Source organism: Henckelia pumila, chromosome 2 (assembly GCF_033568475.1).
Source record: "Henckelia pumila isolate YLH828 chromosome 2, ASM3356847v2, whole genome shotgun sequence".
NCBI classification, from domain to species: domain Eukaryota; kingdom Viridiplantae; phylum Streptophyta; class Magnoliopsida; order Lamiales; family Gesneriaceae; genus Henckelia; species Henckelia pumila.
This window is the reverse complement of record NC_133121.1, coordinates 196242602-196314690: the sequence shown is the minus strand read 5'-3', so window position 1 is coordinate 196314690 and position 72089 is coordinate 196242602. Positions and strand designations below refer to the sequence as shown.

The 72089-nt window shown below is 36.7% G+C and overlaps 2 protein-coding genes across 8 annotated transcripts; one reads left to right on the top strand and one right to left on the bottom strand.

Annotated features, from left to right (window-relative positions):
• Window positions 1–36522: 36522 nt before the first annotated feature.
• LOC140879316 (uncharacterized) lies at window positions 36523–38265 on the bottom strand. Its single transcript, XM_073282990.1, has 3 exons — window positions 38172–38265; window positions 37141–37926; window positions 36523–37019 (listed from the first exon to the last, which is right to left on the bottom strand). Exons 1-3 carry the CDS (start codon window positions 38263–38265, stop codon window positions 36523–36525), a joined length of 1377 nt encoding a protein of 458 aa, XP_073139091.1.
• Window positions 38266–42668: 4403 nt separating this feature from the next.
• LOC140878951 (uncharacterized) lies at window positions 42669–52273 on the top strand. Of its 7 annotated transcripts, XR_012149363.1 has the most exons (20): window positions 42669–43106; window positions 43316–43406; window positions 43586–43694; window positions 43792–43876; window positions 44447–44533; window positions 44662–44763; window positions 44926–45380; window positions 45550–45631; window positions 45734–45910; window positions 45978–46031; window positions 46612–46704; window positions 46784–46849; window positions 47385–47431; window positions 47655–48356; window positions 48524–49062; window positions 49573–49656; window positions 49803–49960; window positions 50041–50455; window positions 51180–51486; window positions 51945–52273. XR_012149363.1 is itself a non-coding variant. In XM_073282579.1 (15 exons), exons 1-15 carry the CDS (start codon window positions 42990–42992, stop codon window positions 48894–48896), a joined length of 2640 nt encoding a protein of 879 aa, XP_073138680.1. In that variant the 5' UTR covers window positions 42669–42989; the 3' UTR covers window positions 48897–49549. The 7 variants fall into 7 exon arrangements, 1 of the variants encoding a protein (XP_073138680.1); XR_012149361.1 differs by having other exon boundaries at window positions 49803–50455; window positions 52084–52273; XR_012149360.1 differs by having other exon boundaries at window positions 49803–50455.
• The last annotated feature ends 19816 nt before the right edge of the window (window positions 52274–72089 follow it).

Genomic DNA, 72089 nt, shown 5'->3' with positions numbered 1-72089 from the left:
ATAAGAAACTTGACAATTTTCATGACTGAGTATCAAATAAAATAAAAATCTTGTAACATACAATACTCCAAATAAAATTCCAAACCATCATACAACTCGCCAAGCATACATAATAAAAATAATATTTTGAAATCACCATAAAAAGTAAATGCGAAAGACTTGTTTAAAAGAATTGATAAAATCTCATGACATAAAAACAATGATAGCATCGGTCACGGGTGCCGTCTGCGTGTGAACTCATAGGCCCTCACCGTCGGTCGGAGCTATCGTGTCATCATCATACTCACCTGCACCATATAAGCGTAGTGAGCCTAGAGGTCCAACATGTTTTATTTCATAATAACAAGGTTTAAAAATCATGCAAACACATAATCATACTAATACATATAACTTATGTGAACATGCATGCATGATCTTAAAATAATGCGTCATAAAAATCTGTCATCATCAGTCATACATACATCATAACTAATCATACATAGCATAATTGAGCATGTCATAATCATAAAAAATGAGTATGGTCATATCCATGAATGTGACTAATAACTGTGCTGACTGATCAGTCTAAAAGAACCAACGTACGTGGCGGTGAATAATCACCTCTATGCCAGTAGTAAACTACCTCTGTGCCAGTGGTAAAACCACCTCTATGCCGGTAGTAGAACTACCTCTGTGCCGGTGGTAAACTACCTCTCTGCCGCCACATCACTTCAATTTCCATAAAATATTTTTCATGCTCGATTCTTAATCATACACATCATAAAAATAATTCATGCATGCATGCACTTTAAATATGTCCGTAATATATATTTAATTAATTTCCATAATAAATATACTTATACTTAAAATAAACTTCATGCATAAAATAAATTAAATATATATTTCGGACTTAATTATTTTTCATTTGTTTGTCCAGACTGCTGATCCCTTAGACTTAAACCCATAAATTCTAAGACTGATCCATTAACTTAATTTAAGTCCAAACATCATAATTTGACCCAAATAAAATACTTAAACATAACTGGGTCAAAGTAAAATATTTAAGCCCAATAATTTAACTAATCCCAATATTAATCACTAACAGACCCAAAATTTACAGACTGACCCAATAATTCCCATGAGATCCCAAGCCCAGAAAAATTATTGAGCTTACTTAAATAAATATTTTAAGGCTTAATAAATTAATTAAAAACCCAAATAATATTTATAATAATTAACTTAGTCCAAATAACACACTTAGACTAATAATTACTTAAAATTAAAAATACCCGAGTCCGAGTAACATAACCCGGACCCGGACCCACTAACTTGACCCATGACCCTACGGGCCCGACCCGGCCCACCCAGAAACCCAGCAACCCGTTTCCCCCTCTTCACCTTGCTCACGGTCGTGTGCAGCAGACTTTAAGGGCTGCTGCCGTCCTACTCCGGCCACCCCTGGCCGGAGCACTATCACATACACCTAGCCCACTTCAATACGTTTCCAACAAGCCAAAAACCAACCTAAACCATGCACTATAGGTGGAGAACGAACCAAAACAATACAGGACTTGTTTCTGCTCGCGTGCAGAACGCGACCGCCACCTTCAGGCCGTTCGGCCGCCCATCTCCGGCCACCACCGGACGGAGCACTACCTGGAATAGCTTCCCCAAAGAACCCCAATTGGAATCAACTTAAAACTCGCCCTGTGGACCTAAAACGAGCAAATCTCCCAAGCTCGCTCAACCTGCGCGATCTGCTGCGCATCCTTATATATGGCCTCGGTTCCACCCTTTTCTAGCCCTAAGAATCAAGTCGACCAGACCCTAAGGACCCTAGGACGCCCCTCAAACTGACCCAGCAGCCCAGCACGATCCATGCTAAAAAAACGTGGGTATGGATGCATCAAACAAGTCCATAGCGTGAACCATGCACAAACAAAATGGTTTCTGTCATTAACATGAGTTTATTTCATACAAATCTGATGTTCTAGATGAAAAAAGAAATATATAGCTTATATGGTGTTGAAAGAGAGAATTCTACATGCCTTTCACCAAGACTTAACAAGATCGAAGCCTACAACGCGTGTACGGTGCAACGGGACGAACGGATCTTCAAACTTGATTAAAAATCTCCATGGTATGGCTATGGTGGCTGGTTATCAGATGAAGGCGTGAAGAAGAAACTGATGGAGGCTGATGAAGAGGATGAGAGTGTCGGCTGGGTGTTTTAACGTGATGTAGGGTAGGTTTTTAATATAATAATAATTATACTTAGAATGAATAATTAGTTAATATACTCATAAAATATATTTTAAAACTCCTAAATATGCTAATAAATTTGACTTTAAGAATAAATCCCAAAATAATAAAATAAGGGATTTTAAAAGGTTTTAAAAAGTTATTAAAATGGCTTACCTTGGAGAAAAATAGGCTTACGTATATCTATAAATATTAATATCACTATTTTCATGAAATAACACCTTAAAATAATATTTTAAGGCTCATAAAAATCTCGTAAAATATTTTGGATGAAAATTCAACATCTCGTTCGTCCACGATCCGTCTACGCGATCAAATAAACATTTACTCAAAAATCCATAAATTTTATAATTATGGGTTAAATGCTAAAATAACTTTAAATCATGCACATAATACACACAATAACACATAAATAATATTTAATCCACATTTCTCAATTTTAAATAATTAAATTCTCCTAATTATGCATGCGAATTTACGTATTAAAAATTTCGGGTGTTACAATTCTCCCCCCCTTAAAATAAATTTTGTCCTCGAAATTAAAGTACTTATCCGAACAACTCCGGGTAGCGAGTCCTCATATTATCCTCGGTCTTCCAAGTAGCTTCCTCCTCATAGTGATTCAGCCACTGGACTTTGACCATCGGTATGACCCGCGTCCTCAGTCTCTGCTCCTCCCTTGCCAATATCCGAACTGGCCTCTCCTCAAATGCTAACTCCGGTGTCAACTGTAGAGGCTCATAATCCAGAACATGCGACAGATTCGAGATATACTTTACATAGTATGAATACGTGGAATACTTTGTGCGCTGCTTTGAGACTAAGTGGTAGTGCTAAACGGTAGACCAACATATCAATTTTCTAAAAATCTTGAAGGCTCAATATACCCCGTATTGATCCTTTCCTTCATACAAAAATACATCTTGTATTTCATAGGAAAAACCTTTAAAACACACGGTCACGAACTAACTTTTCCATATTTTCACCCTACAAGAGTTGACGCTCATAGGCTTTTGTTGCAAATTCTAATCCTTATCCACATCTTTGTTACCTGGAGTCTAACTAGCTCTTACTCATACCAACAATCAAAATTTTTTTTTTTTTTTACCTTAGATTTATCAAAGACAGTAGCTTAAATACCCAATACAACAACTTATAATTTAAAGAGGATTCACGTCAATCGTACAATGCTTAACAACTATAAATCTTATATCTTACTAATTTCTCAAATCTGTCTGCAAAACATATGCAAACTCAAATAATAAGTCATTCTCACAGATAAATCAATATTCATCCGACGTTCTTTAAATCAAATTATTGAATCATTATACATAAACATATAATTGAGATGGGTTATCTCTGTCTCAACTAATTAACTAAGTCAATTGATTCCAAAAATCTCGTATGTCCTCAACACTCCTCTGATTCTATTATCGAACTTAAATCTGATCAAAACATATCTTTCTAAGTCGGCTTCAAATCCGCTTTAAGATCTATTCGGATCATCAAAATCCTCAATACCTTCAGACACGTTTTTCAAACGCCAAAAGTCAAAGAAGACGGTAACCAAACGGCTGGTTGTCTTCTCATTTCGCCATATAAATATGACCACTCAAATTATTCTTCCTATCATCAGTTATTTTCTCAAGATCTCAAAGAAGAAAATGGCATTTTCAATGTTATTCATTATAACCATCTTGATTATCCTTCTCATGTACCTTGTATTTACCGGTGAATATCCACCCCAACTATTTTCTCTATTCTTGGATTTGCTTGTACTCATTATTCTTCCATTATACTGTGTTGCCATAATGATAAAACTTTACTAAGTTCAGTCAAATTCTCAGTTCTTGTCATGTAGTATGTTATAGATCCTGGTATGAATTCAGTGTTTTCGATAGTTTACTCTGATTCTACCCATGACATCCTCATGTTGTTCGATTTGATGTTCGAGTATTCTAATAATACCAGCTAAGTTATGTTTATAATGTGTTCAAAATGCAAGCTTAAAACCGTCTTTCTCCATGACTTGCAACATATGGCATCCCAATAGCAATTCGATCTTGTCAATCCTTGGAACTCCTACAAATAATCAAATAAATCATCAATTTTCTAGTCACTTAATACTTGTTATTTACTACGACTGGATTCTTCATATGGCATTAGAATTCGTACTTGAATCTGCCACTTAATAAAAATTATAGTCCTCATATGATAAATAATCAAAATCCTAACTTCGACAGTACAACTAGATCAACTCTCATTGTCTGCTCTTGTATCTCTAACTACATTCCACTGCGCACACAAGTGGTAGAAAGAACCTCTCCAGAAGGCACGGTAACATTATAACATGTATTAGAATCCTCAGGTATAATGCATACTCGCATAATAAACATATGTGATATGACAGAATGCTTATCTCCAGATCATGCGTCGGATAATTCTGCTCATGAATCTTCAGCTGTCTCGATGCATAAGCAATTACTCTGTCACACTGTATAAGTACGGCGCCAAAGCCCTCCTTAGACGCATCTGTGTACACCACTAACTTCTCGTGTGCTACTGGCATTGTCAACACTAGCGCAGAAGTGAGTGCCTCCTTAAGCTGATCAAAACTCCTTTGGCAATCAGAACTCTACACAAACTTCGCATTCTTCTTAGTCAAGGATATCAAGGGCACTGCAATAGATGAAAAGTACTTAATGAACTTCCTGTAGTATCCTGCTAGACACAAGAAACTACGAATCTCTGACAGCTGCCTCAACTTAGGCGGATCCACTGCTATTCCGTCCCTAAAATAATATGGCCAAGAAATTCCACCTGCTCGAGCCAAAATTCACACTTGCTGAACTTTGCATACAGTGGATGCTCCATCAGGACGTGCAAAGCTGTCTGCAAGTGTTGTCTAAGCTCCTCCACGCTCCTAGAGTAGATCAAGATCTCATCAATAAACACAATCATGATGAACTTGTCTAGATATGGCTGGAATACACGGTTCATGAGATCCATGAAGACTGTTGGAGCATTAGTCAGTCCAAATGGCATTACTAAGAACTAATAATGCCCATATCGTGTCCTAAAAACAGTCTTGGACACATTAGCATCTCTGATTCGCATCAGATGATATCCAAATCACAGATCGATCTTGGAGAATACCGAAGCTTCCTACAACTGATCAAATAAGTCCTTTATCCTCGGTAATGGATACTTATTCTTTACTGTAATCCTGTTGAGCACTCGGTAGTCGATATACAATCTCATGTTGCCATCCTTCTTCTTCACAAATAATACTGGCGCTCCCCAAGGCGAAAAACTAGGGTGAATGAAGCCCTTCTCCAATAGCTCCTGAATCTGCTCCCTTGGCTCTTTCATCTCAGTAGGAGCAAGTCTCTACGGTGCCTTAGAGATAGGGACACAATCTGGCATCAGCTCGATACTAAACTCCACCTCGCTACCTGGTGGAATTCCTGCAACATCATCCGAAAAGACATCCGGGAAGTCACAAACAACCTCTATTTCTGCCATAGATCTGGTAGGTGGTTCTGACACTGCAACTACACTCGCAAGAAACCCCTGGCACCCTCGTCACAATAATTTCCTCGCACGTATGAAAGATATGACATGTGAAGTACTGCTGCTCTGGGATGCAAAGAAGATAAACGGGTCACCCTCAGAAGGTTTCACCGATACTGTCCTCTGACGAAAATAAATTGAAGCTCCATTGACTGTCAACCAGTCCATGCACAAAATTAAATCAAACCCGATCATCGGCAAAACCACTAGATCAGCCCTGATTGAGTGTTCCTGCAGCTCTAACTCCAAACCTCTGATGATACTAGTTGTAGTAATAATCTGCCCAAACGCCATGGTGACATCCTACCCTATGGTAGAAAACTCAGGTGTGATGCCTTTTCGTCTGATAAACTCCAGGGATATAAACGTATGCGTGGCTCCCGAATCTAGCAACTCAAACGTGGAGTTGCCTCCAACTAAAATTCTCCCTGCACGCAGAAAATCTCAACATATGTACACCAAAACTTAAAATTACCCAATTTCACACCTATGGACTACTCATCTCCGAGGCATATTGCATCACCACACATTTCTCACGTAAATCGCAATGCATAACTAAGTATTTTAACACTTTCATAACATAAAATCTTAAACTATGAACACATGCTCCTAATAAAACATATTAAAATATTTAAAAATTACAGACCGATAGTGTGGCTTCTGAGCTCCACATAACAGACTAGTCACCCTCCAAGAATCGTGCTCTGATACCAAATGAAACGACTCAATCTAATAAAATGCTAATTTTTTTTTTTACATTTAAAAATACTTTAAAATAAATAATACTAAGAATACATATATGCCCATACATATATGTATAAATACTTCAAATAACATTTAATAAGAAACTTGACAATTTTCATAACTGAGTATCAAATAAAATAAAAATCTTGTAACATACAATGCACCAAATAAAATTCCAAACCATCATACAACTCGCCAAGCATACATAATAAAAATACTATTTTGAAATCACCATAAAAAGTAAATGCGGAAGACTTGTTTAAAAGAACTGATAAAATCTCATGACATAAAAACAATGATAGCATCGGTCCCGGGTGCCGTCTGCGTGTGAACTTATAGGCCCTCACCGCCGGTCGGAGCTATCGTGTCATCATCATACTCACCTGCACCATATAAGCGTAGTGAACCTAGAGGTCCAACATGTTTTATCTCATAATAAAAGGTTTAAAAATCATGCAAACACATAATCATACTAATACATATAACTTATGTGAACATGCATGCATGATCTTAAAATAATGTGTCATAAAAATCTGTCATCATCAGTCATACATACATCATAACTAATCATACATAGCATAATTGAGCATGTCATAATCATAAAAACTGAGTATGGTCATTGTAGTGACCCTGCATGGAATCACCTACTAATTGGCAACTAATAGCATGCATTAAACTTAATACAGCAAAATACTTAACAGAGTAAATCGTGCGAAAATATAATCCATAATTTACATATCAGCTTAGTAAAACAAGTTCAGGCTTAATATTGTAGTGATACAACCATATCGAAGAACTTAAAAAGTAAATACAGCTAAACAAATCCTGCTGTATAAAATCCCCTGATAGGCTTCGGCTCTCTAGTCCTGCCTCAAACTACCAGCTCCGTCCACCCTGCGACCTGCCCCATGGAATAGGGTGTCCAAGATAACAACTAGGATGTGAGCGCTAACGTCCAGTACATAAACATAAGTAAACATATGTATATGATGCATGCAACATGATGACTGGTAAATGGTCATCTGAAAAGTCATGTTCAGTACCGGCGCCACATGAGTGCTGCCATCGCACGGATCAACCTCTGGATGCAACCACACTCGTCTAGTACACCAGAGTAGTCAGACATACATGTCCCCACCATCGCGGTACTCTCAGTGACAGACTATCGAGTATAGAGCTGAGCGGCTCTATAATCAGGTATAACAAGGTATAGGCTCAACGTGTATATGCACATGACATATGAATATGGAAAACGGTAAATCATATATCATGCCATATAATAATGCCAAATAAATGCAACATATAAACATGTATACTCGCTGGCAATCTCAGTCAATGTGTACGTACCTCTAGGCTAGTTCAAGTATAGTAGATCCTAGGTTCCAAGCCTATATTCAAAAGTTCACCGTATCACTACACAAGTTCTATAAGTCTTAACTAAGCTAATAAGTACTCCCAAAACTTAAATAGATTCCCGGACCATACCTTCGTCCGTAGATAGCCCTTTGGAGTTGCTGGTCCCGGATGACTATAACCATACCTTGGTTATTCCAGAACCTCGATTATAACCGATAGGGTCCTCAAGTGTATAACTCACACTATATAACTGGAGAAGGAAACTCGGAAATTTGTAATTCAAATTGAAATCGAATGAGTCCTATTTATAGAAAAATTTCTGGTCGAGTTCGGGCCCTCCGAACTGGGGTTCGGATCGTCCGTTCCATCTCAATGCATGCATGCAAGCCACGTCGGGTTCGGAGCCTCCGAACTCAGGTTCGGATCGTCCGAACTTCTCTTCGTCCGACACTTGTCAAAATTCATGGCTGAGTAATCCTGCTTGCATGGCATGATGGAGTTCGGGTCGTCCGATCCTTAGTTCGGATCGTCCGAACTTGCCTTAACTCCGAAGTCAACAAGCCATCTTCGGAGCCCCCGAGTTGCTGAGTTCGGGCCGTCCGAAGTTCTCTTCGGACCATCCGAATTGGCTCAGAAAATAAAAATCCAATTCTTGATTCTGAAGTCCGATTAAACCCCGAAATTGGTTAATCACCAACCCTTAATCATGTTTAACATATTATTATCTTAAAATGGAATCTGGGTTACTAAATTCTCCCCACCTTTAGATTTTCGTCAGCGAAATAAAATCTAAAGACAAATCAAGATAACAATATGAAACATCAAACCATGTTTTATTACAACAACTATAATTACATCTTTCATGGTAATCAAAAGTACAAAGCAAACAACTCAGGATATTCAGCCCGCATATAGCTCTCGGTTTCCCAAGTTGCTTCTTCAACGCCTCGGCGCTGCCACTGTACCATCACAAGTGGTATAGTCTTGTTCCGAAGAATTTTCTCCTTCCTATCTAGGATACGGAGTGGTCGTTCAACAAAAGACAGATTTGGTTCTAGCTGAATATCATTATGCTGGATAATATGAGATTCATCAGCTATGTACTGTCGAAGTAACGACACATGAAAAACATTATGTATACTGGAAAGAGATGGCGGTAACGCCAAACGATATGCAACATCTCCAATCTTTTCCAGTATCTGAAAAGGCCCAATGAAACGAGATGACAACTTGCCTTTCACACCGAACCTCACTGCCTTCCTAAAAGGTGACACTCATAGGAACACATATTCACCAGGCTCAAACTGAACTGGCCTGCGGTGAATATTAGCGTAACTGGCTTGCCGATCTTGAGCAGCTTTGATCCTCCGCTTGATCAAATCTACCTTGTCTACAATCTGCTGCACCAATTCAGGACCCTCGACTTGTCGTTCCCTGACTTCATCCCAGAATAACGGAGTACGAAACCATCGACCATACAATGCCTCGAAAGGTGCCATATCAATACTACGATGATAACTATTATTGTAGGCAAATTCGATCAAAGGTAACTGATCCTGCCAAGATAAGCTAAAATCCATGACAGAATAACGTAGCATATCCTCCAGCGTACGAATAGTCCGTTCTGACTGCCCGTTAGTCTCCGGATGATATGCAGTGCTCAAACTCAGAGTGGTACCCAACGACTGCTGAAAACTACCCCAAAAACGTGAGGTAAATCGCGGATCTCTATCACTAACTATGCTCACTGGAATTCCATGTAATCGCACTATCTCCTTGATATATAAGCGTGTCATGCGATCATAAGAATACTCCCGGTTGTAAGGAATAAAGTGTGCTGATTTCGTCAAACGGTCAACAACGACCCAGATAACATCACACTGACGTGAAGTCATAGGCAAGTGTGTGACAAAATCCATAGTCGCATGCTCTCACTTCCATTCGGGAATCTCAAGATTCTGCAGTAATCCACCTGGTCGTCGGTGTTCAGCCTTGACCTGTTGACAAACCAAACATCTCGAAACAAATTTATAAACACTCCGCTTCATCCCTTTCCACCAGAATCTGGTTCGCAAGTCCTTATACATTTTCATGCTTCCAGGATGAACAGACAATCGACTCCTGTGAGCTTGAGATAGAATATCATTCCTGAGCTCCGTAACATCAGGTACAACCACTCGATTCGATAAGCACAATAAACCATCTGCCTAAAAATGGAATCCAGATGTATTACCCCCATTGGCTAGACGTGCCAAACGCTGAGTCTTAACATCAGATATCTGAGCATCTCTGATCCAAGAATACAATGCTGGCTCAGATAATATAGTATACAAATGAATTCCATTTCTTACTTTCTTGTGCTTGAGTGTAAAACTCAATAAACATCACTCTTGAACCATATGAGATATTTCACTTGTCTGAAGTGCAAAAAGTCTTACCTGCCGACTCAAGGTATCAACAGTAAGATTAGCGAAACCTGGATGATATTTGATTTCACAATCATAATCCTTCAAAAGATCCATCCAGCGTCTCTGTCGCATATTCAACTCCACCTGAGTGAATAAATACTTCAAACTCTTGTGATCCGTAAATATCTCAAATTTCTCGCCATAAAGATAATGCCTCCAAATCTTGAGTGCAAATACAATGGCGGCTAACTCGAGATCATGTACTGGATAATTATTCTCATGTGTCTTCAACTGTCGAGATGCATAGGCAATAACATGTTCATGCTGTGTCAGAACACATCCTAACCCCTGAACAGAGGCATCAGTATAGACAACATAAGCTCTCGATCCAGAAGGTAGAGTTAGCACAGGTGCAGTAGTAAGATGTCTACGCAGCTCGTGAAATGACTCCTCACATTCCGAGGACCATATGAAGGTAACATCTTTCCGAGTAAGCTGAGTCAAAGGCCTGGCCAACTGTGCAAAATTCTCGATAAACCGACGGTAATAACCCGCTAAACCCAAGAAACTTTGAATCTCAGCAACCGTCGTCGGATGAGACCAGTTCAGCACTGCCTCTATCTTACTTGGATCAACAGATATTCCTTCACTGGAAATCACATGACCGAGAAACACTACCCGATCAAGCCAGAATTCACACTTGCTCAATTTCGCATACAGCTGCTTATCTCGTAACGTCTGTAAAACAATTCTCAGGTGTTGTGCATGCTCATCTTTGTCATGATAATAGACAAGAATATCATCAATGAAGACGATGACAAATCTATCCAGATATTCTTGAAATATCTGATTCATCAGATTCATAAACTGCCGGTGCATTCGTCAAACCGAATGGCATAACCAGAAATTCATAATGCCCGTATCTGGTCCTAAAAGCAGTTGTAGAATATCTGAGTCTCGTACCCGCATCTGATGGTATCCCGATCTCAGATCTATCTTGGAGTAAACAGAAGTACCCTGTAATTGATCGAACAGATCATCAATTCGTGGCAAAGGATACTTATTCTTGATGGTGACACGATTCAGCTGCCTGTAATCAATACATAATCGCATCGATCCATCCTTTTTCTTGACAAATAACACAGGTGCTCCCCACGGAGAAACACTCGGACGAATATATCCCTTATCAAGCAGATCCTGCAACTGCTGTTTCAATTCTCTCATCTCTGACGGTGCTAGACGATAAGGTGCTCGGGATATAGGTGTCGTTCCTGGTACTAGATCAATACCAAATTCAACCTCTCGAAGCGGAGGAAAACCAGGAATCTCATCAGGGAATACATCAGGAAACTCGCTGACAACCGGTAACTGATCGCTACCCGGACTACAAGTGGACATATCAACTGCATAGATGAGGTAGCCCTCCCCACCTGACTCTAAGACATGACATGCCTTCAAATCCGAAACAAGTGGCATCGGAGGTCGCGCACCCTTTCCATAAAAGTACCAGTTATCACCCTCATCCGGATGAAACTGTACCAGACGTTGATAACAATCCACAGTGGCGTGATACAAAGTCAGCATATCTATTCCCAAAATACAATCAAAATCTGTCATCGCTAATATCATCAAATTAGCCGATAACACATGACCCTCAAACTCTAGAAAGCAACTCATCACTAGACGCTTAGTTACTACCTCTTGCTACAGCGGAGTAGATACAACTAAATCCATATCTAATGATACATAAGGTAATCTATGTCTCTTAACAAAGCGACTAGAAATAAAGGAATGCGATGCTCCAGTATCAATTAAAACAAGTGCAGGAATACCACATAATAAAAAGGTACCTGCCAACATGCGATCGCTTCCCTCAGTAGCCTGCTCCTGAGACAGAGCAAATACCTGCCCTTGAGTCTATGGACGATAACCAGAAGAACTTTGTGGTGCTGGCTGCTGACGTGGAAAAGTAGAAGCCTGAGATCCAACCTGTGATCCCGATCCACTAGCAGAACCCATACGCTGAGGACAATCTCTCCGCAGATGTCCCTGCTCACCACAAATATAACAAGCACCAGTAGCTTTCCTACATGAAGCCGCAGGATGCTTCCCACCACAGTGACTGCAAAACTCCTCCTTCTTCTTCTTCTTCCCAAAGCGGAATGTACCTCGTGAGCCACGAGAACCAGACGAAGTAGTAGAAGTAGAAGAAGACATAGGTCCATATTGCACAACAGATTGAGCCCTAGGCCCAAGAGATCCACTAGGCTGTTCAGACATCATCAACAGTGCCCGCCTATTGCTGTTCTCCACTTGACGGCAACGGTTCACCAAAGTCTCATAAGATGTTGGATCATCACATACGACAACTTGTGAGTAGATATCTTGATTCAGGCCTTGCAGAAAGATATTATACTTCGATGCATCACTGTCACTGATATGAGGACTGAAAGGTAGCAGATCAAGAAATCGTTGCTGATATTGATCAATAGTCATTGATCATTGCCTCAGAGTCAGCAACTCCATCGATCGTGATTGACAAACAGTTGGAGGAAAATATAGTTTCTGAAACTGCTGACAGAAATCCCCCCAAGTCACCTGTCCTTTCTCAGTACGTGCCTGCGTAGCCTTGGCATCCCACCATAAGCGTGCTCGATCCTCTAGAACAAATTCTAAAACTTCCAGTTTCTGCTCCTCAGTGCAATCGAAAGCTCGAAACGCACTCTCGAGTTTAGACATCCAGTCCCTTAGCTGTTCAGGATTCTCACCTCCCAACAAGGGTTTCGGTCCTACTTGCATGAACTTATTGACAGTGTAGCGACGTCTACCCTCATGAGGACGATGTCGATCATCCTGATGGCGATGGTGACGATGATGATGACCACCTCCCTGACCAACACTACCGTGACTCTCGTCAGCCATATCCTGAAAAGAATTGCACATTAAAATCCCAAATGCGCAAGAATTACTTAAGACTAAACTAAATCCCAAGTACTAATTCCCAAAATCTATGCATGTTATGATACCAAAAATGTAGTGACCCTGCATGAAATCACCTACTAACTGGCAACTAATAGCATGCATATGCGGAAACATAATCCATAATTTACATATCAGCTTAGTAAAACAAGTTCAGCCTTAATATTGTAGTGATACAACCATATCGAAGAACTTAAAAGTAAACATTATACAGCTAAACAAATCCTGCTGTATAAAATCCCCTGACAGGCTTCGGCTCTCTAGTCCTGTCTCGAACTACCAGCTCTGTCCATCCTGCGATCTGCCCCGTGGAATAGGGTGTCCAAGATAACAATTAGGATGTGAGCGCTAATGCCCAGTACATAAACATGAGTACACATATGTATATAATGCATGCAACATGATGACTGGTAAATGGTCATCTGAAAAGTCATGCTCAGTACCGGTGCCACATGAGTGCTGCCACCGCACGGATCAACCTCTGGGTGCAACCACACTCGTCTAGTACACCAGAGTAGTCAGACATACATGTCCCCACCGTCGCGGTACTCTCAGTGACAGACTATCGAGTATAGAGCTGAGCGACTCTATAATCAGGTATAACAAGGTATAAGCTCAACGTGTATATGCACATGACATATGAATATGGAAAACGGTAAATCATATATCATGCCATATAATAATGCCAAATAAATGCAACATATAAACATGTATACTCGCAGGCAATCTCAGTCAATGTGTACGTACCTCTAGGCTAGTTCAAGTATAGTAGATTCTAGGTTCCAAACCTATATTCAAAAGTTCACCGTATCACTACACAAGTTCTATAAGCCTTAACTAAGCTAATAAGTATTCCCAAAACTTAAATAGATTCCCGGACCATACCTTCGTCCATAGATAGCCCTTTGGAGTCGCTGGTCCCGGATGACTATAACCACACCTTGGTTATTCCAGAACCTCGATTATAACCGATAGGGCCCTCAAGTGTATAACTCACACTATATAACTGGAGAAGGAAACTCGGAAATTTGTAATTCAAATTGAAATCAAATGAGTCCTATTTATAGAAAAAATTTTGGTCGAGTTCGGGCCCTCCGAATTGGGGTTCGGATCGTCCGTTCCAGCTCAATACATGCATGCAAGCTACATCGGGTTCGGAGTCCGAACTTCTCTTCGTCCGACACTTGTCAAAATCCATGGCTGAGTAATCCTGCTTGCATGGCATGAGGGAGTTCGGGCCATCCGATGCTTAGTTCGGATCGTCCGAACTTGCCTTAACTCCAAAGTCAACAAGCCATCTTCGGAGCCCCCGAGTTGCTGAGTTCGGGCCGTCCGAAGTTCTCTTCGGACCATCCGAACTGGCTCAGAAAATGAAAATCCAATTCTTGATTCTAAAGTCCGATTAAACCCCGGAATTGGTTAATCACCAACCCTTAATCATGTTTAACATATTATTATCTTAAAATGGAATCTGGGTTACTACAGTCATATCCATGAATGTGACTAATAACTGTGCCGACTGATCAGTCTAAAAGAACCAACGTACGTATCGGTGAATAATCACCTCTATGCCGGTAGTAAACTACCTCTGTGCCAGTGGTAAAACCACCTCTGTGCCGGTAGTAGAACTACCTCTGTGCCGGTGGTAAACCACCTCTGTGCCGCCACATCACTTCAATTTCAATAAAATATTTTTCATGCTCAATTCTTAATCATACACATCATAAAAATATTTCATGCATGCATGCACTTAAAATATGTCCGTAATATATATTTAATTAATTTCCATAATAAATATACTTATACTTAAAATAAACTTCATGCATAAAATAAATTAAATATATATTCCAGACTTAGTTATTTTTCATTGGATTGTCCAGACTGTTGGTCCCATAGACTTAAACCCATAAATTCTAAGACTGACCCATTAACTTAATTTAAGTCCAAACATCATAATTTGACCCAAATAAAATACTTAAACATAACTGGGCCAAAGTAAAATATTTAAGCCCAATAATTTAACTAATCACAATATTAATCACTAACAAGCCCAAAATTCACAGACTGACCCAATAATTCACATGGGATCCCAAGCCCAGAAAAATTATTGAGGTTACTTAAATAAATATTTTAAGGCTTAATAAATTAATTAAAAACCCAAATAATATTTATAATAATTAACTTAGTCCAAATACCACACTTAAACTAATAATTACTTAAAATTAAAAATACCCGAGTCCGACTAACATAACCCAGACCCGGACCCACTAACTTGACCCATGACACTACGGGCCCGACCCGGACCACCAGACCCGACCCGACCCACCCAGAAACCCAGCAACCCGTTTCCCCCTCTTCACCTTGCTCACGGTCGTGTGCAGCAGACTTTAAGGGCTGCTGCCGTCCTACTCCGGCCACCCCTGGCCGGAGCACCATCACATACACCTAGCCCACTTCAATACGTTTCCAACAAGCCAAAAACCAACCCAAACCATGCCGCCTTGTTTCTGCTCGCGCGCAGAACGCTACCGCCGCCTTCAGGCCGTTCGGCCGCCAATCTCCGGCCACCACAGGCCAAAGAACTACCTGGACTAGCTTCCAAAAGGTCTTGGGGTTCTAACCCAATTGGAATCAACTTAAAACTCGCCCTATGGACCTAGAACGAGCAAATCTCCCAAGCCCGCTCAACCTGCGCGATCTGCTGCGCATCCTTATATATGGCCTCGGTTCCACCCTTTTCTAGCCCTAAGACTCAAGTCGACCAGACCCTAGGGACCCTAGGACGCCCCTCGAACTGACCCAGCATCCCAGCATGATCCATGCACAGAAAACGTGGGTATGGATGAATCAAACAAGTCCATAGCGTGAACCATGCACAAACAAAATGGTTTCTGTCATTAACATGAGTTTATTTCATACAAATCTGATGTTCTTAGAATGAATAATTAGTTAATATACTCATAAAATATATTTTAAAACACCTAAATACGCTAATAAATTTGACTTTAAGAATAAATCCCGAAGTAATAAAATAAGGGATTTTAAAGGTTTTAAAAAGTTATTAAAATGGATTATTTTGGAGAAAAATAGGCTTACCTATATCTATATAAATATTAATATCACTATTTTCATGAAATAACACCTTAAAATAATATTTTAAGGCTCATAAAAATCTCGTAAAATATTTTGGATGAAAATTCAACATCTCATTCGTCCACGATCCGTCTACGCGATCAAATAAACATTTACTCAAAAATCCATAAATTTCATAATTATGGGTTAAATGCTAAAATAACTTTAAATCATGCACATAATACACACAATAACACATAAATAATATTTAATCCACATTTATCAATTTTAAATAATTAAATTCTCCTAATTATGCATGCGAATTTACGTATTAAAAATTTTGGGTGTTACAATTTTAAACTTAAATCATTTTAGAGATTTTATAGATCGGGAACACGTTTAGATTTGTAAAAAGTAGCAATTTATTTTTAATTAAACTGAAATATTTTAAAAATCATTAGATTTTAGTAACCGAGGCAGAGGTTTACATTTTTGAATTGTTATTTTGAAAATTAAACTAAATTATTTTGATTTTAGAGATTTGAGTGATCGGGGCATACATTTAGATTTGCTAATCTAAAAAAAAATCATTATAGAGATTTTAGTAGATTTTAATAATTATTTTGTAACTAAATAACGTAATTTTTTTTAAAAAAAAAGAAATTCAAAATTCAACTGATTGCAAAATAATCGGAATTGATTTGTTCCAATTTTTGCAATAATGAAATTTAAATTAGATAGCAATTCAATAAAATAGAATGAAAGCAAAAATGCAAACATTGACTACAAATTAGATTTCTTAGAGAAAAAAAAGCCTAATTAAACAGTAAATAGTTTTTTTTAAAAAAAACATTTTTATTGAAGATTAAATTCAAAAATAAATCTGAGAATGTGTATCAAAAAGCTAATGAGTATTGTATATTAATTTAAAAAACTTCTTTTTTAAAAATGGTGGGCATATGTTAACTACTTGATTTTTGAGATTGTGAAGTTCTCTCCTAAATTAAGCATCAGTTTTAACCATAAACCCACGAACTGCCCCATTACCCATAACTCGGGATCATGACAGAGCCATATAATATAATCTAAGAAAAATTCAAAGAAGTGAAAGCTTAATTGACGCAATTTCAAATAATTTTTCAATAGTCGGACTTTTTCAATGGATTTTAAATTTCACCTTCAGTGCTTCTTCCATCTACCCAATTTCATCAAACAACTCAAACGCTAAAATCCCATTTGAATCACGGCTTCCAAGGTTTTTCTTACGATATAGTCCTTAATCATTTTACAAATGTAAACATAAAGGTCGTTTGAATCATGATTCTGGATAACCCATCTATACCAAAATCCAATATTTAAAAATAATCAAAACATAAAATCAAACCAAACTTTTGGGTATTCCATTGAATCTAAATATGAAACACACGACAACACAAAATGGAAGAAAAACTAACCTTAGTTTGTGCTAATTGCGTGACGATCGGCAATTGGAAGAGTTGTCTGATTCCGAAACATGGTCAGTAGTGGGCAACGGTTGTAATAGATGGAAGACGGGACGTTAAAAAACCATTAATCAAAACCAACGAACAAAGGCTTAGAGGAAGAAAAATACCGATTTCTGTCAAAACCAACGAACAAAGGTTCAGGGGAAGAAAAATACCGATTTCAGAGGAATTATTCGACTGAATTGAAGGTTGCAAGCAAACACGTCTAAATTTTGGGTTTTTCGTTCATCTTCATCAGCAAGCACAGTTTTTTTTTATTATTTATCTAGATCTGCACAAATTTGACAGATGGAAGAAGCCTTAGAAAACCAATAATCAAAATTCAAAACCTACAACAAAGATTTAGAGGACCGACGAGTACCGATTTCAGTGGAAAACTTTGATTGAATGGAGCCGTATTGAGCAGAAGCATGAGATTTGGGGAGAGGAAGCGTACGCTCAAGAAACCTTCAATAGCATCGTGGAAGAGAGAGAGAACGTGTGTGAAGCGTGATAGAAAAAAAAATAATGCCGTAAAAAAAATTAATAATAGCTAATGTGAATGAGGGGTAAAAGTGGTAGAAAAGATGGTGTCCTCGTTGTGCAGTTAGTATATATCTCTCATCTTTTATAAAATAGTAAAGATTACTGCAGACGAAATAAAAGGATTTAGCTATTCCATCGTACAAATTCTTCGACTTCAATTAGAATATATTACTAGAATGGAAACGAGGGATTTACTTTTAACGTGAATTGAACGCTCGTCTTTTTCTCATTGGGGAATGTTTGTGCTGCTACTCTCTACAAATGAGGCGCTAAATCTAATGAAGGGAAAAGTCGATGCGTGGCAGACCTTCATTGGCCCAAATCATGTGGGCCCAATATGATTTGATGTGGAACCCACGTAATTTTGCCCAATTTCTGACCACATAGCTACAGTGGGGTACTACCCCCGCTGTAGCATCGACTCATCTCGAATGAAGAGCATTTTACTTGGCATGTTGTAAAGGAACTGAAGGTCTCAATTGTTGACAATTTAATTTTCAAAGAAGTATGTTTCTTATTTAATATAAGGTGTTGAAACGTTTGAAATAATTCAACATTTTGATTCTTTGGTTCAAAATAGATTTATTATTTTCTCAACATAATATGTAAATTTTATATTTTCGAAAGTGAGTATAATGAGTTTATATGCTCACACTCCAATTTAATATAAACAACTTTTATGATGAAACTTATTCATTTTTCATTGAAAACATATACAACTCGTAGAATCCATTATAAGCTTTAATTTTTTTTAAAAAAAAGATTGTGACAGCTAAATTTTTTGGGGTATCTAATTACAAGTTAACTCATGGATTTTAGTTAATGAAGAGACGTACAAAAAAAGAAAAAAAAAAAAAAAATAATAATAATAATAATAATAATAATAATAATAATAATAATAATAATAATAATAATAATAATAATAATAATAATAATAATAATAATAATAATAATAATAATAATAATAATAAGGGTTAATTATGTTTACCTCCCTTGTGATTTATCACAATTACAAAAAACCACAACTAAATGTGAAAATAACAATTATCCCCTTAACATTTTTATATATCTAACACATTACCCCCTCCACTAAAAAATTAATTAAAAAATTTTTATATTTCAAAAATCTTTACAACATTCCCATTATATCCTTTATCAATACTAGCGACAGGGGCACATGCGCTGCGTGTGTGAAATGATTAAAGTTTAATATATTTTAATATGATACGATGATATTTTTATTAAAATATTGTGTGTGATATTTATTCATATTGAATATACTCATTGGTGTACTATACAATATATTTGTATAAAATAATTTTATTGTAGTCAACATCACCATCAAAATGGAAATCAGAAAAGCTATAAATGATTTAAAGTGAATATGTAAACTTGTAACAAATAAAATGTAAATAATCTGAGAAATAAAATATAGATATTTTTCATGATTTAAATTTTAACTTGATCGATAAATCCAAATATATTTGTTCCTATCTTTTGTGATTCTCATTCCTAATTTTAAAATTTGAAGTAATATTTTTCAAATTTTAAAATTCAAATGTAGATTGAGTGGATCCTAAAATCAATAATAAATCTCTTATGATTCTCATTCCTAAATTTAAATTTTGAAGTAATTTTTAAATTTTAAAATTCAAATGCATATTGAAATTGAGTGGGATCCTAAAATCAACAATAAATAAAATTAAATAAAAATAACATATGAAGAAATTGAAAATTTTAATTTAATTTAAAATACTAAATATATTGTGTAAGAATTTTAGGATATTGCCTCCTCCTCTCTACCATAAGTGAGGATACAATCACAAATCTTTTAACACTTATGTTAAAACTCACTCATTTTTCTGAATGAACTACAGAGAGTAAGCTTAATCAATATAGCCCACCAAATTCATAGTGAAAAAAAATTAATGAATATTGTATAAAACTAAAATAAAAAATTAGAAAATATAATACATTATTTCACAACAGTAAAATGGAAGTTTGCCTAAAAATAATAATACCAAATGTGGTTATATGGATGGAGTTCTTGATTTTCAAACATGTAGAAATAGAAGTCAGGAGTCATTAGACATGCAGTGAATAAAGGTAAGAAAAAACATTTCTGGTGTTTGCAGACATTGTTGCTGCAAAATCAAAATAACAAAACTAATAGACAATATGACGAAACAAAAGAAAAAGAAATAAGACATGGATCTGACATAATAGAAAGAAAAAAAAATCATCATAATATTCCGTATGATTATCGAATGTGAGACAAATTTTTTTAGGATTGCTGAGGAAAAAATCTATACTGTAAATACACTTATGAAAGCTTGACACAAAAATCAATATTTGATTCTAAGACTACAAAAACCAAGTGAGAACTACAAAATAGAACCAAAAATAGTTAATATATAGTATCACTTTTTAATCAAATTATGAACACGCCACTAATTACCCGTTTAAGGGAGAAAAAAAATATAAAGTAAGAAGAAAAAACATTGATCGCTTCAAGAGCATTGCATATGAGGTATCTGCTAAAATTACAATAAGCTTTCCGGTGAGTTCAAGGGAGAGTTGATAAGTGCATTTTGTGTGAATTATTTTTTGATAGGTTTATGTCTATTTTGTGTGCTTTCATTTTGTTTTTATGTGTTTTTATGTGTTTTAGTGCATGCTTGTGTATTTCACTCCTCGGGTTAATTTTGTAGGAAAATGAATTGTTGAAAAGTGAATTACGGAGCATCTTTGTTCAAAAAATTAAATTTAATTTTAGAGAGATCCAAATCCAATACCCACCATTCAGAATGAAGTTAAAAGTGTTTTGAAGTTGCTGTCTAAATTTCAGCTCGATCCGACAGCTAGATCTCGAGATATGAATTTTTCAAAATCGTTGCTCGCAGCAGAAATTTTGTGTTGTGCGCGCGAGAATTGAGCTCGCGCGCGCGCGAGTTGCTGGTTCAAAATTCTGTTTTTTTGTTCTGCACGCGCGCGGGACTTCTTCGCGCGTACGTGTTCCGACGTCAGATTTATGCGAAAAGTCCTTGTATTGGAAGGAAAATAATTGGTAGACATTTCGGACCATATAAATAGAAGATATAACATATTTTTGGGGGTTCTGAAGTTCCAGAAGGCAAAGAGATTGCACAAGGGAGAAGACGGCTGCTGTAGGCTTGGGAGAGGAGATTTCTTTTCTTTTTTTTGTTCTTTTTTCTTAATTTTTGTTTAATTATTGTTTTCAATTATTGAGTAGTTTGTTTTCAACCAAGACGGCGTGATTGAGCCGAACAAATTCATGTAGAAAACTTGGATGTTTGTTTGGGATTTTTCAGAGTTGATTTTATTTTATTGATTGTCAGATTTATATTTGTCTTGTGAATATCCTGATCAACTGTTTGCTTGCATGTTAATCGATTCCAAGTCGACAAAGGAGGTTTCGATTTTGATCACTCTGATAATTAACATATTGTAAAATTGACTAGAAATAGAATTCGGTTTCAGTGTGCGGTTTCGGTGTAAACTGAATTTTCACAAATATTTAATGCATTCAAATTTGATTAGAATTACGAAAGATTAATCCGTCAATATTTGAATATGTTTGATTGTTCTAGAAATATACCTTTGAACAAGATAGGAGAATTCTCATGATCTAAGATTAAATTTGAGTCCTGAATCAACTACATGTTACATGATTTGTTTGGTACCTACGTGTATCTTGGTTGTCTCGTTTTAATTATTTTTATCTTCAGTTATTTTAATTCTTATTTCTTTAGAAGTTTTTATTTTAAATTCTTATTTTATTTAAATCAAATTGCTTTTATGATTTTGTCTAGATTAAGCTAAATAATTAATTATTGAGAATTGACTGCAGTCCCTGTGGGATCGATACTTGGACTCTCAGTCCACTTTACTATTACTTGACCTGGTACGCTTGCCAGTTGATTCATATCACACCGATTTATCCGGTCAAGTTTTTGGCGCCGTTGCCGAGGACTGTTTTGATATCAGAATTTTTATTTCGCTTGAGATTAGACTGTTTTTATTTTATTAAAAATTCTGAATTTTCTTCTTTTTTTAGTGATTTTCAGGTACTAGCTTGTTGTGCATGCATAACATTCGATCTAAGGAGCTTCTACCACTTGATTTGGAGATCGAACGCACACTCAGCAAGATCCGGAAAGCAAGGAAGAATCTTAATCTAGTACTTGAAACAGAATCTGAATCATAAGAAGACATGGCGGACAACCGTACTGTTTGGGATCTGATTAGGCCGCCAGTTGAAGGTTATGGATCTAGCATCGTCCGCCCCGCTGTTGAGGCGAACAATTTTGAGCTGAAACCCTCTACTATTCAGCCGATCCAACTGCAAGCAAGATTTGGGGGCACATCTGTGGAAGACCCCTACGCTCATTTGGAGCGATTCCTGTCGATCTGCGACACGTTCAAAGTTAACGGGGTAACCTCTGATGCAGTAAGACTGCGGTTATTCCCATTCTCTCTACAAGGTGAAGCGACTGAATGACTCGATGATCTACCTACAGGATCCATCACCACCTGGACTGAGCTTGTTCAAATCTTCTTGAACAAGTACTTCCCTCCTACGAAGATGGCGAAATTGTTTTTAGATATTATATCTTTCAAGCAAAAGAAGGGTGAATCTTTACATACGGCATGGACCAGGTTTAAGAAGATGCTGAGGATGTGTCCTCAACATAATCTCACACAAAGCCAGCAGACTCAGACATTTTACAATGGATCCGATCAGTCGGTTCGATCTATGCTGGATGCTGCGGCTAATGGATGCTTGTTCAGGAAAACGCCAGCTGACGCCTGGGAGATCATTGGAAAAATGGCTGAAAGTAATATAGGGTGGTCGGATGTGAAGAAGGAAAAGAAGACTGGAGTTCTAGAGGTCGGTGCTTTGATAGCCCTGAATGCGAAGATCGACGCTCTGACACATCAAGTAGAACTCATGAAAGTAGCGCCAGTGAATCACGCGCAAGGGAATATGCAAGAAGAGCAACAGTTGTTTGAAGTTGAAGCGGCTAATTTTGCAGGAAATCAAGGACGGAAGCCGTACAACTCTTACAACAACTATAATCAGAACTGGCAGCCCAAGCAAGAGGAGAAAATGCCGAGCTTTGAGGAGATCATGATGAAATACGTTGCAGGAACTGAGACTTGGTTACAGAATCAGGAAAGTATGCTGCAGAAGTTAGAAATTCAGATGAGTCAGATCGCAACCCAATTATCAACCCGTCCTGCTGGAGCTTTACCAAGTAATACTGAACCAAATCCCAGAGGCGTGAATGCTATCATGGTCGTGACTCGAGCACAGTCTGAGGAGCAGCAAATGGACAAAGAGAAGATGATGGAAGAGCCGAAAAGTTCAGAGTCCAAGGAGGATATGCGTGCTGAAAATTCCTCAAAGGCAGGTAAGAAAGGTAAAACTTCAAAATTTGAAGTTAATGATAATGTTGATATTTCTACCCTACCTTTCCCCCAAAGAGCTAAACAATTAATGTTTGATTCTCAATTTAAAAATTTTCTTGAAATTTTTAAGAAACTACATATTAACATACCTTTTGCAGATGCATTAGCTCAGATGCCGAATTATGCAAGATTTTTGAAAGATTTACTGAGGAACAAAAAGAAGCTGAACGATCTTACGCAGGTTACACTGAATGAGGAGTGCTCGGCAGTGCTGAAAAAGAAGCTTCCACAAAAACTACAAGATCCGGGGAGTTTTCTATACCCTGTCAAATTGGAAGTTTATCATTTGTTAATGTTTTGTGTGATTTAAGATCGAGCATAAATTTAATGTCTTATTCTCTTGCTCAAAAATTAGGCATAGAAAATATTGAACATGTCTCTATCTCTCTCAAATTTGCTGATGGATCTATTAAATATCCGAGAGGGATAGTAGAGAATGTCCTAGTCAAGATAGACAAGTTGATTTATCCTGTAGATTTTGTTATTATTGACATGGATGAGGATTGTGAGGTGCCTATGATTTTAGGGCATCTTTTCTTGCTGCTAGTAGAGCCTTAGTTGATGATGAAAAGGGAGAATTGGTGTTGAGAATGAATGATGAGCAAGTGATTTTTAATATGCTTAAGTCGGCTACTGAGAGCCCAACTTTAAAATCTTGCTCTGCTGTCAAATTTATCATTGTGATTCATGACTATGGTGATGAATGTCTGCAGGTTCAGCTTTCCGCAGGAATTAGTCCATTGCAAAATTTCTATAGAGTTGAAGCATGCAAGTGCATGACTGATCTGAGTTTTTCAGAGACGGTGGATAAGCCACCTTGAATGTCGCCACTCAAGAGAGGAGTATAGTTGGGCTATAGAATCTAAATTTAGCGCTGATTGGGAGGCAACCCAGTGTTCTTTACTTTAATTTTTAGTTTTTTTTTGCGTGTTTTTTTTTATTTTTATCTATTTTTTATCTTTGTTTCTTTCCCATGCCAGTTGGTCATGCCTGCCAATATATCTAGACTGATGCTACCTTACCCAGCGGATACCGTCAAGAAGGAAGAGGATGAATAGAAAACCAGGGGAGTGTTATTGTTGTTTTCATTGTGTTTTTGTTCGTCTTTGCATTTGTGTTTTTGTATGCATTCTGTTCATTGTTCTGAAGCATTGAGGGCAATGCTTTGGATAAGTAGGGGGTAGACTAGTTTATTGCATTGGTTATTGTGTTGTTGTTTAGTTATTATATTTTGTGTTCATTCTGTTTGCATTCATTTGGATTAGTTTTTGTGTTTGGTTCGTAATCATGCATATCATTTTATTGTTGTTTGTGTTATCTTGCATGAGTAGGATGAGTCATGGTAGCCTATGATGATAAAGTTTATTTGGAATAAAAAAGTGGATTTTTGAAAAAATTTACTCTTGACTGGACATGAGAAACTGTAGGTTGAACCGTGAATATTTATAAGCAATTGTGTTAGACCAGTGGAGTGTAACGAAAGATTTGATGACGTTTCTGTTTGTTTGACCATTGCACGGCAATAGGTGGTTTGTGGATCTTGATTGTATTCTATGAATTTTGATGAGGCTCTAGTGTACACTTATGATCTTGGGCGCACCTAGAAAAAAAATTTTTTTTACAACTCCATCCGGGCTTGGACAATGATTGAAATCCTAATCATTGCTCCATAGCTGAGTTTGCGGGTAAAATGGGGTTGATGCTTCATCCGGGTTATAGACGAGGGGATTAAAAAAAAGAGAAAGATTTTTCGATCCTAGCCATTTATAGCTAAGTCAGCGGGTAATTATTGGGGCTAAAGCAATACCGGATGTAAAATCCGGAGGTACGTAATTAATCTCAAGAGAGTGCATGTTTTGTTTGGGATTGTTGAGATGACGGAGTACTGGATTGTGACACTTGTACTGATTTGTCATAGGTCGCTAAGCATTCTTAGGACAAAATCTTTTGAAGTTGCATGAAACTGGAATGACATGACACACACTCACGTTTACGTTAAACTGATAGTGTATTGTGAACAATAAAAAGTTTGTGGTTTTTAGTTGTTGAAATTGAAACTTATCGGAGGCTATGTTGTTCATGATTCATGCTTAATTATGTCGTTGTTTGCATATTGTTTTTGGTATGTCTTACACGAGGGCGAGCAAGGTTTAAGTATGGGGTGTTGATAAGTGAATTTTGTGTGCATTATTTTGTGATAGGTTTATGTCTATTTTATGTGCTTTCATTTTGTTTTTATGTGTTTTTATGTGTTTTAGTGCATGCTTGTTTATTTCACTCCTCGGGATAATTTAGTAGGAAAATGAATTGTTGAAGAGTGAATTACGGAGCAGTTTTGTTCAAAAAATCAAATTTAATATTAGAGAGATCGAAATCCGATCTCCGCTGTTTATAATCATTCAAGATGTTTTGAAGCTGCTGTCCAAATTTCAGCTCGATCCGACGGCTAGATCTCAAGATATGAATTTTTCAAAATTGACGCTCGCAGCAGAAATTTTGTGTTGCGCGCGCGCGAGTTGCTGGTTCAGAATTCTATTTTTTTGTTCTGCGCGCGCGGGACTTCTTCCATGCGTGCGCGCGTGTTCCGGCGTCAGATTTATGCAAAAAGTCCTTGTATTGGACGAAAATTAATTGGTAGGAGTTCCGGACCATAAAAATAGAAGATATAACATATTTTTGGGGGTTCTGAAGTTCCAGAAGGCAGAGAGATTGCACAAGGGAGAAGGCGGCTGCTGTAGGCTTGGGAGAGGAGATTTCTTTTCTTTCTTTTGTTCTTTTTTCTTAATTTTTGTTTAATTATTGTTTTCAATTATTGAGTAGTTTATTTTCAACCAAGACAGCATGATTGGGCCGAACAAATTCATGTAGAAAACTTGGATGTTTGTTTGGGATATTTCAGAGTTGATTTTATTTTATTGATTGTCAGATTTATATTTGTCTTGTGAATAGCCTGATCAACTGTTTGCTTGCATGTCAATCAATTCCAAGTCGACAAAGGAGGTTTCGATTTTGATCACTTTAATAATTAACATATCGTAAAACTGACTAGAAATAGAATTCAGTTTCAGTGTGCTGTTTCGGTGTAAACTGAATTTTCACAAATATTTAATGCATTCAAATTTGATTAGAATTACGAAAGATTAATCCGTCAATATTTGAATAGGTTTGATTGTTCTAGAAATAGACCTTTGAACAAGATAGGAGAATTCCCGTGATCTAAGATTAAATCTGAGTCCTGAATTAACTACATGTTACATGATTTATTTGGTACCTACGTGTGTCTTGGTTGTCTCGTTTTAATTATTTTTATCTTCAATTATTTTAATTCTTATTTCTTTAGAAGTTTTTATTTTAAATTCTTATTTTATTTAAATCAAATTGCTTTTATGATTTTGTCTAGATTAAGCTAAATAATTAATTCTTGAGAATTGACTGCAGTTCCTGTGGGATCGATACTTGGACTCTCAGTCCACTTTACTATTATTTGACCTGGTACGCTTATCAGTAGATTCATATCACACCGATTTAGCCGATCAAGAAACAATGGGTTTTCAAATCGAAAGAAGATCATTTTCAATTGAAAAGATGATTTCCTACGTTCGCCAATTCATCAAGATTCAAGCATACAACTCTTCACTTCCCCAACAAAATTCTATCATTTCTTCTCATCATAACTGCAAACAAAAAAAAAAAAAAAAAAAAGGCCTCAAAATCAAATAAAATGCCTAGAAAGAATAAATAAACGATAAACGACGTAAGTAGAGCCGAATTGAGAGAAAGCGGGGACGTGGTGTTGTTGCTTTTGGGAGTGGGAGTTTTGGAATGGATAAGTTTTTCAAGTGAAAAATTATTTTTTACTAAAAAGAAAGCATAAATCAGTTTTCTTTGAGATGTGGAGCGTGAAAATGAGAGGATATTATATCACTTATAAAATAAAAAGGGTAGAATGGGAAGAAAAGTTGGTGTCCTCACACTGACAGTTTCTATATGCCACTCAACTATTATAGAATAGTATAGATAGATAGTGTCTCGAGCTGTTATGATTCTCACTCATAATTTTAAAATTTTAAACTTCAAATAAAGATTGAGTAGTCGTCTAAAAACCAACCGTACGTATGAAAATTTGTAAAAAGTAATTTAAAATTGAACTGGTAAATTAGATAGAAATTAACTAAAATAGAATGCAAGCGAAATCCGAACATTTAATATAAATTTAATTTTTTAGCAAAAAAAAACCTAAGTAAAGAATAAATGGTTTTTTGTAAAAAAAAATTTTTGTTAATGAAGAGTAAATTCATCAATAAAACTGTGAATCGATAAAAAAAAAAAATTCGTAGTTATCACCCCTAATTTTAAATTTTAAAAATTGAAACACATATTGAGTAGAAGGCACAATTCAAGAAAATAAGGTATGTAATTATTTTTTTATTTGTAAAAAAGCAATTATTTTAAACTTAAATCATTTTAGAGATTTTATAGATCGGGAACATGTTTAGATTTGTAAAAAATAGCAATTTAAAATTATTAATTAAACAAAAATATTTTAAAAATCATTAGATTTTAGTGACCGAGGCAAAGTTTTACATTTTTGAATAGTTATTTTGAAAATTAAACTAAACTATTTTGATTTTAGAGATTTGAGTGATCGGGGCACACATTTAGATTTGCTAATCTAAAAAAAAAATCATTATATAGATTTTAGTAGATTTTAATAATTATTTTGTAACAAAATAACGTAATTTTTTTTTAAAAAAAGAAATTCAAAATTCAACTGATTGCAAAATAATCGGAATAGATTTGTTCCAATTTTTGCGATAATGAAATTTAAATTACATAGCAATTCAATAAAATAGAATGAAAGAAAAAATGCAAACATTGACTACGAATAGATTTCTTAGAGAAAAACAAGCCTAATTAAACAGTAAATAGTTTTTTAAAAAAACATTTTTATTGAAGATTAAATTTAAAAATAAATCTGAGAATGTGTATCAAAAAGCTAATGAGTATTATATATTAATTTAAAAAACTTCTTTTTTAAAAATGGTGGACATATGTTAACTACTTGATTTTTGAGATTGTGAAATTATCTCCTAAATTAAGCATCAGTTTTAACCATAAACCCACGAACTTCCCCATTATCCATAACTCGGGATCATGACAGAGACATATAATATAACCTAAGAAAAATTCAAAGAAGTGAAAGCTTAATTGACGCAATTTCAAATAATTTTTCAATAGTCGGACTTTTTCAATGGATTTTAAATTTCATCTTCAGTGCTTCTTCCATCTACCCAATTTCATCAAACAACTCAAACGCTAAAATCCCATTTGAATCACGGCTTCCAAGGTTTTTCTTACGATATAGTCCTTAATCATTTTACAAATGTAAACATAAAGGTCGTTTGAATCATGATTCTGGATAACCCATCTATACCAAAATCCAATATTTAAAAATAATCAAAACATAAAATCAAACCAAACTCTTGGGTATTCCATTGAATCTAAATACGAAACACACGACAACACAAAATGGAAGAAAAACTAACCTTAGTTTGTGCTAATTGCGTGACGATCGGCAATTGGAAGATTTGTCTGATTCCGAAACATGGTCAGCAGTGGGCGACGATTGTAATAGATGGAAGACGGGACGTTAAAAAACCATTAATCAAAACCAACGAAAAAAGGTTTAGAGGAAGAAAAATACCGATTTCTGTCAAAACCAACGAACAAAGGTTTAGGGGAAGAAAAATACCGATTTCAGAGGAATTATTCGACTGAATTGAAGGTTGCAAGCAAACACGTCTAAATTGTGGGTTTTTCGTTCATCTTCATCAGCAAGCACAGTTTTTTTATTTATCTAGATCTGCACAAATTTGACAGATGAAGAAGCCTTAGAAAACCAGTAATCAAAATTCAAAACCTACAACAAAGATTTAGAGGACCGAAGAGTACCGATTTCAGTGGAAAACTTTGATTGAATGGAGCCGTAGTGAGCAGAAGCATGAGAATTGGAGAGAGGAAGCGTACGCTCAAGAAACCTTCAATAGCATCGTGGAAGAGAGAGATAACGTGTGTGAAGCATGATAGAAAAAAAATGCCGTAAAAAAAAATTAATAATAGCTAATGTGAATGAGGGGTAAAAGTGGTAGAAAAGATGATGTCCTCATTGTGCAGTTAGTATATATCTCTCATCTTTTATAAAATAGTAAAGATAGTAAAGATTATTTATACAAATTAGTATTTTAATTTTTCATTATTATTTTCTTGATAAGTTTTCATAATTTATTAGATTAAATAGAAAATTTTAATATTCGACACATTTGATTTCAAATTGCTATCAAATTTCATTACATCTTAATTATTTTTATTTCGTGACAATAGTGTTAATTAAATTATATATAATCAAATTAAATAATAAAAAAATCATATTTTAATATAAAATTAAATATATTATTAAAATAAAATTAATTAAGATGAATTTAAATTTGATAGTAATTTTAAATCAAATTTTTCTAATGTTAAAATTTTTATTTAATCTAAATAATTTTGATCAAATTATACAAGTAATAAAATTAAATTAATAATAAAACCAATAAATTTTCATATTTTAAGCTAAATCAAAATGTTATACGAATAAAAATAATTGAGATGGATATTTCTCAAAAATTAAATTTGAAATCATAAAAAAAATTTATATGTATAAGCAATATTAATGAAAGGGTATGTAATCCAAAAAAAAATCTAAAACATTTCAAATTTATTTTTTAGTAAAACAAAATTTTTAAACACTAAAATATGAAATTTTGTCGATAAAATAATTGTAAAAACATTAAAAATTACCATTTGTATAAGTAATATTAATAAATGATAAATTTGGAATGTTGTTAATATAAAGAATATAAATTTTTTTATTAATTTATTTAATAGGAGGTAAAATGTAAGATATGTAAAAATGTCAAGGGAATAGTTGCTATTTTCACATTTATTTGGGGTTTTTTTGTAATTGTGATAAACTTCAAGAGAGGTAAACATAATTAATAATAATAATGATGATGATGATGATGACGACGACGATGAGGATGTAATTGGATTCCAAACATATCATAAGTCCACATAATTAATAAATATATATATCTACATGAAAAACTAGAGTAATCATACCTATAGATGCACAAAAAAGAGCAATTGCATCCTTTTGTGCGTGGGTTGTTTAGATTTTTGTGTGGCAGCCGTTGTGTGCGGCCCCCTTTTCTATTCGTTCGTATGAGATTTTATATAGGGTAAATCCATCTCGAAGTCCGACGACTAAAGCCCACAAAGTCGAGTGTTTTAAAAATACAAAATTCTGTTTCTGATTTTTTCACGCAGCAGCGCAGAAGCTCTTCATCTGTAGCGCAGAAGCACTTGCTCACTTTTCTTTTTCCCAGACTTAGCGCAGAAGCGCTGTCTTTACGTACCTCCAGCGCTGAAGCGCATGTTTCTAGCGCAGAAGTGCTTAGCTTTCTCTTCTAAGGCATTGCTGCTCTTATCCTAAGCGCTTAAGCGCTTCAATTCTCTTCAAATTCGAATCATTAGCGCTGCAGCGCTACCCTTGAGGCGCTGAGGTGCTTCAGCTTGTGTCCAACGCTCAACATTCTTGCAAAAATCATATCTCACGTTCTAACCGTCATATCGAGTTCAAATTTTTACAGTAACTTTAAAACATCTGATACTCACTAAAATTTGATTGTCCGAATTCCGCTCAAGCTCAAAGCTTCAAGTCTAGAGATGAACCTGAAATCAAGCAAATAATGTTAGAGGGGGCCGGGAGGGTATCCCGGCGTAGCCCCTCCGACGCTCAAGTCAGAGACGTGAACAAATGAGAGAAAGAGGAGCTTGGGCGCCCTCAAAATGAAAGTGAATTAATTTCAAATGGAAAGAGCAAACTCGTATTTATAGGAGGCAAAGTAGGGGACCACGAACACTTTGTAGGAAACTATGAGTGTGTAGTTCACACACCTTTCCTTAAGAGCTCGCCCTCCTAAGACAACCCAAGACACAAAACCAAGCTTACCATCCTAGAGCTCGTCCACCCTAGGGGTCGCCAACCTTAGGACCGCCCACCCTAGGCGAGTCCCTCCTCCACTTCCTTCTTCTACGCTCTCCATAAACTCTTTCACATCTCCATTCCAAATTGTCATAAGCTTTTGACTTACCTTAGAGACCTCATGTCTAAGGTCCAACTTGATGAAACTCTCCTTCACCCCTTGGGAGCCAACATATACCTTCTTTCATAATTCTCTCATGGACATACTCTACCCCGTAGTCTTTGGTTATGGGCCTTCATTGGGCTCAAGCACTTGATAGACCCACTCATGGGGTATCACCAGTCTCCCCGTCTCAAGTCGAGTTGAATCGTAGGTTCAAAACTCGATTGTATGAATTTCAAAGTCAGTACCTTTATTTCTTGAATTTTATTAAGTTAGGCATCTGGGGCTGGCGATTCAAAAATTTCTCTAACAGACCCAAAAAATTCGCGGTGCGACCAATTGACGACTTTCACGGGATTAGTTGTTTGGGTTGAGGGATCGGGCCGGGGGTGCGGGGGCTCCGCCCCTGCGGTATGGACCTTAGAAATTTTGAAATAATACAAAGGTGAATTGTAGTTTGGTATAACCTTTCACGCATCTCTAGGCCCATCTCTCACCATCCATTTTTAAATTTTAGATGGTTGGATCTCACCCATCCTCCCTCTATAAATACTCAACCTTCCCCTTCATTTTCATTTTCTTTCTCCCAATTTCACCCCAAGATCGTCCCTCAGCAGCCTCACGCTCGCCCCTTCAACGCTTGCCCCTCACCCCATCACCTTCATGTTCGCCCCTCACCACCATCCTCGCCCTATCACAGCCCTCGCCTCGCCCCCTTGCATTCCTCTCCTCGCCAAGCCCTCGCCCCCTTCACAACCTCGCCTCTCCCCCTCCCAATCCTTGCCTCGCCCAGCCGTCGCCCTTTTCACAACCCTCGCCTCGCCTAGCTCTCGCCTACCACTTGTTCGATGAATTGTTTGGCTCAAGTTGTTCGTGTTGGATAGCTCTCGCCTTCACCTACTCAGTTTCTTCGCTTGTTCCTTAGCTTTTTGTTTCCGTCAATTTTTCAAATTATTCGGTAAGTACGTATTTCTCTTCCACTTTGAAATTTGACTTTACTTGTGTTCCCTATTTCCCTTAAAAATCATCTTGAGCTGATGTCGTCCTCCGAATCTTCCAATCCTTCACATGATTTCGATGAATCTAGTGATTTTGAGGAGAGTAGTGAGACCAAGGAAAGTAGTGAGTCTTGTGAGCCCGAAAAAATTGAGGAAATCGTAAGCCATAGTCATCTTGGGAAAGAAATTCGTCATGTCCAACGGCAAATGAACATTGCCAATGCCGACACCCTTTGGTTTGGGCACTTGACCTCCACCCTCAAGCCTAGTTCCAAATCCATCCTTAGGGCCTTAGGACACATTTGTGCCTCCCACCATATCTTAATCCCATCCTCGGAAGATCGCCCTTACCTAGCTCCCCCCCGGGTATTATACATTCTTCCAGCAGGAGCTAGAGGCGGGTCTTAGTTTCCCTATGTCAGATTTCTTCAAGGATCTTAGTAGTTACTATCAAGTGCACCTCGACCAGTTGTCACCTAATGCATTCCGCACCATTTATAGTTTTTCTGTGCTATTCCACTCTTTGGGTCTTCCGGTGAATTGTACCACTTTTTTCTACTTCTTGGTCTTGGGTCAATCGAAAGAGAGGTCAATTTATGTGGCTTCTCGTTCCAATCTCAAACTTTTCGGCGGTGCTCCTAGTCACGTGAAAAGTTGGAAAAAATGTTTTTTTTTTCATCAAACCCCCTGAAGAGTGGCAGTGCACCACTGAGTGGTATCCCACCTTCACTAAGCCTGATCCTCCTGAAAACCTCAAGAAAAGCAAATAATATCTCCACATGCGAGAGAAACTGGGAGATAGGTGCTTTAGCATTCCTCACCTTTTATCCGAAGATCTCTTATGCCACGCTAATATTAGCCCTGCAGGTGTCGAGTTGGAGGGTGATGCCGGTAGCTACTTTACCTTTTAAACTTTATTATGAAAAGTCTTCCACATCTTCTAATATTCTCATGTTTTTATATCTTCATCTTTGCAGGGACTAGAGTAATGAATGCCATATTCCTTTGTGAGTTTGAGAAGAATGAGAAAGCTGGTGGTTCATTACCTGTTCCCAAGAAACAACTGGCTTCAACCGCCTCTAAGCCCAAGAAAGAATCTCAAGCTGAGCCACCCAAGAAAAAACAGGCGAAGGCCCATGTCACTGTCAAGAAAGATGAAGGTCCTTCGTCCCCTACCAAAAAAAAGCAAGCTCCGCCTAAGAAAGCCTCCAAGAAGTTCAACTCTCTTACTCCTCCACAAGTCAAGACTTCTCGCGCCCGTGGCAAGGAGAAGTTTCCCGCCAGTCCAAGCCCTTCAATCAAATCCAAAGGAAAATAGAAGCTCTCTACGACTTCGATTGCATCCCTTTCCTCTTCAGAGAAAACAGAGTTCAGCCATCCAGGCAGCCCTCACACGGGTCCAAGCATATACCGATTGTATACCCCTAAGTCGACCATCGTGGGATGTGGTCCCAATCATATTGCATATGGGCTCTTATAAAATCTTCCATCTACTACCGATGCCAAATTTCTGAACTCTCTCGAGTACCTCGATGTTGTCAGCCGCACTTGCAGTAGCATCACAGATGTAAGCTCCCTTTCTTCCTTCTTTAAGTTCATTATTTATAATCGTGTGCTATAACTTCATTCTCACACTGTTCATATTTGATCATTTGTTTCAGGGTGCCATGTATTTAGGAGAGTTGGTTGCACGCGTCAACTCCTTCAAAAATGTCATTCTTGAAAACTCGAAGAACAAGTCCATAATTGACGAGCTTGCGGCCAAGATTGAGGAGCTACAAGGAGCACGCGACCATGAGCTGCAAGAGTTGAAGGCTCAATCTGACGAGCTACTGATGACGAAGGAGGAGGAGCTCCAGCAGCTAAAGAGGAGTCATGAGATGGAGATCCAGAAATTGAAGGAAGAGATGGAGTCTTCCCAAGCTAAGGCACAATAGGAACACCAAGAAGAACAAGCCCGAGAGAGATCATCCTTCAAGGAAGAATTCCTCAAATTCGAGGAGTTCAAAGAGATTTGCGGTCCCAAGGAATTTCGGTACTTGGACGTGGGCTTCACGGGTGCCGTGAAGCAGTTCAAGGACAATGGATACCCTCCTCCAGGCGCCTCCACTGATTTCATCAGCCTTAGAGACCTTTTGGCGAGCCTTCCATCGGATATATAGGCTCATGCTGATATATTTGTGTTTTGTCATCATCGTCGTGAACGATGCACGCCTCTAGGAACTTATTTTGTCATGACGAATATTGTTTTATCTCCCGTCTTTACTTTTGACATGCAAGTATGACATGTATGACTTTTATGTTTCATCTTTTTGCGTTGCAATACATGGACGTATGAAATTCCTCTTCTTGCTTTTCTTGCATGTAAAAATTTTTTCCTCCATCTGCAATTGTTAATTTTCACATGGAACACCACATACTACAACATTAATTTCAACCTCCAACCCTCAAGCTCCTGTACTAGGTTATAACCTTAGTAGGAAAAATATGGTTTTAAACCTCCAATCCTCAAGCTCCTCTACTAGGTTATAACCTTAGTAGGAAAAATATAATTTTCAACCTCCAACCTTCAAGCTCCTCTACTAGGTTATAAACTTAGTAGGAAAAATATAATTTTCAACCTCCAACCCTATAGCTCCTCTACTAGGTTATAACCTTAGCAGAAAAAATATGATTTTCAACCTCCAACCCTCGAGCTCCTCTACTAGGTTATAACCTTAGTAGGAAAAATATGATTTTCAACCTCCAACCCTCGAGCTCATCTACTAGGTTATAACCTTAGTAGGAAAAATATGATTTTCAACCTCCAACCCTCGAGCTCCTCTACTAGGTTATAACCTTAGTAGGAAAAATATGATTTTCAACCTCCAACCCTCAATCTCCTCTATTAGGTTAGGAAAAATATGATTTTCAACCTCCAACTCTCAAACTCCTCTACTAGGTTATAACCTTGGTAGGAAAAATATGATTTCATGCTCTAGACTACATATGCTTAGAGTTCACATAATCTAGGAACCCATGCAAAGCACCATTCATTTTTATAACAGAACACATATTACTTCAAAACAAGAAATTGATTTCATTGAACTTGAAATGCTTACAAAAGCGATAATTCAAAACGAGATACATCAGTAGGTAAATTAAGGATAATATTTTCTAAGATGATAGGCGTTCCAGGGCCTCTTCAAATCTTTGCCATGTGTCTCATCCAAGTAGTAGGCTCCCGAGCTAAGCTTCTCAATGACTTTAAAAGGACCATCCCACTTCGGGTCCAATTTTTCTCTTTGCTCCTCTTGCACCTTCTTTAAGACCAAATCACCCACTTGAAAGCTTCTCTGGACAACTCGACGGTTATAAGCTGAGTCATACGACTTTTGTAAGCTTCCAACCAAATTGCTGCAGCCTCCCTCTTCTCTTCCACCAAATCCAGATCATTAAATCATCTTTCTCCATTATCTTCATCGTAAAACATGACCCTAGCTGATTCCATCCCGATTTCCACCGGCAACACCGCTTCATTACCATAAACCAAGCTGAAGAGAGTTTCCTTGGTTCCTTCTCTAGGTGTAGTTCGATACACCCACAAGACACTTGGAAACTCATCTACCCAATTCCCTTTTGATTTCCCAAGTCTAGTCTTTAAGCCTTGCACCAATGATCTATTTGTCACCTCCACTTGCACATTAATTTGAGGGTAAGCCACAGATGTGAAAGCTTGCTGAATTTTCATCTCCTTACACCACGCTTGAATCTTAGCTCCTTGAAACTTTCTCCCATTATCGGATATCAGCCTCCTAGGTACCCCATACCGACATACTATATTCTTCCACAAAAATTTCAACACATCTCCTTCAGTGATCCTAGCCAAAAGCTCAGCTTCTACCCACTTCGATAAATAATCAACCGCCGCCAATAAAAACTTCTTCTGAGCAGGGGCTACGGGAAAAGGAACCCACAATGTCCATACCCCATTGATCAAAAGGACAAGAAGAGACGATGGCTTTCATCAGCTCCGCGGGTCGATGTTGCAATCGAGCATGTTGTTAGCAACTATCACATGATGTGACCAACTCTTGGACACTTCCCAAGATGTTAGGCCAACAATATCCCCCCAACAAGACCTTTCTTGCCAAAGCATGGGCTCCAAAGTGATTCCCACAACACCCTTCATGTACTTCTCTAAGTACATAATCAGCCTCTTGATAACTTAAACATTGAAGGATAGGTCCTGCGAATGACCTCCTATATATCACTTTCTCAATCAATACATATCTTGAACTCTTTAACTTCAACCTTCGAGCTTCCCTAGGGTCCTCAGGCAGCTTTCCTTCCTTCAAATAATTAATTATAACGACCCTCCAATCCTTCTCCGCGAGTTCAGGTATAACCGAGCTCATATGAGGTGCGAGCTCCACCTGCAATACCACATCTCTAGTTTTCCAACTCCCCATAGAACCAGCCATCTTTGCCAAAGCATCTGCTTTTTCATTTTCCCTTCTAGGTATCTGCTCGAAGACCACCTCCGCAAATTGTTCTTTTGCTCTATCCACTTCTTGAGCATACTCAATAAGCTTTTCATTTTTCACATCATATGCCCCTTTCATTTGCTGTACTAATAATTGTGAATCGGAAAAGACATGTATCCGTACAGCTCCCACACTCCTAGCCGCCCGAAGTCCAGCTAAAACAGCTTCGTATTCTGCTTCATTGTTAGATGCCTTGAAATCTAATTTCACTGACAATTTCATTTCCTCACCCGTAGGAGAGATCAACACCACCCCTACTCCACTGCCTTCAATAGACGATGAACCATCAACATACACCTTCCACGGATCCTTATTTTCTAAATGAACGGTTTTGGTTAAGAAGTCGGCCAAATCCTAGCTGCGTCTTAATAGCGGTTCTTGGCTCATATTGTATATCATACTCTCCCAACTCAGTAACCCATTTCATCCTTATTTGGCACTTGTTCTTGTTCTTGCTCTTGCTCTTGCTCATGACATTGGCCTTGCGAGGTTTCCTAATTTTTCTTCAAGGCCTCTCCCACAACCTTAGTGTTAAATTGGCCCAACTCTTCCAAGGTCATACTCCCCACCGTATTCCTAGGGGGAGGTTCCCCCATCCTCGGCCCTAAGCGAGATGAGGTGGTGTGAGCTCTTCTACTCCCTCTCCTTCCAACCATCTTTACGTCTCAACTCAGAGCTTCCCACAGATGGGTTGAAACGAATCTAACTACTAATATCTAAATAAATAAAGAAAATGCGGAAAATTTTAAAAATTTTGGCATGACCTATTTGTTTGAATAATAAAACCACCTGTCTCAAACATCAATTTAAAATAAACCTCAACCCGAGGTAAACATCGCACATGGCATACATAGACAGTATCCAATTCGACGCCAGACGAAAGGAAGTAAAATATTTAAAGTTTACATGCCAACATAATTGCTGGGAATAACACATCCTGCTACTACAAAGGAATCAACATACGACAAAGTATAATGATTACAAAGACATAAATGCACAAAGAAAAAAGCGGCAACGGTCAGGGTGTGCCTCCGAACACCTATGGGCCCTGGAAATCCTGCCCCGCAGTCTCATCCAAATGCTCACCTGCACCAAGCATAGTAGTGAGCCTAAAAGCCCAGCAAGATTTAAATAATACAGCAAGGGTTCAAAATAATTCATAATACTAAAAATAGTACTCAGTAAACTAATGAATCTCACACGAAAGGGAAAAAGTCATAACATGCCCGAAGTAAGAACAATAGCAATATGCGAGGAAAATACGCATTCATGAATCCATTATCCTTTACTATAACTTTGAATTTGGATCCTCGATTGTGACTATGGTTTTGATCGATCAATGACTATAGTATACAATACCGACAAGGAAATCGAGTTCTTCTCGGCCCCACATTGCCTCTCTGATTGGTAGGGAAGTCGAGATTTCTCCCAACCCCGATCTACACGTCTAATTTGTTAGGGAAGCCGAGATGTCTCCTGACCCCGATCTACACGTCTCAATTTGGCAAGTGACCCAGGGCATCTCCCGACCCATCATTGCACGTCTAAGTCACAATCAACTCACTTCATTCTTTAACTTTTCCTTTCATTCAATATTTTCTCAATTCAACATTTGCCTTAACAAACATTCTTTAATACAAGACTTCGGGGCTAGATTATTAAACAATTTGAAGTCACACACGCGAATAAATGGACGTTGAATTTAAACAACATAAACTCAAAAGATAGCATGACATAAATTTTATGGATGATTGGAGTGTAGGGAAGCACCCTTGGCTTAAATGCTTTTCTCCTTTTTACTTAAGTTTACACTCACAAGGTCCTAACTCGAGCGGTTAACCCATAAAATCCATAACTCATCCTATTTAAATCCAAAGGACCTCCCATTCAAACCGGTACCTCAAACACACCTTAAAATACTCCTATGACCAGTATTCACATTTTTAGAATGGCCCAAACAAACCCAACAACTTAGACTCCCGGACAGCCCATAGACAATAGAAAAATCTGCTCGCGTCACTTCAACTTAAAACACACATAACTTAATCGATTCTTATCCGAAATAGGCCCAATTTACACCGACACGATCCTAACATCACATAAATCAAGAAAATCAGAGGTAGCCCCTGTCCAGGTCATGCTAAGGTACCCATCAGAACTGAATTTTAGAGGTTGAACGTGTAGGAGAAAATTTTCAGCTTTAGTGCTCTTAACGCTAAGGTTTTCCGATCTCGCTCCTTATAACCTAACACCTCAAAAACACACTCCAAAATCTTCTAAGGGTCCCTACATGACCAGAAAAAAGGGTTCTTGAGCTAATCTCTTGCCCGGCGATAGCTCGATCAATCATTTGCTCCAAAACGCTTGCCCGATGCCCCCAAACTCCACTAATCAACAATCCAACCCAAATGTCCAATAACCAGCCCTATAATCCACCTAGAACTCATTCAAAAACACATGTTTAACCCCATGAACTCTCCATGGGAAGCCCCTCCACTACTTTCATCCATTCGTCCAAAAATTTCGATTCAAACGCCACAAACTCGATTTGATTTACATCATTTCAAAGCATATGCATTAAATAACTTGTCCACCAACTAGTGAGACTTAAAATCAATCATACTCATATAGATATGGATCGAACACCACCTGTTACCTACTGAATTTTCACTCCACACATGTAAATTCCATTGGATGCGAGTAAATCATTCAAATAAGTTCAATAAACGAGTTAGCAAATTTAAATAGACAAGACCAATCCCAAGGCTCCTTGACCCTGCTGAAAACCGAAAACACACACACACATTAACACGTTCAAAGCTGTAGGAAATTCAAAGGGAGGCCAAGAACCAAGAACCATATACCCTATGCTTGAGTTTTTAAAATGAGAAGAAGATATCTTGCCTCAATCTTGCAAAATCCAAGAAGAAGAGAGGGACGGCTAGGATACTCCTAAGCTTCGGCCAGCAGTTGGACACACCTTTCAGGGTGTCCTCCAAGGTGGCAGCACGGCGGCAGGAGCTGGGATGGGCGGTCGGCGGCAGGGCTGAAGAGGAAAGGGGTGGCCGAGGGCTTTTCTTGAAGGGGAATGAGAGAATGGCGTGAGGAGGGAAATGGAGAGGGGAAGTAGGCGGCTGATAGGGGTCCAAGTGCTAGGATTTTAATTGTGTGTTGTTATATTTTAATTGTATGTATGTATAGGTGTGAGTGTGTGAGAGTAGGACAAGTCAAAAAGTGCTTTTTGACCCAATAAAAGAGCTAGTTTTGATTTTAAAATTTTAGCTTGTAGAATTGCCTCTAACTTAAAGTTCTAATTCTAGAATCTTAAATTTTAAATGCCAAGAATGAAATTTCACTTGTTCGGGTCCAAAAAGGCTAAATTGGGAAATTTGAAGAATTACGCGCGAAAATGCGCTTACGCGATTTTTCTTGAATGGAAAAATCTAAAATAAAGATTTATTTTATTTTCCTCACCACTCAAGAAATTTAGGTCACCTAAATTTAAAATGAAGGATTTTTCCGTCGTGTTCGCCTTTGCCGTGCGCCGAAGCCAAAAGTCACAAATTCAAGCAATTAAAATTTTTAACATCATACAAATAAATTCTAAAGAGGTTTAAATCATTTAAATTACCAGGAATTTTAGAAATTTAAACATTAAAACTAATTTAGGCATGAAATTTAATTTATGGATTTTAGGCGTCACACGGCGCCAAGTGATACTCACTAAAATTTGATGGTCCGGATCCCGCTCAAGCCCAAAGCTTCAAGTCTAGAGATGAACCTGAAATCAAGCAAATAATGTTAAAGGGGGCCAGGAGGGTATCCCGCGTAGCCCCTCCGACGCTCAAGTCAGAGACGTGAACGAATGAGAGAAAGAAGAGCTTGGGCGCCCCTCAAAATGAAAGTGAAATAATTGCAAATGGAAAGAGCAAACTCGTATTTATAGGAGGCAAAGTAGAGGACCACGAACACTTTGTAGGGAACCACGAGTGTAGTTCACGCGCCTCTCCTTTAGAGCTCGCCCTCTAAAGACAACCCAAGACACAAAACCAAGCTTACCACCCTAGAGCTCGTCCACCCTAGGGGTCTGCCCACCTTAGGGGTCGCCCACCCTAGGCGAGTCCCTCCTCCACTTCCTTCTTTTAGACTCTCCATATACTCTTTCACATCTCCATTCCAAATTGTCATAAGCTTTTGACTTACTTTAGTGACCTCATGTCTAAGGTCCAACTTGATGGGGCTCTCCTTCACCCCTTGGGAGCCAATATATACCTTCTTCCATAATTCTCATGGGCCAACTCTACCCCTTAGTCTTTGGTTATGGGCCTTCATTGGGCTCAAGCACTTGATGGGCCCACTCATGGGGTATCACCATCTTAAACTTGATTCTGGACGGTGGAGATCGGATTTCGATCTTTCTAGCATCTCAGATAAATTTTGAAAGTTTGCAGCTTTGTAATCCCTTCTTTCGCCTCTTCTTGGTACTTAACTTTCAATCCTTGCAAATAAAAAAAAACGCTAAATAAATACGCATAAAATTCGCTCGATACATCACAAAAACCAAGTTAAAACACATGCAAATTGAGTGCATAAATTGCACTTATCATGTCATGAGGTTTTGAGTCATTTGGTTGAACTTGATTTTACGCATGGTTTACCATACTTACGAGCACGGTGCATGTGTTTACAAAAATGAAAAAGTATTTCGTATTTTTCCGCATTGCACGACGAGGCCCACATTATATATGAAGATATATAATTATGATCTACGTATTAATTATAAATTAATAGATTTTAACTTGTGATAATTTTTTTTAATGTTGTTAACATAAAGTTGGAAAGTAATTTGATGATTTTATTAAAATTTTAAAATTTTTATATTATGTAGTGTCTAAAATAAAAAAAATTATATAATTTTTAGTGGTTCCAACCCCAATCAGATCCGTTGGATTTCGGGAGGGACGAGGTCTAGTAGGTTTTGGGTTTGATCAAACTCATTCTGTTGTAAAAAATATTATATCGTACCGATAATCAATTACTCTAGGGTTTTAACTTGATTAATAGCCTAAAAATACAGAAAACTTATGTTTGGCTGAAATACAATCATTCGAGTAGAAAATTTTGTCATCAGATTTGTCCTCAACGGCTGCTTCTACCGATCCGAGAATCCCGTGTAGAAAATTTTAATACATGAATCTCTTGTTTGGTGGGTATATATAAATATTTGTCAGTCATCGTTTTTGGTTAAAAAACGTGAACACTGATTGATTGATTGATTGAGGGTTGTTATCAGTCAAACGTCGCACTAATAGCACCAAATCAAACCATTGATAAGACCGTCCCCTGTTTTTCAACAACAACAACAATAATAATAATAATAATGTCTTCCCGCTTCCAAGCAGCGGTGCTCGTATCAGCGCCTTGTTATCCCAACGCCGTTGCTTGGTCCGAAGAGAATTTGGTGGCGGTCGCTTCTGGTAGTCTCGTTACCATCCTGGTAATAATTATCCATCATTATTCATGTTTATTGTTTAACTGAACATTTTAAACTACCTGCTATGCTCTGCTTTTTATTGTTTTGAGTTCAATATAGAGCCTTATTCATCTATGTAATTCATGTACATTGTTTTGTATTTTTATTTTTCAAATTAGAATATAATGTAACTTGTTTTCTGCTTAAATACGCTTTCTTGTTCACTTGCTTAGAATCCTGCAAAACCTTCAGGAGGTGGATCTCGAGGTGTAATTTCTATTCTACCGAGCAAGCCTTTTTCCGTTGGTGTCGTAAATGCTCGAGGTATGTATAATCATGTCATATTTAAAAATGAATGAATTTCATTTATCTCAATTGATGGATGTACATGATTTGGATGCCAATTAGATTTTTGGGGTTTACAGTGCAGATAGAAATTAGTTTCCAGTCAAAGGTCAACTACTTTTATTTTCTCAGATCATCGTGTTTTCCTTTTGTCACAGGGATGGATTTTCTTTCTGGGTGCTTGTTGCCCATTCATGTATCGCGGGATGCACGCCCATGTGTTAGGTCCATTTCCTGGTCTCCTGCAGGTCTTGCTAGCAATGCTGGGTACTAATATTGTCTTCCCCGATAAATGTTTTTGTTTTAGTATGCAGATCAAGTTGTCTCCCTGAATTAATTCTATATTTCACTTTCAATCGTGCAGTTGTTTGCTTGCTGTTTGCACCACCGGGGGACGCGTCAAACTTTACCGCTTTCCCTTCTGTGATTTTTCAGCAGAGTGGATTGAGGTATTAAGTTTTTTTTTATAAATGAAGCTTTTGGGAAGCAGTAGTGGCAGGATCAGAATGATGGTTTGAGCTAGCCGTTTTTCTGCTTGAACAATCTTCCGGAGCCCAAAAACAATTACGAAAATTTTAGCCATTGAATTGTTTCAATTCGTATGTCTATGGATGCTCTTTATTATGTTTTTATTGTTGGTTCTATGTTTCCTATGATTAGATTCATATTTATGCTAAAGGTGGCTTCCAAGTGTAAATGTGTTGTGTTAGTACTGAGAATTCGTTTATGTTTGGACTCTGGAGAGGCAATGCTTAATCATCTTTTCTTTCAAAACAATAAAAATAAAAAATTCAAGGCCCTTCATGTTTGCTGTATTTATGGTTTTGTTGCTTATGCATCATGAATTTCACGAATATGGAATCTAGCATGTTATCTGTGATTGCAATCTCTGTTTTGTTGAGATTCCTAACTTTAACGTTTGTTTTTTTACTTTTTCACACATTTGCTAAATCCAAATCTTTTGGCAATCTTCTTGGACTAAAATTTTCATAATATCTACATCCTCTGAAATTTTATAGGTGATGGACATATCGGAGATGATGTATACTTATCTTTCTGACATCAATTTCGGGGAGTCTCAGATTATATCTTCAAAAAGTTTAGATGTGAGTTGGTTCTGTCTTTTAACATTTTGCTTATCAGAGCCATATACTTTTCCAGGCGAAATATTCTTGATTTCATAACAATTCGTAATATGAATTCCAAGTAATATTGGAGTTTTCTCTTTATACAGGTGATAGAGAGTCGAGATAATGCAGATCCTGAATGCCCTAACGAGCCACCTGTATCTAGTTTGAAAAAGGAAAGGAAACGAAGGAGACAGAATGAAACTAACGTACTACACTCTGCATTCACTATCTGATTTAGTTTATCATTTTATTCCACAACATGAATCTTCATACTAAATCAGCTTCAATGCAGCTACATGATCTGCTTTCAATTTGGAAAGTTGCATTTGATGTATGCCATTTTGTTGCCTGTGCTACTATTTTGTTAGGTTGCTGCAAAAAAACCCGACAATGTGAAAGAAAACAACACGTGGCAAATTATTCCCATCTCTGTTTCTGAAGGGAAATCCCTGAAGATGAAAGAATGCGATGTTCAACTAATAACGGCACAACAGTATGCTTCTCGCAATGCAATGCTAACACCCCTTGTTGTGGCTTGGTCACCAATTCTGAGGACATCTGGATGTTGGGTTTCGATTCCTCATAACTCCTCGAGCTGCTGCTCTATTCTTGCTAATGGATTGAAATGTGGTATAATTTCATTCTGGAGAATTGATTCACCAGAGTGTTATTCCATTATTAACCCTAAAACCCCATGTAAAGCATTAAATGTTGGACTTCTCAAGGCACATGATGCATGCATCACAACTATTTGTTGGGCTTTACATGGCTCTGAAATTTCAGAACCTCAACTTCTTTTAGCAACCGGAAGTTCGAATGGGAGGTGAGTCACTAATTAGCCTTTTTCGATTTTCAAAGCCAAAAATCTTGCACATTTGCTTGGCATGAGGTTAGAACTACTGAATTATATACTATATGACACATACGTATAAGGTTTACCTTTGATTTGATTATAACAATTGATTTTCTGACTGTCCTCTTTCTGTTTTTAGAGTGAAGATTTGGCACGTGAATATTAAGCAACTGCTGAAGTCATCAGAGACCGTTCATGCTTCATTTTCTTTGCTGAGGGAGGTTAGAATATCCTGCTAAAACTCTGGTACTTATCCTTTCAAATTTATACCAGCTACTTAAATTCTAACCTATTTTAGAACTCGTGGTTGCTGATGTAATTAGGTTATTACTATTGATTCTGCTCCTGTCTCCGTACTTTCACTCACTGTTCCCCGGCAAACACCACCAAATCTTCTCTTAGCTATTGGCAAAGGATCCGGATCATTTGAAGTGTGGACCATGAATATGCCAAGCCACGAATTTGAAATAATTGGCTGTTATAATGCGCATGACCACATTGTAAGTTCTAAAAACCTTTTTTCGCATCTGGAATGACAAATGGTTGATCTTGTAAAATAACAATCAGGTCACTGGTTTAGCTTGGGCTTTTGATGGACGCTGCTTGTACAGCTGCAGCCAGGTAATAAATCTTAATGGAAGTGTTTTATTGGCATTGCGTTCATGTTGGGATGGCAGATACCCATACAATTTAATGGTATCTGCTTTTTCATCAGCATCTAAATATCTAGATTTCTATGCTACGGGCTTATTATATTACTGCATTCCTCTTCTCGTTCACTGGTAATTGTGCTCTATTTATTTCCTTTGCCCCTGCCACACCCATTTCCGTTGAAAGAGTTGTTCATCATCGCAGGTTTCCATTTGAATAACTGATGTAGTAGTTATTTATGCTGACATTATCAAAAGTTGCGTTCATTGTATACTCCGGTGGTCCAAGTGCATAATCTTCATTATTTTTCAGATGTAACGCATTTCTCCTTCGGTTTTATCTTAAAAAATTATCCCTGAGCTCTTCCAGATGTTAAAAAATTTGTATCTTAGTGGTAAAGGAATGATTGCTCAACAGATATTGGAAACTTATAAATCCATGTTTGGCTAATTGCTTTTGTTATCAAGTATTGGCTCCAGTGGAAAGCCTTTAGGTTGAGAAGCCTAGAAGTACGCAAGACTAATTGATAATATGTTTCAATTTATTACAGGACAACTCCATTAAAGCGTGGATCTTAGTTGGGGAAGCATTGAGGGAAATACACATTCCTTCAAATACTCCTGGTTTGAAGAGCTACCCAGACGTATGCATTAATTTTTCCTGTTTACTTCTGTTCTAAATTAACATCTTCGTTTCCCATAAACTCTAGATATTTTCTGCAGGATTCATATGTATATGATTCTTGCTTTGGTCTGGCAGTATCTCATGGGAACTTGGCTATTGCCGTGGTACAATATTCCATCTCTCCATCCTCTTATAGTTCGAATGCCCCCATGTATAACCCTGAATATTGTACTGGTTTTTCTCTATTATCAAGTAAGTCAAAATCAACAAACTCACTCTTCCAAGTGACATGGCGATTCAAAATTTGAAGAAAAACATGAATTCGATTCGTACAGCGTTTTGAGAAAACTCTTTGATAACATACCATTGAAAACTGCTGCTTTTTTACTACGTTTCTCAGATTATGTTTAAGGTGAGATTGGTTGATTCTTGCTTCTTACCCTTTACATGAATAAAGAAAATTTACTGTATAAAAATAAAGAAAAAATAGAAAGATCAAATCTCATCTCTCTGGAACAGTAGTCATATGATACCGGGGAAAAGGAGCTTAGTTGATTGAAATGATAGTATGAACTGAAACAATTGAATCTCATGATCCTTTCTTGCACTTGTCATCCTTTTACCTTATGAAGAATAAATGCCATTGTTACTCCTGTACTTAAATCTAGTTCTAAGAAGTTTGGTGTGTGTTATTTGCAGGCTCGAAGATTTGATTCAGATTTATTAAATCCCATGTACCAGGAAAGGTGAACTTTTAAAACTATATTTTCTGGTAGCTTTTTATGAAATAGCAACTGTGTGGATATAATTATGATCCAAGATGCTTGCAACAAACATGCACCCACGTTCCCCTAAAAGAAATTTTGATGATTTTGTTGAAAGTTGAATGGAAGCAATAGGAACTAACACTTCAAACAGTTTTTTTTGCCTATGTTTGCTTGACCAATAAATGTTAATGTAATTTTACAGAACCCAGAAAGCTGCTGTAGAGTTCCTTTGGATTGGGGGGCAGCAATTGGACACTTCCTCCAATTTATGTTCTGATATCGATTTTGGATCTTTTCCTGGTTTCCCTGAGGCAGAATTAAGTTGGTGGGAAAATAATATATTATGGTCTTTGAGTGAATGTGAAAATCTCAGTCAGCTTCTGAACGTTTGGGATATTGTGGCAGCCCTCCTGTCTTTTAAACAGTCGATACCAAATTATGTAGAGCATGTTCTACTGAAATGGTTGACATCTTTTTTTGGGTCCAATGTTGGCATTTGCATGACATTCTTGTCCAAGGCCTCTAAAATTTTGCCGAGTCTTTCGTCCCGTAGGTTGCACGTCATTAATGTAATCACCAGGCATGTTGTGCTTAAAAATGATGAGTTGAATGATAGTAGAAAACAACAAGACTTGGGAAGGTCGAATAGTGCCATAGAAGAACAGGCAAATGCATGGAAGGAGTTGCAGCTGTGCTGTGAAAATGAACTACGGAAAAGACTTGTTGGTTTGAGTTTTTCTGCCATTTTAAGTATTCTGTCAGATGTGCCAACGGATTTATGTGATGTTGGTTGTGGGTGTCCAGATGAAAGCCCACAACTGGAGCAGTGGATCTCACTTCATGAGAAAATTGTCGAGGATGATTTAAAATTTCTTGCTGAGGAAGTTGATGAAGTTAAGAAGAGGTAATCCATGACGTTTTTATTCAGTTGAACTTCTTTTGGTTCATTCATGCACTTTGAGTCAACTTCACATTTTTGTGCAATCTTCTTTCATCTACATTGAATAGCATCTTAAGATACTATTTCAAGCTATTAGCTAAAGGCTTGTTTGATTCTTGCTATATTCACAGGGAAGAGAATTTTGAATACGAAGAGCATTGCAGTTTTTGTTCAGCAATTGTGTCATTTGAATCACCAGAATACGCCATTTGTTCGGGAGTAAATAGTGGCAATGGAGTTGATCAAACCCATAAGCTTCACCGGTGTTCTGTTTCTATGCAACTTTGCCCTACTAAATATTCTTGGTTTTGCATGTGCTGTCAAAGACGGGCTTCGAAGTTGGCACCTCTAACTTTATTCATGATGCCTGGATACCCTTCCAATTTTAAGTCTTTTTTCGAATCTTCCGCCTTCAAGAAATCTTTCTCACCATGTTGTCCCTTATGTGGGATACTTCTACAAAGATTACAGCCTGAATATTTACTCTCCCCATCTCCAGTATAGCGAAAGTCATCTTAAAAAATTATCAAATGAAAGGTCTCCCTCTCGACGAAATCCTCAGTAAGCAGCCCCCTAACAATCTATGATTTATGGCAGACCTCTATCTTCATCAGCAGGGCTGTGTTTCCAAGTTACCTTGTATGGCGATTCTGTGAAAATGAAGCCACTGGTATGTTCCCAAAATGTTTCACTTAATGACTATTTTGGAAAGATGCTTATTCTATTAATTGGTAGGAAAAATATACTTGGAAAGCTGAATTTCCAATATACTTGGAAATCTGAATATCCTAGCAGTTTGTATTTACTGTCGTAGTTGAGGTTATAGTTACATTCTGAGCTTTATGTTTAAATTCAATTAACGAACACACTCCATCCAATGTGTGTGTTGTTGCATTTATGTAATGGGAATTTGAAGTAGTTTTATAGTTGTTTTATGTTCCATTTATTTTGTTTTACGGACTGGATACTACATGTGGATACTGCGGTGGAGTATGATATTCAAACTGAGGGTTATTTGCATTCGTTCTTCATCTGTTCACTTGAGTACTGCGAAGTGCGATAAATAGTATGGAAAAAAAACCTCAGATCTTATGAATTACTATTTGAACCTAGTCAGGTTTAGTTTATAATACACTCGATGAATTATAAATAGATTTCTGTCTTCATACTCTTGCTGCAGGTAGGAACAGGAAGCGTGGCAGCCATACATGCATGCAGGAGTAGAACGAAAGCATTTTTTGGAACTTCTAAAATCTAACTTATGGTAAATACATGTTTATGTTGCTACATTTATCTCATCTGGTCCTGCTTCTATTTTTGTAGAAGAAAATATTAAATCATCCCATGCCTTGTGAAATCTTTTTTCGAGTCTTTCATCTCCAAGCCCCCAAGAATTGTTGCTTTTTTCAGGAGATCAGGCCTATGGTGCAGTAATTTTTTCATTATGGCAAATAAGAATACGATGGAGTGGAACTCTGCCCTAACATTGGCTGCAAACTCTGGGGCCAACGGCGATGCAGGAACCTCCAGCAGTAGCAAAACTAGTCTAAATCCTACTATTTTTATGGGTAGCTCCGAGAACACTAACTCATTGCATCTAACAATACGAGCTCCTTGTCAAGAACATCTTGATTTCACCTTCTTGCAGTCAACTTATGACGCGGGCTCCTTGTCAAGAACATCTTGAAGCTGGAACGACATGTTTATTCTCTTGCAAAGACACCATCCTCGTGAAGCTGGAGCGATATGTTTGTCACCTGTGCCAACAACGCAACAAATGACTGACATTTTTTTAGCAAGGACTTGCAAGACCTAATTTGGAAGATCTGACTAGCAAGATCAACGTGTTAATATATGAACCAACTTGAGGGGATTTTGTATAGATTTCGTCAACCAAGTTCAGACATTTCAGATTTTCTTCTGTCATTCTTCATTCTTTCTCAGAGAGATAAGATTTCTGCACAGTTCTTTGGATTTCACCGGGGGATTTTCACATTTAGAACGTTTGTTCTGGCGCTTGTCTGGTACTCGCCAATCTCCTTCGCCTGATCCTTCGCGTACAGGTAGGATCTAGTTCTGTGTTATTTCGGATTCACGAAGCTATGGTTGATTTGGGTTTCTGATTTTGATTGATTTCACTGAGTTCTTGTTCAATTGCGTTTAATTTTTTTGATTTCTGAATCACATTCGAAATTCTGTGTGGGCCTTTGATCGCAATTAGTTCCTAGACTTCTTGCTGTTAGCTAGTGTAGAGTCCGTCGGATTCTCGGGTGATTGCAGATTTGAAATGATGAAGCATTCCGATTTTGAGCTAATCTGCTTGAGACTTTTGAGTCAGCAAAAGTTTCATTCACATACTATAGATTTAGGGTTTTTATGTTTTTGCGTCCCATTACTTGTTAATTTCCAATTTAATTTAGATTTTTATGTTTTTTTGGTTCATCATCATAGATTCTGGATAGCTGATGCTACCGATTATTTGGTTGGGATTGTTGAATTTGTTTACTCCCACTGGTTCTTGACAGCTAATGGTAGGCGTTTGGAGTTTCAAACATTATGTGCTTCTATTTGGTTTCTAGAAATGAGTCAAATGACATGATTCTTTGGGTTCTCTGTTTTGGTTTTCTAGGCTAACTCTAGCTTGTTCTGGTTGATTTTACAAGAGAACTTAAGTGCTTATACTGTCATAATAGTAGCTAGCATGCTATACTTCGACATAATTCAAACATCAGTGATTCTATAGCATTCTACAGGTATTTTGGTGATATGAGGATTGTTTTGTTGCAGAATGACGTGAACGAGAAAGAGCTGACTGCACTTAAGGTGATGATCAAGTGCATTGATGATCACAACCTCAAGGAACTGTTCCCTGCATATTCACTTCAGAAACAGGTTCTAGAAATTGAGAAAGCAAAGATGGACAAAAAAGCCAATGTCGTTCGACATACCTCCCGGGTCGCTAATGCTTCCGCTGACAAGAACCACCTCTATGGTAGAACGACTGACAGGTATCCACCATATGTGTGCGAAAGGCCGTACGGTTACCCTGCTGCAATAGATTGGCATATTCCATCATTTCTGGGTACAGCTGCTTGTAAGTGTTCTCCTAATCATGGAAATTTCTTTTGAAATGCTTACCAGTATCCGCCTGCTTACCACTGAACTAATCAGTAGAGATTGCGTGACTCTGATGATGATATATGTTAGCTATTAGTGCACACCATTTTCCCATTCTGTCCGATGTCCAATATGTCAGTAAATTCAGTATTTTCGAACAAGAGAAGATCAGATGATGATAATTTCTAGTCTGTCGTAAAAACTAATTAATATCAGCAAACTGTAATGTTTCTAATGCTTATAACCTATGTCAAATAGTTATCTTGTAGTTAATGATAGTAGGAACATCTAGAAATGACATGATATGAGTTATGGAGATACTCTGCTCTATTGTCTAGGTAATTTTTTGAAAGATCAAGTAGTCGTCTTCTTTTATTTTACCCCATAAATCTTTTCTTGACTTCTCTGTTTCATTTTTATTTAATATCAATACAGATTTCTTGGAACACGCAAGAACATCCCCATTTGTTTGGACACAAGGATTATCTTCGAAGGATTTTGGCTCATTCATTGAGATGTGCCCCGCTCATTTGGAAGGGCATGAAACTAAAAGTTTGTCTGTGTTTGCTGACAGGATTAAGAGGAGTTTAAGCTGCTGCATCAAAGGGAGGCGTCACCAAGAAATGCGTTTCTTTGGTTAAAGAACAGCGAGCTCGGATATACATTCTCTGTCGATGCGCCACCATGCTGTTCTATATATATATATATACAGCCTCCTCTGGGGCTAGATCTAACCGCAGATTTATGGAACTGTCTTTCAAACTCTGAAACAAAAATAACTTTTTGATTTCGGTTCAAAACTGGAACCAGAACTTACGGTTTAATTTTGCTCTCAGGTGCGCCACCATTATTGAATAATAATTGTCCCTATTTAGACCCTTAGTTCTCGTGATAACATTAAGTGGGAACATGATTGGAGGCTGGAGCTTTGATTTTTCATTCTATCGTTTTTCGTCAATTACTGACATTGTAAATTCAACCACTATTTAATTTAGATTTTAGAAGATATGTTTGGTCATTTGATTTTTGTCTTGAACGAATGGGCTTTTTGTGCTTGTGTTAGTACTTCTGAGTTTCTAGTGCATATATTTGGTTCATTCCAAGTCCTTATCATTGATGAGCCTAGTGTATTTAGATTTGCTTTTCTTTCGATAATTATGAGTGAGTTTATTTTGACAGAAAAATTAATACCTAATACATGACATAAAAACTAATTTTATGTGTTGTAAGTAATACTTTTGATATAAAAACTAATATTTTTAGCTAAAAAATAATATTTTTCTATGTCAAATAACCATAGGATAGAAATAATACTTTTAATATAATAATTGTTGAAAATATATATAAATATATATTATTATTTATTGTTGAATGTTGAAGGTTGAAAGTTGAAAATTGAGTTGTAAAATATTGAAAATTAGTATGTGATGATGTAATTAATGATGTATTAATTTTTGACTAATCTCCAATTGAGATCTATAAATAGGTCTCTCCATTTGTGTAGAAAAACACAATTGTGAAGAGAGAAAAATTTTATAAAGTGTAGAATTTGATAAATTTTGAGTTTTTGAGTTTTTACTTTTTACCGTAAATTTTTACTTTTTCACAACACGTTATCAGCACGATCGCTCGAAGGTTCTCTATATTTTCCGACGCTCCAAAATACAAGAAGAAGTTAAAAATATTCAACAAGTAAGAATTTTTATTTTACTGTTTATATATTTTTATTGTGTATATATTAATATATAATATCATGTTATGAAAAAAATAAGTTTTTTTCAAAACTTGTTATAAATCCTGGGAGGATGTTAAGACGACATCACACTCCCGGTAAGGGATACGACAAGTATAAAAGCCTCTAAGGTTTTTAAACAATAACGTGATATATATTTATTATGTATATATATTAACTATATTAATATATAATTTCATGTTATTATATAAAAGGTTGTCTACGACACCGATCTTATAATAATGTGATATGATATACTATACCTGACTTTATACTAACTATATTGGTATAATTTCACAACATTATATAAAAGGTTGTCTACGACACCGATCTTATAATAATGTGATATGATATACTATACCTGACTTTATACTAACTATATTGGTATAATTTCACAACATTATATAAAAGGCTGTCTACGACACCGATCTTATAATAATGTGATATGATATACTATACCTGACTTTATACTAACTATATTGGTATAATTTCACAACATTATATAAAAGGCTGTCTACGACACTGACCTTATAATAATGTGATATGATATACATAATTATTTAATTATGATTATCATTATATGCATTACATGATTATCACGAATTTTTATTCAACACATACTCAATTTTTTCTTTACCCCCAACGGTCACAAACGGTAACAAAACGGCTAGTTTTTGCCCTATAAATATGTTCACTCAAACTCATTTTCAATCACACCAAATTCATTCTTTCTCTCAAAATATTTTATCCTCGGTTTTTTCGAAGATGGAGATGATGACATTTATAAGGATATTTTTCATAACGACTATGATCATCATGCTCACGAGTCTTTTACTCACCAGCGATTTTCCAACACATATTTTTTCTCTATTTGTATACGCACTTGTAATTTACGTTCTTCCATTATTTTGTATTGTCATATTTATGGAAATTAACTAATAAAATGCATTGTTATTTTCTAGTACCACCATGTCGAACTTGGCAAAACTCGAATTCATTGCACTTGATATAACCGGAAAGAATTATATGCCATGGACCCTCGATGTAGAAATGCATCTCGAGTCATTGGGTCTTAACGAAACTATCAAAGAAAATAACATATCATCCTCACAAGATAAAGCAAAAACGATGATATTTTTACGCAGACATCTTGATGAGGGGTTGAAATGTGAATATTTGACCGAAAAAGACCCAATGATTTTGTGGAAAGGGTTAAAAGAACGTTTTGAGCATATACGGGAAGTTATACTTCCGACCGCACGAGATGAATGGAATACTTTAAGATTCCAAGATTTTAAAAAGGTGAGTGATTATAATTCTGCGATGTATCGAATTGTCTCACAGCTGAAATTTTGTGGGCATAATATTACTGAGATGGAAATGCTTGAAAAGACATTTTCCACATTCCACGCATCAAATATAACTCTACAACAGCAATATAGAGTGCGTGGATTTTCAAGATACACAGAACTCATCACATGTTTACTCGTGGCGGAAAAGAATAATGAATTGCTCATGAGAAATCATCAGTCCAGACCTACTGGTTCAACGGCATTTCCTGAAGCAAATGTCGTAAGTAAAAATGAAAACCAAAATCAAAGAAATAGACAAGATTTTGGTCGAGGTCGTGGACGAGGACGTGGGCGTGGACGTGGGCGTAGAAATGATCGCGGTCGTGGTCGAGGCCGTGGATTTGAAAATAAAAGAGATAGTTATTTCAATAACTCATCTCAAAGAAACGTCACGAACCACCCACAAAAGAGGCAGCATGATAATACGGGTGAAAATGAAAATCATCCAAAAAGAACTGAGAGTGTTTGTTATAGATGTGGCACTCCAGGACATTGGTCAAGAACTTGTCGAGCCCCTGAGCATCTGTGTAAGCTCTATAAAGATTCAATAAAGGGGAAAGAAAAAGAGACCAATTTTACTGAAAACATTGACCATACAAGTGGTTCAATGAATTTAGATGCTGCCTACTTTTTGAATGATTTCGAAGATATTGATTAAATGTACTGGTGGGAAAAGAATGTAACAATGTAATTTTTATATTATATAACATATTATAATTTGCATGTATCTTTCTTAATTCATTTTATTGCATATTGTTTTTGAAGATCATTATGGAAAATGCTATGATCAAAGATGGAAATAATGCACTGGAAGTTTGCATACCAGATAGTGGTACAACGCACACTATCCTCAGAAATGAAAAATATTTCTTGGAATTAAAACCAACAAAAACAATGGTGAATACAATATCAGGTCCTGTAGACTTGATTGAAGGATGTGGCAAAGCACAATTTTTGTTACCTAATGGTACAAATTTTTTGATAAATAGTGCTTTATATTCACCACGATCACAAAGAAATTTGTTGAGTTTTAATGATATATATTCTCATGGTTATGATACGGAAACAATAACCGAAGGAAATGAGAAATATATGTGTCTTACTACATATAAATCAGGAAAGAAATATGTAGTTGAGAAATTATCAATGCTCCCTACTGGATTGCATTATACACATATAAGTCCAATCGAATCAAATATGGTTATTGGAAATTCTTCAATACTAACAAATTGGCATGATCGATTGGGACATCCTGGTTCAATAATGATGCGAAGGATTATAGAAAATACAAGTGGTCATCCACTGAAAGACCAGAAGATCTTTCAGAATAATAAGTTTCAGTGTAAGGCATGTTCTCTGGGGAAACTTATTATAAGACCATCACCAGCTAAAATCCAAAAGGAATCACCCATATTTCTTGAACGTATTCAAGGTGATATTTGTGGGCCAATTCATCCACCATGTGGACCATTTCGATACTTTATGGTATTGATCGATGCCTCTAGCAGATGGTCACATGTATGTTTATTGTCCACTCGGAATGTGGCATTTGCAAAATTGATGGCTCAAATAATAAAATTGCGGAATCAATTTCCCGAATATACGATCAAGAAAATAAGACTTGATAATGCTGGAGAATTTACTTCCCAGACTTTTAACGACTATTGTATGTCGATGAGAATTACTGTTGAACATCCTGTAGCTCATGTTCATACACAAAATGGATTAGCTGAATCATTGATTAAACGTCTGCAGTTGATTGCTAGACCAATGATTATGAGAACGAAACTCCCTATTTCTATATGGGGACATGCAATTTTACATGCTGCTGCATTGATTCGCATCAGGCCAAGTGCATATCATAAACACTCCCCATTGCAGCTTGTATTTGGCAAAGAACCAGATATTTCTCATTTGAGAATTTTTGGATGTATGGTATATGTGCCTATTGCACCACCTCAAAGAACAAAAATGGGACCTCAAAGAAAGAATGGTATTTATATCGGCTATGATAGTCCATCAATCATTAGATATCTTGAGGCTCAGACAGGCGATGTGTTTACAGCACGGTTTGCTGATTGTCATTTTGATGAAAATAACTTCCCAATGTTAGGGGGAGAAAAGAAACACATCGAAAAAGAAATCACATGGTATGTACCATCATTATTACATTTGGATCCTAGAACTAAACAATGTGATAAAGATGTACAGCAAATTGTGCATTTGCAAAGAATAGCAAATCAAATGCCAGATGCATTTGCAGACACAAAAGGGGTAACAAAATCATATATACCTGCTGTAAATGCCCCTGCTCGAGTTGAAATTCCAAAGAAACAAAATGAAGACATTCATGATGTCATAAAATGCCTGAAGCGTGGAAGGCCAATCGGTTCAAAGGATAAAAATCCTCGGAAAAGAAAATACATAGAGAAAAATGATGATCAGAAAATAGAAAATGGTGTTCCAGAAGAAACACACGATGATGAAAATATTTTGTCAGAACCACAAACTGACGAGAATCATGAAATCTCTATCAATTATATTAATACTGGAAAAATATGGAACCGAAAGAATGTACAAGATATTGATGAAATATTTTCGTACAATGTGGCATGTGACATCGTAAATGAAGATAATGAACCAAAATCTTTTGGTGAATGCAAAACTCAAAAGGATTGGTCAAAATGGAAAGATGCCATCCAGGTTGAATTAAATTCGCTAAATAAACGTAGTGTTTTTGGACCTATAGTCCTTACACCTAAAGGTGTTAAACCTGTTGGGTACAAATGGGTTTTTATTCGAAAGAGAAATGAGAAAAATGAAATAGTGAGATATAAAGCTCGACTTGTTGCACAAGGTTTTTCTCAAAGACCTGGAATTGATTATGAAGAAACATATTCTCCTGTTATGGATGCAATTACGTTTCGGTATTTGATCAGTTTAGCAGTGTCTGAAAACTTGGACATGCGTCTAATGGATGTTGTTACAGCTTATTTATACGGATCACTTGATAGTGATATATACATGAAAATCCCTGAAGGATTTAAGATGCTAGAAGCACAAAGTTCAGAACCCAGAGAATTTTATTCTGTGAAATTACAAAGATCATTGTATGGGTTAAAGCAATCCGGCCGAATGTGGTATAATCGGCTAAGTGAACACTTGATGAAAAAGGGATATGTAAATGATCCAATATGCCCTTGTGTTTTCATCAAGAAAACAACATCGGGATGCGTGATTATTGCTGTATATGTTGATGATTTAAACATCATTGGAACGAATAAAGAAATTCAAGAAGTGATGTTATACTTGAAGGAAGAATTTGAAATGAAAGACCTTGGAAAAACCAAGTATTGTCTTGGTTTACAAATTGAACAAAAATAATGTGGAATTTTTGTTCACCAGTCTAATTATACAGAGAAGGTCCTTAAACGTTTCAATATGGATCAATCAAATCCTTTAAGTACTCCAATGGTTGTCAGATCATTGAATATAGAAAAGGATCCATTTCGTCCATGTGAAGATGATGAAGTTGTTCTTGGTCCTGAAGTACCATATCTAAGTGCCATTGTTGCCCTTATGTATCTTGCAAATTGCACTAGACCAGACATATCTTTTGCAGTAAATTTATTGGCAAGATTCAGTTCATGTCCAACGAAGAGGCACTGGAACGGAATTAAACATATATTCCGTTATTTACGAGGAACGACGGATTTGGGACTTTTGTATCCAAAAGATACAAATCAGAGAATAATTGGTTATGCTGATGCTGGATACTTATCTGATCCACATAAGGCACGTTCCCAAACCGGATATGTATTTACTCGTGGAGGCACTGCAATCTCTTGGCGATCACAGAAACAAACACTTGTTACAACTTCATCAAATCATGCCGAGATTATTGCACTACATGAAGCAAGCCGTGAATGTGTCTGGCTTAAATCAATGACTCGGCATATCCAAACTTCTTGCGGATTATCAGTGGACAAGAATCCAATCACACTGTATGAAGATAATGCCGCATGTGTTGCCCAAATGAAAGAAGGATACATCAAAAGTGACAGACCTAAACATATTCCTCCTAAATTCTTTGCATACACTCAAGAGCTGGAGAAGAATAAAGATATTGATATCTGTTACATTCAATCAAGTGAGAACTCGTCCGATCTCTTCACAAAGGCACTTTCCACGGCGATATTCAGAAAACACATTTATAATATTGGGATGCGCAATCTACGAAATATGTGAAGAATCATTCATGTTGACATCAGGGGGAGTTTACGTGGCTGCACTCTTTTTTCCTTACTATGGTTTTTGTCCCAATGGGTTTTTTTTAGTAAGGTTTTTAACGAGGCAGTATACAACACGTAATGGAGATAGTCATTCTATCATGATCATCATCACAAGGGGGAGTGTTGAAAATATATATAAATATATATTATTATTTATTGTTGAATGTTGAAGGTTGAAAGTTGAAAATTGAGTTGTAAAATATTGAAAATTAGTATGTGATGATGTAATTAATGATGTATTAATTTTTGACTAATCTCCAATTGAGATCTATAAATAGGTCTCTCCATTTGTGTAGAAAAACACAATTGTGAAGAGAAAAAAATTTTATAAAGTGTAGAATTTGATAAATTTTGAGTTTTTGAGTTTTTACTTTTTACCGTAAATTTTTACTTTTTCACAACAATAATAATTTTTTTAGTGTAAAAACAATTACTTTTTGATCCAAGAACTAATGCTTTTTATGTCAAATAAGTGTACATTAGAATTAATATTTTTGACATAAAAAATATCTTAAAACATCAAAATTAAGTAATAAAAATAGGAATAGCTATGATTTTTGTAACCAATTTGTTAATTATCTTACAAACATCAAAACAAAATAATAAAAAAATATAGTGATTGAAGGTTACCCGGTTAGGGATTGATGGAGAAAAGTCAAATAGGAAGGCAAGAAACCAGTAAACCTAATGAAAATTACATCTATTAATTATTTTTATTATTTATTATATTTTTTAACTGGTCAGTTCGGTCTTCTCGGTTTTTTAAAATTCAGAACCGAAAATCGGATCGAAAAACCGAAACTATCAAAAAACAAAACCAGAACCGACCGAAAAACCGTTTATACCTAACCAAAAAAACCGAAATTAACGGTCCGGTCGGTTTTTTTGGTTTGAACCGTTTAATGCACAACCCTAGTTCCACGTATCGTTACTTTGTCAGTATATTGCAGATGAGTCGTACATTCTGCATCCGACATAGGTTTAGTTAGAACACGATTTGTCCTACGTAGAGAGACCGCTTAGGATTATTGAAAGAAAAGACAAGGTGCTTTGAAATAAGCGCATTCCTCTAGTCCTGGTGCAGTGGCAGCTTCGAGGCACTGAAGAGGCGACTTGGGAATTAGAGAGTCGTATGAGTTCGAAACACCTGTAGTTGTTTTGATTTTAATTTCCTTTGCGTAATTCAGTTGTATTTGTAACTGCAGTGTTATATTGGAAACTTGTTTCCAGTGTTGTTTTGTTCTGATTATCATAATCTGGTTTTGAGAATGAAATCTTTTAAGTTTGGGAAGAATTTAGTAGCCCGATTACCTAATTAATCTAATCAACTGCCTAAACATGATTAAGGAGTTTCTAATTGGATTTAAGAAGTTGAAAATCAGATTCGGAATCATCGGAAATGGTTCCAAGGGCTTCAAATTATTGGATAGTTTGGAAGCAAAGTTGTACTTCGGAGGCTGAGGTGAGTTCGAAAGCTCCGAACTCAAGATCGAAAGGTCCATTCGCCTCTGGATAAGAAAGTATGAGCTTTCTGATTGGTGAACTGACGTGAGATAGATCGGAAGCTCCGAACCCCAGTTCGAAAGGTCCGAAATCCGTCGGTAGCAGTGTGTTGTCCAATCAGGGACACGTGTTTTGTAGATAGAGATCGAAAGCACCGATGTGGAGATTGGAATCTCCGAAGTCCGTTTGAAAGCTCAGAACATAGGTTCGGTAGTTCTGATCGTCGTCTATAAATAGTGGCCAAGAGCTTTATTTGTAAATCGCACCAAACACTTTTCTCTCTCATTTTCTACTGATTTGGAAGGCTTTCGGGCATTGTTTTGAGGGCCAGTCGATAGTAAGACGCTATAGGGATCGTAGCTGAGTTGTGCCTAGGTTTTGATGTCATTGCATCAAAGGGCTAATGAAGAACACATCTATAATTCTAAATTCTGATTAGCTTCTGTGAGTATCTATTAGTCTAGTTAAACTTTTAGTAGTCAATAGGTGATATGATGATTATCTGCTTATAGGCCTGGACTAGAGAGCCAGTGTTGCTAGGTTGCTTGATAGAGGTACGGACATACTATCCGAGATATCCTGGTTGAGTATGAGTGTTTTATGTTTGCATGACATGGCTTATGTGCATTTATTATGTCACGATTATTATGTTGTATACATTATCATGTTGAACTTGTACTTTGATATTACCTGTAGTGGGGTTGCTTAGCCCCGAGTTATTGTGTGGATGGATTCCGTGGATTAGGATCCGATTAATTTTATCCACGTATGTTTTATGGTATGGAAGTGCCTCCTGATGCGACGGCCCAGCCTGATGCATATCATGACTTCATTTGTTTTAGCAAGAATTTCCTACCGTGATAGGTTTCCGGTACCCGTTCATTTTCAATAGCATTTATAGCATGTGTATACTCATACTTTTGTACTGAAAGTTGTTAGCTCAGTCCTCGGTTTTTGGTTCTGGACACCCCATTCTACGGGGCAGAGCTTAGGTTGGGCGGACCGAGAGATAGCAGTCGTTGAGCTGCAGCAGTGTTGGATTTGTTCCGTACCAGGTTTCTATTAGTAGATTTTTAGTACTGTTATTTGATGGGGTTGTATAACATTTATCTACACTTGTTTTTGGTGCCGGTTGTATTCCACCGGTGGTTTTAGTTGTATCATTTGAGTTTCCACTGGTTTTTATTGATTGCTGTGCTTTAAGATATTTATTGCATGCTTAATTTTGATTAGTAAATGATTTCGGAACAGACACTACAAATATTTTAACATAAAAAATAATACTTGGGTTGGATCGGATAGGAGATCCGCCTAGTAGATATGTGAGACAATATCATTAGTGATTTTAAAAATGATGGTTAACCAGATAACTAATTTTTTTTAAAAAAATTTATTTATTTTTAAAATATTATTTATTTTTAAAATATTATTTTATTTATCGTATGTTAGTTGATTTAAAAAAGAATTAATATTTTCATGGGTTGGATCGAATAGAATATTCGTCTATCAGATATATTAGACAATATCATTTGAGTTTTTGTGATTTTGAAAATGATTGTTAATCTCATAACAATTTTTTAAAAACAATTATTTATTTTAAAAAAAATTAGTTGATTTATCATATATTAGTTTTTTTTTAAAAAATTAATATTTTTCATGGTTTGAATCGGATAAGAAATACGTCTATCAGATATGTGAGATAGTACCTGGCGTTTTTATTATTTTGAAAATGATTGTTAAATGAATAATTTTTTTTAAAAAAAAATTATTAATTTTAAAAATATTAGTTGATTTTAAAAAAAATTTAAATATAAATCAGCTTAAAAAAAATTATTAATTTTAAAAATATTAGTTGATTTTAAAAAAAATTTAAATATAAATCAGCTAATAATTTTTTTAAAATATTTATTTGGTTAACAATCATTTTCAAAATCACAAAACTCCAATGATATTGTCTCACATATCTGATAGACCGATCTTTTATCCGATCCAACCTATGAAAAATATTATTTTTTATGTTATGGGTGTGTTTACTTAGCTTTATAAATATAGAACCAGCTTAATTCAATCTCAACCATTGTTTACTTACAAAAATTCAATTATCTTCAAATCTAAAGGTCGTTATTCAACCCTTATTTCATGAGATATATCATCTTTAATAAAATAAGGTATAACATATAATGAACAATATTGGTGTAAAAAATACTAATCTAACCTCATTTAATTCTTTTGTTTCCCTCTCAGTTTCTCTATCAGTTTATCAATTTTAAAACAATACATATTTTTATACCCAATAATTTTGATATGAAACACATGTAAATCAATAATAATTTACAATATTAAAAAATAGAACTATTATTTGCACTCCATCTTTTTGTTAAAAACACTCCATTTTTAAGTTTTTTTTTTACAAATATTGACAATGATGTCCTTTAATTCATTGTTTTTATATTTTGTAAACTCATTGTTTCAATTTAAAAATAAATTATCTTAAACATTAATTGTCAAAAAATATTCTTAAATTTGTTCACAAAATTTAAAAGGCACACACAAGAAATCTTTACTTTTATTTCCATTTTAATTTGTATTTTCAATTTTTTGAAATCTATTATTTTAATTTTCCATTCTTAATTGTTTTTCTTATTATTACTTAAAAAATTAAAATTATAAATTAATTATAATATATATGATAAAATAGAAAAATTTTACAAAAAAATTATTTTAAAATATTATTATCAAAGTTAGTTTTTCGCGTATTAACATTTCTCAAAATAAAAAATAAATTAGATATAAATTATTTTTAATATTTATTATGTTAAAAATTTATTTTATTAATCACATGATGATATACTATAAAATATAAAATTATAAAAATGTATTTTGAATACTAAATTTTAAGATATTTTTCTGTTTTATTTCAAAATTTAATAAAATTTTGGTAATAATTTTTTTTAAAATTCAAATATATATATATATATATTATAGTAAATTATTGTGACGATATTTTAAAATATTAAAAAATTTTAAACTTTACTTGTTGATTGAAATATAAAACAATTTTTTTGTAAGTGAAATTTTTTAAGGACAAGAATTTATTATTGAAAGAATGATATTATAAGGTCAATTTTGTTTAATAGTAAGTTAAGTAAGGCCGTTATCTGACTCCCAGGCTCCACCTCAATTTGAGATCTCCATAACTCTGTTGATCCAACTCCTTGATCTTCTTCCTTTGAGACGTACCCCATTTTTTATTCTTCAAACACTACATTTCTTGTGTTAAAACACCTTGGCCCTTGGCTTCTAGATTCCAAACCTTATAGCCTTTAATACCTTCAGGATATCCAATGAATATGCACCTCAGGTCTTGAGCATCCAACTCGTTCTTTATATGAGAATAAGCAAGACATCCAAAAATTCTTATGCCAACATAATTTGTTGGTTTTCCACTCCATATCTCCATTGGTGTTTTAAAACTTAGCATGCTTGAGTGACATCTGTTGATCAAGTAATAGGCAGTGGATAGGGCTTCACCCCAGAAAGCTTTTGGTAGCCTTGCAATTAATAGCATGAACATTATCCGTTCCAGTAGTGTCCTATTCATACTTTCAGCAACTTCATTTTGTTGAGGATTCCATGCCACTGTTCTATTCCTTGTTATTCCTTTGTCTTTACAGAGTTTATTGAACTGATCTGTAGTAATCCGGTTATATTTTTACAAGATCAATTTTCTAATCATGTTTAGATTAAATAAATCATGATTAAGGAATATCTATATGATCAAACGGACCAAGGAATGAGATACAATACATCCAAAAGTGGTTAATAGGCTTAATTGGTCCTGGACAAGTTCGGAATATCCGAACTAGGTTCGGAAGGTCTGAACAGATCAGAACAAGCGAAGCAGTTTGGAAGCAACAGGACGATCAGAACGTCCGATGAGGGATCAGAGCTTTCGATCGTGGTGTTCTGCATATAGCATTGAAGCTTGAACACGTAGCTGCATACAAGAGATCAGAGCTTCCGAAGTATAGATCGGAGCTTCCGATCTTGGCCGTTCGGAATGTGGCATGCATGCGCAGATCGGATATTCCGATAAGGAGATAGGAGCTTCAGATCGTGGTCTATAAATAGGGGCGAGATTTGCTCATTTTGAATCGTTCAGAATCCTCTCCTCTCCCATAATGACATGATTTTAAGGGTTTTGAGACTTTTTTTTTTATAAAGAGTTGGAGTAGGTAGTTATATTTTTATAAATAACAGACAGTGTCCGTAATAGTAGCCAAATAGCAGAGCTTTGGCGAGGTTTCCAGAGGTCGTAGCGGAGCTGTGCCCAAGCTCTGAGGCATTTGACATCAGCGGGATGACGACGGTCGAAGGTATAGCTCTAGTCCCTTATAGAAAATAGGGAGTATGCTATAGTTTAATTAATTCTTTTAGAGCATGTTAGATGATGCATGGTTATTATTAATTGTAGTGCTGCATGGTAGGTTTGGAACCTAGATGGGTGCTTCCAGAAACTGACTTAGAAAGGTACGTAAGTACTGACTGAGATAACCAGCAGGTTGCATGCTTATGTGTTGCATATTATTTGATATGATGCATGTTACTGCTTTGAGATATTATGTTGCATGTGCATTTCATATTGAGTTTGGAAATCCTTTGAAATAAGCCAGTGTTATAGGGTGCTTAGCCCTTGTTAGGACATTTTGACACTGAGAGTCACTATGACCGATGGATTTGTCGGACTCTAGAGATATGGGGACATTTGGTCCACGTCCAGTTTGAAGCGAGAGGTTGTATCCAGTGGTCTGATTCCCCGAAATTACAGCTCACATCCTAAGCGCCAGTTTGAGTAAATTTCTGATTTGTTACCCAGATATGATACTCGTTCATTACATTGCATGCATCATATTTGTATGTCTACCCGTACTAGTGTACTGAGCATTTTATACTCACGTTCACTTATTTTCTGTTGTTTGGACAGCCCATTCATGGGGCAGTTGCAGGTAGTTCTCCCGGAGTTTTGGAGATTAGGTGATGACCAAGACTAAATTGTAGGGTTAGCCACTAGATTTTGTCTTTCTTGCATTAAGTTATTTCGATTGGGTTGTATTCCACTGGGTTTATTTATCGGTTGTATTCTGTTGGTTCTGGATTTTTTAATATTTTTGCAGTTGCTCTGATTACTTTTATTTTATTATATAATTGCATGCCTAAGTTTCTAAATTGTAGGTTATCACGGTACGGGTCACTACATGATCAGAGAGATACTCAAGGCCATTGTCTGTTCTAATGTACTTCACTCTTTTATCCTTCTTATTTTTTGTGGCCAGCAACCATTCTTCATACTCTGCAGCAGCTTCATCCTTTGTTTTTAGCAAAAAGGTCCACACCCTCATTGAGTAATCATCAATTATATATATAAAATATCTTCCTCCACCATGTGTAGCAGATCTTGAAGGACCCCAGATATCAGAATGAATGTATTATAAAGTTCACGTGGTAGAGTGGTAGCCTCAAGGAATTTCACCCTCTTGGACTTTCCCAACACGCAATACTCACATTGTTCCAGAGCCTTTATTACATCACTTAATTGATTTTGTTTTGATAGTTCCTGGATTCCCTTATCTCCTACATGTACAAGTCTCTAAAGCCAAAGATTGGTCTTATCCAGTCCTTTTTGAATTGTTGCAGCTCCACCTATATATATATATATATATATATATATATATATATATATATATATATATACACACGATCAAACTGACCAAGGACTCGGATCCAGAACATCCAAAAGTGGTAAATGGGCTTCATTGGGCATGGACAAGTTCGGAAGATCCGAACTAGGATTGGAAGGTCCGAACAGATCGGAACAAGCAAAGCCAGTTCGGAAGAAACAGGACGATCGGAACATCCGAAGAGGGATCGGATCTTCCGATCTGTGGTGTCCTGCACGTGGCAATGATACTTGAACACGTTGCTGCATGCAAGAGATCGAAGCTTCCGAAGTATAGATCAGAGCTTCCGATCGTAGCCATTTCGAACGTGGCATGCATGCAAGGATCGAAACTTCCGATCAATAGATCGGAGCTTCCGACCGTGCTCTATAAATAGGGGAATGAGGGCTCATTTGAAAATCATTCAAAATCCTCTCCTGTCCCATAATGGCTCGATTTTAAGGGCTTTGGGACTCTTTTATAAAGAGTTGTAGTAGGTAGTTATATTTTTATTAATAACGAACAATGTACCTAATAGTAGCCAAATAGCGGAGCTTTGGCAAGGTGTCCAGAGGTCATAGCGGAGCTGTGCCCAAGCTCTGGGGAATTTGACATCAGCGGGCTTACGACGGACGAAGGTATAGCTCTAGCCCCTTATAAAAAATAGGGAGTATTCTATAGTTTAATTAAGGCTTTTAGAGCATGTTAGATGATGCATGGTTATTATTAATTATAATGTTGAGTGGTAGGCTTGGTACCTAGATGGGTTCTTCTAGGAACTGCCTTAGAAAGGTACGTAAGTACTGACTGAGATAGCCAGTGGGTTGCATGCTTATGTGTTGCATATTATTTGACATAATGCGTGTTACTACTTTGAGATATTATGCTGCATGTGCATTTCATATTGAGTTTGGATATCCTTTGAAATAAGCCAATGTTATAGGGTGCTCAGCCCTTGTTAGGACGTTTTGACACTGAGAGTCACTATGACCGACGGGTCTGTCAGACTCTAGTGATCTGGCAACATTTGGTCCACGTCCAGTTAGGAGCGAGTGGTTTTATCCAGTGGTTTGATTCCCCAAGATTACAGCTCACATCCTAGACACCAGTTTGAGCAGATTCTGATTGTTTACCCAGATATGATACCCGTTCATTACATTGCATGCATCATATACGTATGTTTAACCGTACTAGCGTACTGAGCTTTAGCACTCACGTCCAGTTATTTTCTGTGTTGTCTGGATACCCCCTTCTACGGGACAGTTGCAGGTGGTTTATTGTTGACTTGAGATTGGTTGGTGACCAAGGCTTCGTAGCAGATATTTCTAGAGGTTTCTAGATTAAAGCTTGTTTCAGTTATTCGATTTGGTTGTATTTTCATATTTAAATATCTTGGGTTTGTATAATTGTATTAGTTTTCGCTTTGATTTATTTGATTATGTTTAATTAAGTTTAATTACATGCTTAAATTTCTGATAAGTAGGTGATCACGGAGCGGGTCACTACACTTCTTTTCAACTCAGGCACATATATTACATTCATCACGAGTCTATCCACTCCATCATGCATCCTAATCCTCACTGTGCCTTCTCTTTTATACTGCATGCCTTGTTATTTCCCAGTAGCACAAGACCTTCTTTAACTTCTTTAAGTTCTTCAAACCATGACTTTTTGGGGGCACATATGAAAAGAACACCCTGAGTCTAAGATCCCATCACTGTCAGGATTTTCATTTCCTATTACAAGTGCCTCTGGTGACTCATATCCATCTGATGCCACCTAAGCCTCACCATTATCAGAAGGTTTGTCTGGCCTCCTCTTGTTCTTTTCTGGGCAATTTCTTTTAAAATGTCCTTCTTGTGACAGATGAAACACTTAAGTCTCATCCCAATTTTGATTTGGACCTGTCCTTCCTGGATTTTAATGTTCATTTCTTAGGCCTCCCCCTGGTCATTTGAATTTCTCCTGATGGTTCAGAGTTTATTACTATCTTTGGTTGGAGGTGCTTCGACCTAATAGCTTATTGCACTTCTTCAAGAGTTATTGTCTGCTCTCTCCCATATAGAATGACATCCTTGAAGTTCTCATATGTTTTTGGCAGTGCATTCAAGAGTATCAATGCCTTATCTTCATCTTCTAGTTTGATTTCAATGTTTTCAAGATCATCTAGGATCATTGTAAACTCATCATTCTGATTATCTAGGTTCTGATTTTCCTTGATCTTGAATGAATACAGCCTTTGCTTTAGATACAGTCGATTTGCAAGGGAATTTTTCATGTAGAGTTACTCTTGCTTACTCCACACACCAGCTGCATTCTCCTCTCTAGCTACCTCCCGTAGGGGTTTATCACCAAGGCAGAGTATGATGGCACTGTGTGCCTTTTCCATGATTTCCCCTTTATCTTTGATCGAGCCAAACATCTCCTCCTTTCTTTTGATAGCCTCCAGGAGCCCTTTTTGAACCAAGATAGCTCTCATCTTGATCCTCCACAAGAAGAAATCGTTCTTGCTTGTAATATTTACAATGTCGAATTTCATTGTCCCCATGTATGTCTCACTTTATTTTTTTCTCGTGTTTCCCACGGACGATGCCTGTTTGAACTCACAGAGTTTTGATATTGAAAAAGTTAATACAACTCACAGGTCAACTTAATTCTGTCCAGAACCGAGCACAAAAGACGTAAAAATGGACAAAACTCTCTAAAGGTAAACTGACCACATCAACTGAGTTGACTTTGACCAAGAGCTAAACTGAAGACCATCAAACTAGGGGTGGGCACGGGTCGGGTTTTGTCGGGTTCGTGTAGTTAATGGTCGGGTACCCGACATATCGGGTAGGAAAAAAAATACCCGATCATGACCCGATATAGTCGGGTACCCGATTGTCGGGTACCTGAATAACAATGGGTACCCGACTTATTCCTTTTTAAAAAAACAAAATATGGATGCAAAAATTAAAAAGTATTATATATATTTTATCTAACATATTACGCTAATAAAAAAAAGAGTAACACTCCTGTGAGACGGTCTCATCTGTGAGACGGGTCAATCCTACCCATATTTATAATGATAAGTAATACTTTTGGCATAAAATGTAATACTTTTTAATGGATAACCCATATAAGAGACCCGTCTAAAAAAAATTACCCTTGAGACTGTTTCATAGGAGTTTTTGCCTAAAAAAAATAATCTTTACACATGATCTAAATTTCGTCAATTTCAAACAAGTGAATATTTTCCTATACTATTTAACTAAACAAGTGAATATTTTCCTATACTATCCTTTCAAAAAAAAATATATTTTCCTATAATATATCCAAGTTAATATAACTAAGTGAATATATTATATTATATTCTTAAAAGTTATCAATATTATACAACATTGTATTTAGTAGTTACGGTGCTAACTAAGGTAATTTATACTATAATATTATTAAATTGTTTATATTAATAATTTACGTGCTATACATATTATATTAGGTCGGGTACCCAATCGGGTTTCGGGTAGGATTTTTTCTACCCGACCCCGACCCGCTCACAATAGAGTCGGGTTTGGGTAATAACCGAACCCGACATTTAAAACCAAATACCCTACCCGATCCGATATATAACCGGTCGGGTCGGGTCGGGTCGGGTTTCGGATACCCGTACCCGAATTCCCACCCCTACATCAAACCATCAAGTGGTATCAAGCAGTCGAGCCAACTGCATAAAAGATCAACTGAAAATTTGAAGTAAACTACATTCAGTTTATGAAGCTAAACTGAATCATTTTTCCTAAGCTAAACTAATACTTGACTCAATTGATCAAGAAACTGAGTAAGCAAGACTGAAACAAAAAAACTCATATGCATAAGATCAATTGTACAAGAAAAAACATCGCATTTTACATAATACATCGGTATACGATGGCGTCAGAGAATGCCTGCATATGGGACAAACCAACGGTATGAATTTTAATTTAAATGAGACGTTGTCTGCCCGGTATAAATAGACATCAATGGGGACGAAAAATTCATCCGACTCAAAAATAATTCTCGCACACATACTCAAGATGTCAGAGGTAAACTGAACTCCTTCGGTTTACCCACTCAATCGAGAAAGAAAACATAAAGCATATCGAAGCCTATCATCTAAGAGTCAAAGAACACAAGAATAAGTAGTCAAGAATAAGCAGATCAGTGAGGATCAATTAGTGTTAAGTGTTGTGTTATAACAAGTGTTGTATCAATGACATATAATTTGAGGTGATGTAAACCTCATTATAACAAGAAGCAGTCATGGACAGTGTTCTTGAGTGTTTCGAAGAGTTCTGGGATAGTCAGTGTGTGTAAGTCCTAGTCTTAAAGTGGGCTGTTACAAGTTGATTGTAATAGTCATATTTTTTAGAGCGAATCCTTCCGAGGTGGAAGAATGAATGACATTGGAGTCTTTAAAATCTCCGAGTATCCATAAACAAACATCTGTGTACTTTATTTCAGTTTATCTCTCTCACGCACAATCTACCATATTACTAGTTCAATCAATTAGTTGACCTTATTCCGCAGTTATCTACGTTGGTCAATTAACATCGACACATGAGAAGGACAAGATTCAGTTGACGGTTACCTCAACTGAACAAAACTCAGTATTTTGGAGATCAACTACTATAGTTATATCAATCGATCAGTTCCTCTAGCAGTTTCACTTCTCCAATAACCAATCATATTCAAGGAAACTGATCCCCATTAGCGCCACTTGTTAATTCTTATCCAGCTCTTAAACCTCAAGGCTCAACATCACACATTCATGCACTAATTCAGGTGAACTCGATAGGAACCATGCACGGCCAAACACAAGATTTTAAAAGTAAAACACAAGGTATACGTGGTTCGATCCGTTGTAGGTATCTACATCCATGGAGAAAACAACAGCTCTTTTATTGACTTTCAAGATCAATAAATACACAATACACAAGAGTAATTCAATCTACAGGAAGAAACTTTGATCTATAAACATGGATTACACTCTCGATCACCTTCCTGGTTCTCTTCTCTTGTTCTTTGTATCTCGATCAGTCCTTCCTCTCAAGTCAGCCTGGAGATTTCACTCGATGTACTTTTTTTATTGTTCTTCCTTTTGTTTTCACATACTTTTTTTTCCTTTAAAGATGTTCCCTCGAGATTCTTATAACCTCGAACCATACCAGCTGAACCATTTTTTCCCTTTTCTCTTAGGATTAGATCCCAGCTACTCAACTCCCTTCATTTGTTCTTTACTCTTCTTGGACTCTCACTGTAGTAGCCTGGCTCCATTTTACAAGATTAATTAAGTAAAAATGGCTAATAATGGATTAGGGACTTAATTTGGAATTAATTGGAAAATTTTTGGAATTTTGATCAAGGTGAGTTCGGAGCGTCCGAACTAAGATCGGAGGATCCAAACCCTTTGGAGGCTTGAGCTAAGGATCGAAGGATGCATAGGGATCGAACCGTCCAAACCCATTTAGGCCATGAAAGGGTTGAGGTGTAAAAACTAAACAACACGTAGAAAGTTCGGAACGTCCGAAGTCAGAGGACCGTCCGAACTGTGCATGCAGTGACGTGTGATGCATGCAAGGTTCGGACCGTCCGAAGTCCCAGATCGGACCGTCCGAACTCCGCTTATAAATAGGCCCTCCGAGATATCATTTCTCACACTAATCCAACCTTTTATATCTCGATTTAGGAGCTTCCTAGGTGATTTCCAGCCTTCCTAGGCTTGGTTTGGGAGTTGGTAAGGCGCTCCGGGGTTGCTGCGGAGTAGTGCCAAAGTTTTGGGGCAGTCGTCATCAGCGGGCTATCGACAAATGCAGGTGTATCTCTACCTCTTTATAGTAAATAGGGAGTATGTTATATCGTAGTAAAGGATTTTAGAATATTATAATGCATGAGTACTTTGTATTGTAGTACGAATGATAGACTTGAACATATAGCTGGTCTAGCTTTGCCAAGTATATGATGTA

What these genes read in the sequence shown, in the direction of transcription:
- LOC140879316 (XM_073282990.1), bottom strand. Translation starts at nt 38,265, where the DNA reads ATGGTTGGAAGGAGAGGGAGTAGAAGAGCTCACACCACCTCATCTCGC. An exon ending in CCCTAGGAATACGGTGGGGA is followed by an intron (nt 37,927 to 38,171) that starts GTATGACCTTGG and finishes CCGTTCATTTAG; the next exon opens with AAAATAAGGATCCGTGGAAG. An exon ending in CCAAGAGTTGGTCACATCAT is followed by an intron (nt 37,020 to 37,140) that starts GTGATAGTTGCT and finishes CTTTTCCCGTAG; the next exon opens with CCCCTGCTCAGAAGAAGTTT.
- LOC140878951 (XM_073282579.1), top strand. Translation starts at nt 42,990, where the DNA reads ATGTCTTCCCGCTTCCAAGCAGCGGTGCTCGTATCAGCGCCTTGTTAT. An exon ending in GGAGACAGAATGAAACTAAC is followed by an intron (nt 44,764 to 44,925) that starts GTACTACACTCT and finishes CTATTTTGTTAG; the next exon opens with GTTGCTGCAAAAAAACCCGA. An exon ending in GGAACTTGGCTATTGCCGTG is followed by an intron (nt 46,850 to 47,384) that starts GTACAATATTCC and finishes TGTTATTTGCAG; the next exon opens with GCTCGAAGATTTGATTCAGA.